The 72,089-nt window shown below is 36.0% G+C and overlaps 3 protein-coding genes across 7 annotated transcripts; 1 reads left to right on the top strand and 2 right to left on the bottom strand.

Annotated features, from left to right (window-relative positions):
- Positions 1-31,861: 31,861 nt before the first annotated feature.
- Positions 31,862-32,956, top strand: LOC127813177 (uncharacterized). The gene is made up of 2 exons (XM_052353989.1): positions 31,862-32,088; positions 32,197-32,956. Exons 1-2 carry the CDS (start codon positions 32,029-32,031, stop codon positions 32,788-32,790), a joined length of 654 nt encoding a protein of 217 aa, XP_052209949.1. The 5' UTR covers positions 31,862-32,028; the 3' UTR covers positions 32,791-32,956.
- A 68-nt stretch (positions 32,957-33,024) lies between these two features.
- LOC127813176 (uncharacterized) lies at positions 33,025-51,268 on the bottom strand. 2 transcript variants are annotated; one of them, XM_052353987.1, is made up of 7 exons: positions 50,831-51,268; positions 38,442-38,501; positions 36,487-36,569; positions 34,007-34,071; positions 33,892-33,925; positions 33,612-33,682; positions 33,025-33,502 (listed from the first exon to the last, which is right to left on the bottom strand). In XM_052353987.1, the coding sequence occupies exons 1-7, from the start codon at positions 51,111-51,113 to the stop codon at positions 33,412-33,414; spliced, it is 687 nt and encodes a 228-aa protein (XP_052209947.1). In that variant the 5' UTR covers positions 51,114-51,268; the 3' UTR covers positions 33,025-33,411. The 2 variants fall into 2 exon arrangements, with proteins under 2 accessions (XP_052209947.1, XP_052209948.1); XM_052353988.1 differs by lacking the exon at positions 50,831-51,268 and adding an exon at positions 43,092-43,170.
- Positions 51,269-52,231: 963 nt separating this feature from the next.
- LOC127812538 (uncharacterized) lies at positions 52,232-57,471 on the bottom strand. 4 transcript variants are annotated; one of them, XM_052352956.1, is made up of 8 exons: positions 57,309-57,431; positions 57,069-57,111; positions 54,559-54,952; positions 54,308-54,477; positions 54,150-54,230; positions 53,808-53,883; positions 53,619-53,705; positions 52,232-52,833 (listed from the first exon to the last, which is right to left on the bottom strand). In XM_052352956.1, exons 3-8 carry the CDS (start codon positions 54,920-54,922, stop codon positions 52,637-52,639), a joined length of 975 nt encoding a protein of 324 aa, XP_052208916.1. In that variant the 5' UTR covers positions 54,923-54,952; positions 57,069-57,111; positions 57,309-57,431; the 3' UTR covers positions 52,232-52,636. The 4 variants fall into 4 exon arrangements, with proteins under 4 accessions (XP_052208916.1, XP_052208915.1, XP_052208912.1 ...); XM_052352955.1 differs by lacking the exon at positions 57,069-57,111 and having other exon boundaries at positions 57,309-57,471; XM_052352952.1 differs by lacking the exons at positions 57,069-57,111; positions 57,309-57,431 and adding an exon at positions 55,078-55,216.
- Between the last annotated feature and the right edge of the window lie 14,618 nt (positions 57,472-72,089).

Below are 72,089 nucleotides of genomic sequence, written 5' to 3'. Positions count from 1 at the left end.
ATTAAGTCAAAATGTGACTTTTAAATAACTTTTGAATTAAAGTGCAAAAGCATGCTAATTTTTCAAATATTCTGCTGACAGAGTCAGATGTTTCAAAACATACTTTAGAACATATTTCAAAACATGTTAAACATAGTTTTTAAATGCTCTACTAACATAAATGATAGAGGTTTCGAAACATACTATATCGATTTCGAAACATATGCTTAGTTTTCAAATAGGTTTCAAAATATAGCATATAAACTTAGAGAACATTGAAACCTTATCAAAATACATTTCGAAACATGTATAGAAACATGGCAGAATGATGTTTCGAAACATGGAAAGTTAGTTTTGAAACATGATGCATGAATTTTGGGTTTTTCAAACATTTGTGCCAAAACACTAATCATGTTTGTTTCAAAATATGAAAAACTTATTTCGAAATATGAGATTCTCATAAAGATTTTTCATTCTAAGATTGGTTTTTGATCAAACACATTTTCTCATAAATCAAAAAATATGATACAACATAACCCTTTCTTCCTGAAGTTCCTATCGGCCAAGACAAACACGAGAAACTAAGAGGAAGGAGAAGAAATAGGAAAGAAGAAGCTAAAGAGGGAGAAGGAAGATACGTAAAAGAGAGAACAAGGGTCGCAGTTGCAGATGAAACACGAAGAGGGAAAAAACAACAATGTGCACCTGCAAATTGGTCAAAATGACTTGACTGCCCCTCTCTTCCAACGATGGTCAAAGGAAGACCAAGGGTAGTATTGATATTTACTGGCCATTTTAATTTATTATGATTTTCTTTAAAATTTTCAAAACTCATTTCTCAATTCGTCTCAGCCCATTCCATGGCCCAACACACTGACCCAATAATCTCATTTGCATCTAAGCCCATTCATAATATAAGCCCATGAACTCATTCTTACACTTAAAATTAATGCTATTGAAATTTTTATCATGCCCAAAATTCAAATAGCAATACAACTTGAAATATCACATATCCTAGACCCATTAATGAATCGTTATAGAAGGTTAGTGAGCTCTTCACATGAGAAAGTAAAAAAGTGGTTCTTAAAAATGAAATGGAGTTCCTTTCCATCAAAGTAGTGAGAAAGGTTAAATTAAAACTCAACAATAGCCTTTGGGTAAATCACTAGGGTTAGAGAGGACAACATCATCCAACCCATGTTGAAAAACCATTGAAATGAAGAAATTTAGAAAGTAGAATGAACACGAGAATACCAAAGAGGAAGGAAGCAGATGCGACGGTCGAGCAAGAAAGAGAAAAAGCGTAGGAAGAAACTAAAAGTAGACTCATAGTTTGGAAGATTTGGCGCTTCACTTTCTTAAAGATATTTTGAAAAATACTCAATTAGCACACTATTATACTCAAGTGGTATTTTATCTCTTTCTCGACTAATTTTTGAATTTACTCGAGTGATATTGGTTATTTGACTATTACTCGAGTATATAGATATTTTAAATCGATTAGGGCCTTTTGATTGGTCGAGTAGCTCAGTTGAGTTACTCGAGTGAGATTTGCTATATCTAAGCAATTTATTTTTTACTTCGCTAATTTTCTATAAAACTGAACGAACACTAACATTTTCAATAAATGTATATGTGTATACTTAGGCAGTGATCCTAAGTTCTATTTTAAAGAGCATAAATTCCTAAAGTTCTCAAAATCTAAGAAGGGTCTCTTAAGAAATTTTCTAGTTAAATGTTCGATTCAAGTATTTATAGGAGTGTTGATTTCAAGCAACATTTGGTGAAGCTGTTGAAAATCCATCTTCTCAAGCTTATAGTCAAGTAATGGTTAATCACTCGAATAAGAATGAAGATGCAATTAAGTGATTCTATCTTAAAGCATCTAGATATAGTCAAAACAGTTCTTGAAAGAACTTAGATGTTGTATATGTTCCAAGCAATACTTTCTAGTGTTGCTTATGCTTAGGCTCAATGCATTTGAGTAATGGAATTCCAAAGTTTCTATCATTCAAGAATTACTCAAAGTATGCATTAGTAATATGTGTATGACACTCATATATCACAAGGATGCTATTTATTTTGTGCTCAACATATTTGCAATGATCTATATGCTTCATTTCAGTTAAGTAACAAGTAAATTACTTGACTTATGTGTGTTTCAAAAGTGTGTAGTTTATAGTATAAGATATTTGAGTATTTGTATTTCTATGAAATATGTTATGTTGTATGAGCCATTATAGAATGATTTTGTTGCTGCCAAAAATTCAACAATCAGAATTTATGATGTGGGAAGAACTGTTGTCGAGTGCTCGAGAGAAATGAATTCGCCAAAAGGATTGAGGTTTCCAAAAGAATAAAGGTTGTAGGGAGAACTAAGACTGCTGAGAGGACTAGGGTTGCCGAGAGAAATGATGTTTGTCGAGAGAAATACTATTGCTGAGAGAAGTAAGGCGGCCAAGATAAATGAGGCTACCGGGAGAATCCTATAGTTCTCTGTTGCTCGCTGAAAGAGATTCCAATCCTTGTGATGTAGTTCCTCACAGACAAAAGGGCTTCCAAGAAGAGATGAAGGCCTTATGGTAAGGAGGTATGGGGCTTTCATAAAAAACTAGAAGTCTCTCGAGAATGTGTGATGTTGTGACTAGTTCCTTAGTTTCACTGTCAACACCAACAAAAGAGTTAGAAGGCTCGCGGGAAGGTTCACTTGCAATGACCCTCCGATGCTTAAATCAGTACACTAATAAGAAAATTATCCAAGAGAAACCATAATAATGCTCTAAGCGTCTAGAGTTTACCGAATGTCCCCCTCCCCTTTGAGTCTTGTAGCTAGGTATTTATATGGCTTGAATCTTGAGAACATCGAGTGTTGATACGTGTCAGTCATCCCAGGGTGGAATGAATTATTGCCAAGAAAATCCTCTTGGTCAGAGGGAAATCTCGATTATTTTTCCAAAATAGAGAATGTCACTTTGTTTGATGCTTTTCACTCAATTAGGGCACTTGTTACTCAATTGCAAAGCTATTTTCACTCTAATATATCAACCACCTTAGATACTCGATCCAAACACATTTCATGCCTGAGTCAAGCCATTTTCTAACTTAAATAAGGATATATCATTGAGAACTTTACACCTTTGACTTTAGAAGATATATCAAATAAAGAGTATTCTTTAACACAATTAGCTTGTTGGAATTTTGTCTAATCCATGCTAATACTTGAGTGAAATGTACTTATTAGTCAATTACAAGGAAAATACAGAGAATCATTCTTTGTTCAGTATAATCCACTTGACTGAAGTATGAATGTATTTGACTAGGAAAAGCAAAATACTTTATTGAGCATACCTCCTAGACAATTACTATAAAGTACAAGGACCTAACTTCATGCCGCCTAAATCCCACTCAATTGAAAGATTCTTTCAATCAATTAAACATACAAGCACAGAGGCTTAATATTTAAGCTCACTTTTTTTTACTCGATTGGCCAGATGACTCACTCAATTGCGAACTGATCAACTTGAATGCAATGTTAATCACTTGATTGGAAATTTAAAGAGACATATTTGAGATTAACAAGAAAGTACTCGATTTGGATTTACAATGCCTGTTGAGATAATCGAATACATCAAGCCCAAACATTTATCAACTCGATTATCAACACATGAATATTTGAGTGATGGTTTGAAAGTTGGTTAAAACTAACTTATGCATTACATTCACTCGATTACTTACAAAGCTCTAAATGAGATACTCTAATAAACATGACTTTATTTGATTGCAAATGATAATAGCTAAGTACATTATTCAACTAAAAACTTTCATTTCTAGATTAAATGAAGATCATTCTATTTAGCTCATATATCAAAACACTGTAAGAATGCAACTATACGAGTAAAAGGATTTACCCAATCAAAATCACACATAAGTCAAATACCTTACCCATTACTTGATTGAGACAAAGCATTTCTCAATTACAAATATTGAATACTCAAGTAGTTTTTGAAAGATACATATAACTATCATTTCTAAACATTACTACTAGATTGGTAACCAAAAGATTTTGACACCTTTGACAAACTTAATTATCTACTTAAGAATTTGTCACTTAAAACTTGATTCAACAACTTCTAAATATATTGGGCACTTGAATGATTTGCTTCCCAAGCAATAAACATTCAGCATTTAAGTTCTTCAAGTGTTCATCAATTAAATTTCAGAACATTGAGGAACTTAAGAATTTGATTCTAAATATCAAATAGGTAATATAAACTTATTAATCAAAACTTAAGTACTATCACTTGAGTATAAGAACATTCACTCAAGAACTTGACGTTTAACACATAAACACCAAATATGAATATAAAACACATCGCCCTTAAACTTGAGTAATGTTTTCACATATTTTGAGCATTTAGGATATTATCCAATCCTAAGCTTACCCTAAGAACCATGAGCTCCACATTGCACTCATGCATTACGGATACTTAGAATATCCCTTGAAACCTTACAAAGCCTTAACACATATGAGAACAATAATAGATAAGATATATTCATAGATCAAACATATTACTAGATTAAAACCATGAGCATTATGGTTTAAAACATATTAATAGATAAACCTATTAAGGTTTCTTGATCTTTTCATCATCAAAGCAATCTCAACACATCCTCAAGAGATATAAGAACATTAAAGTATTTCATAAAACATTCATCATCAAAACACACTCAACATGGTAGTTGGACAAGATCCCAAGTCTTGTTTTTATACAAGGACTTCATCTCTTCATCCATCATGCATCTCCATTTATCTAATTAAATAGACTCACAAGCCTCTTTGAAATAAGTTAGTTCATATTCCTCTAACAAAGAAACATAAGCACTAACATAATTTGCATGAGAATCAAAAGTGATGAAATCATCGTACCTCATTAGAGGTTTGGTAATCCTTTTAGGAAGACTTGAATCAACATGGGTATCAACTAGAGAATTCTTTGCATGAGAAGAATCTAAAGGTTTAAACTTATCTTCACTTTGAACTACCTCCTCCTATAAATTGTATCACTATTCGGTTGATCTTGGTCACATCTTATTCAATTGAGATCTTACCCTTTTCTTGCTTTTGAACCATGCCTCAAAATGAATTTTCTTTGAAAACAACATCTTTGTTAACAGTTATCTTGTAAATGATAGGATCCCACAATTTGTACCTTTTTGTACTTATCCCATAGCCAAGAAAAACACATAATTTCAAAGTCCTTTCAATTTTGATTCTCTTTCCTTTAAGAACCTAGACATAAGCATCACAACCAAACACAAGAGGAAAGAGTAATCAACAAGTTTATTCAACCAAACCTCCTTAATAGCCTTCATGTCAAGAGATATTGTGGGTGATCTATTAACCAAATAACATGTAGTATTCACCACTTTAATCAAAATTCTTCTTTTAATTTTGAAATGCTCAACATGCATTTATCACGTTCCATGAGAGTATGATTCATTCTCTTAGCAACACTATTCTATTGTAGTGTCCAAAAAACAGTCAAGAGACGTTTAATACCCAGCTCACTACAAAAATTATTAAACTCTTTTGAACAAAACTCTCTCATATTATAAGTTCAAAGAAAGTTAATTTTCGATCCTTTTCTATTTTCTACTAATGCTTTAAAAATTTGAATTTAATTTTCAAAAGTATTAGATTTTCTACTAAACATGAAAACCTACGCCTTTCCAAATAAATCATAAATGAAAGTCACAAAATAAGTACAAGCAAGATAAAGTCAGTCTGTGATGTTTATTAAACAAACAATCTTCACATAAATCAAGAAAAGTAAACTTAAAAGCAAGAAAAAGATTTTGATTGGATAATATCTGAAATCTACGCTCACTTATATGTCCCAAATGCTTATGCCAAATGATGAACAATTAATGTAACACTCCACTTTCTCAGGCGTGTTATAAACCATCATAGTTTGGGGATAATATATTTTTGCACTAATCACTAAATCATATCATTCCTCATCCCAAAATCTCCATCCATCTCAAAAGAGAGTCATCAAAACATTAAATGCGGAAGCTAAGAATCAAACGAAATATTACAATAACCATGGTTTAGACAATACATCAACATCTATCAAATGTTCAGAATGCTATGTATCAGAAACTTAAATACATTAATTGCAACATCATAATCATTATTCATCTTGCAGTTGCAAAGTGTCATCACATGCGTCTTCCAAATCCGCTTCTGCCACAACAACATCTGGAACGTTTGAATATTCTAGGGGCAACGCCCAAGTACAAAATCATATATTTTTGTGCATGTATGAAAGATGCAAAATGTCCTTATTTCCTTCCGTGAACCGACCGCACCTTATGCTACCCCTCATTGCTATGGCTTCCTATCCATGCCGAGGTCAATGGGTGCAGCGATGCCGATCCGCATTCTCGTTTGAGTCGGTCGCACCTTAATGCTACCCCCCATTTCTACGGCTTTCTATCCATGCCGAGGTAAATGGGTGCAACGATGATAGCCCACACTCATATGCGATGCATGATCAAAAATATCACCGTGAACATATGCACATTTCATCATAACATGTGTAATGCAATCTACACGATGCATAGCATATCAAGCTATGATAACATGATAAAATTATTTACGAAAAATTGAGTTTTAGGGTAGGACCACTCATGACAAATCAAGCCTTTTAGATAAGAACTTCTCACACTAAACCAGGTTTTTAAATCAAAAAACTCACCTTCAAATAAACTCAGTTTTCCTTAAAATATGTGCTTCACCTTGATTTGCGTGCTAATCCTTGAAACTAGCACCAACACCCAAACTTAGGCCCTAAGGCACCCTAAACACCATATTAAATCAATAAATGCCATCACCAATTTTTCTCATATTTTCTACACATTTTCCTTTAATTTCTCTCTATTTTTCCTTACTAAAATTCTAAAATAAATATCTACATCCAATTTTTTCCAAATATTTTTGCATAATAAATCCTAAAATATTTTTCTTCAAATTCTAAAAAGAAATTCAGAAAAAACCTATTGCGCACGTGCTCAGCGCGTGGCTGCGAGTTGGAGACGGCGCGTGAAGGCCACGCTCCGGTCTTCTTCTCCGGCAACGGCACACCGGAGCTGTTGGTTTCTCAGCCTAGCTTATTCTCCTCCTTCAATTAATCACAAAGCTGTGATTCGATGCTCGAAAGGATAAATGGAAGGGCTTCAACCGGGGCTTCAAACTCTCGGCCGACGCCACCGCCTCTTTTTTCAGCTAGCCCTCAAAACCCCACTAAATGCACACCGAAACTCACCATTTTTTCCAAAAACGATCTACTACTTTAGAGGATCAAAAACCTCTATTGGTTACGCTTGATTCACCCTCTAACGCCCTCAATTTTAAGCTTAAATTTTGCAAAACCCTCATCCTCTGTTTTCCTATTTATAGGCAAAATTTGACCTCGAACCACCTGTGGCTACCTGAAGCAATGCCTTAAACCTTTCACCCAACCCTTGGGCGACCCAAAATCACCTGACAGCTTCCTCAAAAGCCCATTTATAGGGCTTCACAAATCGACCATGCCTTGTCAGAATTTTTTAAAACTTCGGCCACCCAGGTGCTCGTTGCAAGCCTTGGGTTGATCCTTAAGCTTCTCCAACCAGCTTTCTTGGAATCCTTGAGGTTGGAGGTGTCGATCAGTGGTTGATCAGAACTGTTATCGGCCATGACAGTTTTAGATTCCTTGATTTTACTCTTTAACCCTTTCCAATCTTGACTTTTACACTTTGATCCCTCTCACAAGGTCCCTAAGCTTTCCATTGCTTCTAATGAGACCCCCAAAATCTGGAATTAACATTCACACCCCGAGGACTCAGAAATAACGATGGTTATACACCCATCGGGTAATTTTTGGAAACTGCGCTTAGGTCCGACTACATCATTTTATTGAAAATCTTCTCGTTCCCACCCGAAAACACTGAAGGGTTGTCCTACTTGATAATTCGAGGCCTCCTAAGGGTTCCATCGCCTTTTCGAAGGTTCCCTCTGACGATTCGATTTTATCAGCCCTAACTAAAGCTGTACCGAAAACTACCTTGGATCCGATTTCCTTCAGTGCTGAAAATCATATCTCGAATTACTTAATGATGACGTGATCTTTTTTATTGCTCGAGTTTCGGGGTACTCCCTTCGATTGACCCGGCTAATTAACAGTAAAAATCTTCTTTGAAAACCCTAATTCAACCATTCTAATGCCACGTTTCACGAAACATTTCTTGCATTTATTTAATTCAAAAATGGGGTTTTACATTCTCCCTTCCTTACAAAAATTTTGTCCTCAAAATTTGCTTATCCTCCATCCATTCTACCTATTGACTCTTCGAACAGAAATGAAAAATTACTCCTCATATCTTCTTCTCACTTATTGGATTCCTCCTTAACACTTGCACCAGTGGTATGGACTTGTTCCTCAGGGCTTGATCTCTTCGATCCAAAGTTTTAACTGGTCTCTCAAGGTATGAAAGATTCTCTCGAACCTCGGTGGCTTCTGACTGCATTATCTAAGATGGATCGAGCTCATGCTTTCAGAGCTGCGACACGTTGAACACATCGTGCAGATTGGATAAAGCCATGGGCAAAGCGAGTCACTACGCAACTGGCCCGATTCTTTCTATAACGTCGTATGGCCCAATATATCTAGGACTCAACTTACCCTTCTTGTGTCCTCGAGTTGTCATCCTTAGAGGGGATAATTTCAGGTACACTTTAGCGCCGATTTATTGCCGATTTGAAACTCTATATGTCTTTGCCTGACGTCGGCATAAGACTTTTGACGACTTTAAGCCTCTCGGATTCTTCTTTAAACTATCTTTATCTTTTCAGTAGTTATCTGCACAATCTTAGGACCTAATATTTGTCGCTCTCCCACTTTAGTCTAGCATAACGGGGATCTATACTTGCGACCATATAATGCTTCATAAGGAGCCATACCAATACTACTGTGATAGCTATTAATTTATGCAAACTCTACTAACGGTAGATGTTTCTCCCAACTTCTCGTAAAGTCTAAGGCACATGCTCTCAACGTATCTTCCAAGGTCTGAATGGTTCTCTCTAACTGACCATCCATTTGGGGATGATAGGCCCTACTTAGCCTAATTTGAGTGCCTAAGCACTTTTGCAAACTTCCCCAAAATCTTGAGGTGAACCTTGGGTCACGATCTGAGAGGATACTTACTGGTACCCCATGTAGTCTAACAATTTCATTGACGTACAGTTAGGCAAGCTTATTTATAGGCTGACTTACCTTCATAGCCAAAAAATGGGCAAACTTGGTTAATCTGTCAACAATCACCCATATGGCATCATTTCCTCTAGGGCGTCTTGGTAACCTCGTTACAAAATCTAGGGTGATATGCTCCCACTTCTATTCTAGGACTTCTAAGGGATGCAAATTTCCACCCAATTTTTTATGCTCAATTTTTATCCTCTGACATATATCACACTGACTAACATATCTTGCAATGCTCTTGTCCATTCCTGACCACCAATACACAGTCCTTAAATCTCTGAACATCTTGGTACCTCCTGGGCAGATCGAATACCTAGATCGATGGGCTTCTTTCATGATTAATTGTCTTAATTCTTTTACCCGAGGTACATAAATTCTTCCTTGGAACCAAAGAATGCCATCTCTTAACTCAAATTTTGGAGTTTTTACTTGGCCTTGCTCATCTACCCATAATTCTACTATGCGGTCCTCAGGGAGAGCTTGATGTATCTGCTCCAACAAATCTAGTTGGATGGTGAGACTGGCTACGTAGGTTGAATTTCCTTTCAGGGTAGCTTTTACGGTCATCAAGTTGAAGGCTTTAACTAACTTCCATTCAGACACCATCATCCCATCCATACACACAGGATCCTTCCTATTTAGGGCATCGGCAACAACATTAGCTTTACCGGGGTGACACTGGATGACACAATCATAATCCTTTAAGAATTCCATCCACCGACGCTGCCTCATGTTAAGATCATTTTGGGAGAACACATACTGCAAACTCTTATGATCGGTAAAGATCTCAAACTTCTCGTCGTACAAGTATTGTCTCGAAACCTTTAAAGTGAACACCACAACAGCTAATTCTAAATCATGGGTTGGGTAATTCTGTTCATGCCTCTTAAGTTATCAAGACCCATAAGCAATTACCCTTTCATGCTGCATCAGAACACAACCCAATCCACTCTTCAAGGCTTCTACATATACCTTATAACCTCCAGGCCCATTCGACATAGCTAAAATCGGAGTGGTTGTAAGTTTTTCCGTAAGCATCTGGAAACTCTTCTCACATCGATCATCCCAGTTGAATTTACATTCTTTTGAGTCAGCCTTGTGGGGGGTGAGGCAATCTTCGAAAACCCCTCTATGAATTTCCTATAATACCCAGCCAAACCTAGAAAACTTTTAATCTCGGTAATAGTGCTAGGTTGGTTCCATTCTCTTACTGCCGCCACTTTTGCTGGGTCCACTGATATTCCCTCAACTAAAATAACGTGTCCTAAGAAAGCCACTTGACTCAGCCAGAACTCACACTTGGAAAACTTGGCATATAACTGGTGTTCCCTTAATGTTTGCAGTACTATCTTTAGATTTTTCCTGTGTTTTCCGTCCGCGGGTGAGTAAATCAAGATGTCGTCTATGAACACGATTACAAACTTGTCCAAATATGGCTTAAAAACTCGGTTCATTATATCCATGAATGTTGCTGGGGCATTGGTTAACCCAAATGGCATAACCAGGAACTCGTAATGACCGTATCGAGATCAAAAAGCTATTTTGGGTACATCATCCACCTTGATCCTTAATTAATAGTATCCCAATCTCAGGTCAATCATTGAAAAGACCTTTGCTCCTTGCAACTGATCGAACTGTTCCTCAATTCTCAGAAGCGGGTATCTATTCTTGATGGTCACCTTATTCAATTGCCGATAATCTATAAACATTCTCAAACTTCCATCTCTTCTTAACAAAGAGGACTGGTGCTCCCCATGGTGACATACTAGGCCTAATGAACCCTTTATCCAATAATTCTTGAAGTTGAATATTTAATTCCCTTACTTCTGTGGGAGCCATCTTATAGGGTAGTATGGAGATTAGAATTTCCCCTGGCACAATTTCTATTGAAAATTCAACTTCACGTTGTGGGGGCAACCTTGGTAATTCCTCGGGAAACACATCTCCAAATTCCTGGACTATTAGCACGTCTTTTATTTCTACAGGGTCCTTTATTTTTTCTTGAATGTGTGCTAAGTACCCGAAAACTCCATTCCGCAACATTTTATTTGCCTTTAGAGCAAAGACCCATTTCTTCTCATTAATTCTACCTTGCCCCCGAAATTTAATAATCGAGTCTCCATTCCTGAGACTGACTACTTTGGCCCTACAATCCATCGAGGCATCGTACTTGGCTAGGAAGTCCATTCCTAGAATTACGTCAAAATCCTGAAATTTAAGAAGGATTAAGTCCACTAAGAACTTGGTTTCTCCTATCTGAATTTTCTTATTCTCATATCCTTACGAAATTTCTAGAGACATCCCCATAGGGGTTGATACAATCATGCGACAATTCAGATTTCCTGGTTCTTCTTTTAGTACTTTGGCTAATGCATGTGAAATGAATGAATGACTTGCTCCTAAGTCTATCAGGACATGCATAGGAAAACTAGAAGTAAACATGATACCTTGAATGATGGTCGGATCCTCAACCGTGTCCTAACTCATCAAGTTGAATACTCTCCCTTGGATTTTAGGATTCCCCACTGGCCCCTGAAGTTGTCCTATCTGCTTCAGCTTCGAACAGTCTCTTGAATAAAGCCCCACTTGATTGCAGTTGAAGCAGTTGGGTCCCTTCTTAGGATAATTCCAGTTATGATGGCCTTCCTCCCCATAGTTGAAACAAACGTTCATTCCTTGCCTGCAGGGATTCTAGGGGTGATGCTTCCTGCATTTCATACAAGTCTTGCTAGGCTTAAACTGAACCTTCTTGGGGTCCAACTTCTTTCCCGCACCTTACCTAGAATTTGAAACTTGTTGGCTAGCTCCCTAGATAGAATCAATTCTATCCCAATTAGCCTCAAAATCCATTGCTTGTCGCACCACCTTAGCATAGGACTCTGCAATTATATTACCGAGGGTCTTTTGAATCCTTAGCTTTTGTCCCCCCAGAAACTTCTGAGCCTTGATTCTCTCGTCCGACTCATATATCGACATGTACTTGATTAGACAAGTGAAAGGGTCTTCGTATTGAGCCACCGACATGCCTTCAGATTGCTTTAATTCCATGAACTCACTCTCCTTCGCCATCCTCAAGCTAAGAAAAAAGTATTTCTCATTGAATAACTCCTTGCATCTCTCCCAACTAACGTATTGTGGTCCCATTTGAGCTTGGGCGATCATCATTCTCTTCATTCCTTTCAACCACCTATCTGCTTCTCTTTACAACATGAAAGTTACATAGTTGACCTTCTCATCCTCACTACAGTGGAGATGATCAAGCAATTTCTCGGTTTGCTTGATCCAGAGTTCTCCCTCACTAAGATCGGTTCCCAACCTTCCTTGGAAGATGGGTGGGTTTTGTCGGCGATATAGATCTAACGTGAAAGATCGACGACTGCTTTGGGTTTGCATTCCTTGCATAACCCCTACCATGCTTCCCACAATTCTTTCAATTTGATCCAAACGACCGCCATTCATCCTTTCCTCTTCCTGACTTGAGTTGCTTCCGGGAAAGTTATTAGCATGTCCTCCCATATTGCCTTGCTGGGGGTTTGGCATCGTAGGTTCCGTCATGTAGGTTCGACGAGTGTTCACCATCTGAAAGCATGGTTCTAATTAGACACTAAAAATTTAACATCCACCACTAAATTTAAATAACTCATCATAAATCTGAATAGTGATGTAGGATTCTTATAGATTCACAAAACACTATGATTACATCACTACTTGACACAACATCTAACAGAAAATTAATAAAACCTACTACATGACTTTTCTTCTAAGGCATTGCGGACCTCCAAACCCATGCATTTGTCTCATCTTCGGACTCAAAAGTAGGTCCCTCGAGGTCATTCTGAGTCTTTTCCAAGCCCTACTCATCGTCAAAACTTATGTATTCGAATTCAGGAGGATTGTTCTCAATTTCAATTTCTACCAAATTTTCTTCTTCTGCTTCATCTTCGCTCAGGTCCTCTTCTTCTTCCTCCTCCTCCTTCATTGGATCCTCTTCATCTGTTTATTCATACAATTTGTTCATCAAATAACGAAGTCTTTCACAAAAATAGAAGAACAAAACGAAGTCTTCATCTTGCTAAATCCACTTCGGGAAGGGTCTTCACTTCTCCTTCTAGGACACCGATCAGAAAATTTATCTTAAAAGGGACTAAGGATGGATTTTGATGATAACTGGGCAGAATATCTTCAATAATATCTTCCATCTTAGCTACAAACCCATAGACATCTTCCCCGAGATCTGGCTCCCTAGCGTTAATCCGATTGGCCCAATGGTCAACCAGCACCTACTCATGAAAGTTCCCGACCATCCTGACATTTATCCTACAATTCATTAGCAATCCTATATGTAAAAACCTCAAATCTCTAGGTTCAAATTTCCTCAAGCCATTGCTAGGTTTTCTACTTAGTTCACTCTGATACCAACTGTAACACCCCACTTTCTCGGGCGTGTTATAAACTATGACAATTTGGGGATAATATTTTTTTTGCACTAATCGCTAAATCATATCATTCCTCATCCCAAAATCTCCATCCATCTCAAAAGAGAGTCATCAAAACATTAAATGCAGAAGCTAAGAATCAAACCTAATATTACAATAACCATGGTTTAAACAATACATCAACGTCTTTCAAATGTTCAGAATGCTATGTATCAGAAACTTAAATACATTAATTGCAACATCATAATCATTATTCATCTTGCACTTGCAAACTGCTGTCATATGCTTCTTCCAAATCCGCTTCTGCCACAACAACATCTGGAACGTTTGAATATTCCAGGGGCAACGCCCAAATTAGATGATGAATCATCTAAGTGAGAGTACAAAATCATATATTTTTGTGCATGTATGTAAGATGCAAAATGTCCTCATTTCCTTCCGTGAACCGACCACACCTTATGCTACCCCTCATTGCTACGGCTTCCTATCCATGATGAGGTCAATGGGTGCAGCGGTGCCGATTCGCATTCTCGTTTGAGCCAGCTGCACCTTAATGTTACCCCCCATTTCTAAGACTTCCTATCCATGCCGAGGTAAATTGGTGCAACGGTGACAGCCCGCACTCATATGCGATGCATGATCAATAATATCACCATGAACATATGCACATTTCATTATAACATGTGTAATGCAATCTACGTGATGCATAGCATATCAAGCTATGTCAACATGATAAAATTATTTACGAAAAATCGAATTTTAGGGTAGGACCACTCATGACAAATCAAGCCTTTTAGATAAGAACTTCTTGTAACACCCGGTGTAACCGGTGTTAAGAGAATGAGAAAGGAAGTAAGAAAACTTCCAAAAATGCCCTTGAGGAGGTGTTAGATCCTTGAGAATATTGGTGCCCTATGAGAGGGGCATTTTAGTAATTTGGATAGTGAAGTCCAATAAAGGGTATTTTGGTGAATTGAAAATAATTCCTATGTGGAATTAGGTAAGTAAGTGAATTAAATCCCAATTTTGTATTTATGTGGAGATATGGGATTAATAATTCATGAGAGAGTATTTTGATAATTTGGAGTGATCCATAAAGGAATTTAATTATGGAAAATAGGGAAAATGGTGAATATTGAATTATTTGAGAAAATAATTAATTTTTCCCTAAAATGGTGAATTAATGTGGTAATGCCACATGGATGACCAAGATAAAGAATTGGAAGCCAAGTTCGTGTCTTAGAGTGACACTTGGCATAATCTTGGAAATTTGAGAGAAAAAAATATATATTAGAAATGTGGGGGCATATATATATGTGGAATTATGAGTTGGAAAATGATTTAAATAAATGAAAAAGAAATGATTTTAGTCTTTCAAGCATTTAATGAGAAGCATGATGGTGTTGGATTAAAAGAAAAATCCAAAAGAAAAGTAAATGGTCACCATTAATGCTTGAAATTATGGTGAATTAAATAAATCTAATGAAAAATGGGAAAATGGTCACCCATTAATGCTTTGAAAAATTGTGGGATTTATTTAAATGTGAAATAAAGTGATTATGTCATTCAAAGTTGTCTCTCATGTGATGGGGGAAAATGACCAAATTAAATAAATAAATAAAATTCTATTTTTGGGATTTCAAGACAAGATCAAGGGTGGAGATCTAAGAAGACCAAATGGCATGGATTGTGTTTCTTGTGTTTTCCCCAAGAGAGAAGTCTTGTTTATTAAAATGGATGGTTGAGATTTAGTTTTCCCTTAAGCACATGAATTGTGCCTTTAGTGAGTGGCTAGGATGCATTCTTGAAATATGGGGGAACTAGTATAAAATGGCAAGAAGGGAAGTCTTCTCTTCCTTTGGCCATTTGGAGAAAAAAATGAAGAAGGGAGGAAATAATGAAGAAGAAAGAAAGAAAGAAAAAAGATGATGAAGAAATCAAGGCAAGTATACTTTCTTCTCTTTATTTTTTGGTATGCTTGTATGCAAAAATTAAGTGGCTTGTTGAAATGCCATTTTAGGTGGGAGAAAATGATGTTGGAAGCTCTCTTGAAATAAAGATTGGAAGGTTCAAGAATGAGGTAAGGGATGGCCCCATGTGGAGGAGGCCTTGCATTGCATTGTAAGTAGGTTGCATAAATTTTTATGTATCTCTTTGCATGCTTTACTTGTACATGAGACCTATGGCCATGGGGGTGGGAAAGAAGTGGTAGGTTGATGCCTCAAACCATGTTGGGTTGTGAGGATGGAATAACCTAACCATGCTTGCATGCATTTGTCATTACATAGACTTGTTATGCTTGTATTTACTTTGCATATGCACCCTTACTGAGCTTTTGAGCTCATGAGGTTTGTTGGACCTCTTTGTAGGTGTTAAAAGCCTCATGGAAAAGGTGAAAATGGGAGAGAAATGGCTATGAGTGTTGAAAGCTAAAGTTGTGTAGCCTATGTATTTTGGTTGGTAATGTAAAATAAATTGTATTTTATTTTAGTTTCATGTGTATGAAGCTTCCATGTTGTGTATGGTAGCTAAGAGGGGGGGAAATTTTGATGTATTTGAGGTATGTTGTAATAAATAAAAAATAGATGGTTTGTTTGTGAAATGAGGCTTTGGAATGAGAAAAGTGGAGGTTTTGATGCAAATTAGGGGTGTTTAAATTTCTGGAAAATTTGGGGTGTAAAGACCCAAGAAAAAGAAAAAAAAAAGGAAAAGAAATGAGGAGGCCAGCAGGGGTAGCAAGCAGCAGCAGGGGCGCAGGCAGCAGCGCGCGAGGGCGCGCGAGCGTGTGGGCGCGCAGGGGCGCTCGCGGGCGCGACGGCGGCCGCGCGGCCAACGGCCTGGCGGGCGCGGCTTGCGGCCAGGGCGCGCTCCCTGCGTGCAGTTGGGCCCCGCCGACGAAATGTTTTTAAGAATTCTGAAATTTGGGGCATTTCTTAATTGATTTTGGGCCTCGGAGGAATTTTCAAAATAAAGGGATTTTTCGGGCATTTTTGGAGTTAAATGCCGGAATTCGAAAAATGAAAATTTTTGAGTTTTTCCTCCAAAATTAGTAATCAATCAATGTATGGATTGAAATGGTGGACTTTGGAGCTCGGTGAAATTCTTGGATGGAAAAAAAAAAAAAAGATCTAAACATAAATAAGAAAATGGTGGTTGGGCATTTTCATGAGTTTTCTTTTAAATGCAATGCGGTGGTTGAAGCCCAATTCTACTAATGAATCCTGGGGTTGAGGGAAGGGAAGGACAAGCCTAGTTCCCACCTAGGGCGTTTCGTCCTGAAACATGGTCCACCCTTCACCAAAGGCCAGGTAGGTGGACAATTTGGGTAATTGTTTACGAATAACACCCGTAAGTGGGAGCGGGGCGTTACACTTCTCACACTAAACTAGGTTTTTAAATCGAAACACTCACCTTCAGATAAACTCGATTTCCCTCAAAATATGCACTTTACCTCAATTTGCGTGTCAATCCTCAAAACTCGCACCAACACCCAAACTTAGGCCTTAAGGCACCCTAAACACCATATTAAATCAATAAATACCATCACCAATTTTTCTCATATTTTCTTCACATTTTCCTTTAATTTCTCTCTATTTTTCCTTACTAAAATTCTAAAATAAATATGTACGCCCAATTTTTTCCAAATATTTTTGCATAATAAATCCTAAAATATTTTTCTTGAAATTCTAAAAAAAATTCAGAAAAAACCTATTGCGCACACGCTCTCACGCGCTAAGCACGTGCTTACGAGTGGGAGACGGCGCGTGAAGGCTACACTTCGGTCTTTTTCTCTGGCGACGGCACACCGGAACTGCTGGTTTCTCAGCCTAGCTTATTCTCCTCCTTCAGTAAATAACAGAGGTGTGATTCGATGCTCGAACGTACAACTGAAAGGGCTTCAACTAAGGCTTCAAACTCTCGGTCAACGCTACCACCTTCTTTTTCGGCAAGCCCTCAAAACCCTACTAAACGCACACCAAAACTCACCATTTTTGCCAGAAATGATCTACTACTTCAGAGGATCAAAAACCCTTTATTGGTTACACCCGATTCACCCTCTAACGCCCTCAATTTTAAGCTTAAATTTTGCAAAACCCTCGGCCTCCGTTTTCCTATTTATAGGCAAAATCTAACCTTGAACCACCTGTGGCTGCCTGAAGCAATGCCTTAAACCTTTCACCCAACCCTTGGGCGACCCAAAAGCACCCGACAGCTTCCTCAAAAGCCCATTTACAGGGCATCGCGAACTAGCCACGTCTTGTCAAAATTTTTTGAAACTTCAGCCACCCAGGTGCTCGTTGCAAGCCTTGGGTTGATCCTCAAGCTTCTCCAACTAGCTTTCTTGGAATCCTTAAGGTCGAAGGAGTCGATCGGTGGTTGATCAGAACTATTGTCAGCCATGACAGTTTCAGATTCCTTGATTTTACACTTTAACCCTTTCCAATCTTGACTTTTACACTTTAATCCCTCTCACAAGGTCTATAAGCTTTCCATTGCTTTCAATGAGACCCCCAAAATCTGGAATTAACATTCACACCCCGAGGACTCAGAAATAACGATGGTTAGACCCCCCTCGGGTAATTTTGGGAAACTGCGCTTAGGTCCGATTACATCATTTTATTGAAAATCTTCTCGTTCCCACCCGAAAACACTAAAGGGTTGCTCTACTTGATAATTCGAGGCCTCCTAAGGGTTCTGTCTCCTTTTCGGAGGTTCCCTCTGACGATTCGATTTTATCAACCCTAACCGAAGCTGTACTAAAAATTGCCTCGGATCCGATTTCTTTCAGTGCTAAAAATCATATCTCGAATTACTTAATGATGATGTGATCTTCTTTTTGATTGCTCGAGTTTCAGGGTACTCCCTTCGATTAACTCAGCTAAATAACAGTAAAAATCTACTTTGAAAACCCTAATTCAACTATTCTAATGCCACGTTTCACGAAACATTTCTTGCATTTATTTATTTCAAAAATGAGGTTTTACAATTAATTTTACTTGGCATTAGCAATCACAGCTTCCCCTACCAAAGTCTCACCAATCAATTTATAATGTTTACCAACTAAATCTCCCTTCACTACCTACTACCACAATAACTTTTACCATCAATTAATGATCCCTACTAGTGAATTTCAAACCATGCTTGTGGAACTTTTCCAAAGATAAAAGACTCTTTTGTAATGTTAGAACATGATGAACATCAGAGATGGTATGAATGCATGCATCAAATATCTTGATCCTTACATTGCCAACTCCTACTACTTGACATGTCCTATTGTCTTCCATGTAAATGTCATTATATTCACAAGGCCTGTAGGTATAGAACCATTCTTTATAAAGAGTCATATGAAAAAAATGTAACAAAATCAAGAATCCATTTATTAGTAATTTTTGTTTTCTCTAGTAATGATAAAGTATCCCCATATTCAACATCCAAAGTAATCTATATAATATTATGTACCTTGGGAACTAGTAGATTTACTTTTGAAATTCTCACCATTACCTTTCCTTAGCCTGTAATATTTCTTCACATGGCATGATTTTTTGCAACTCCAACATCTAACCTTTTTCTTTGTCTTTGACTTGGACTTTGACTTTCTTTTCTCACCATATTCCTTTTCATTAGATCTACCACATGCAACCATAGCATCACATGAACTAGGTTGACTAGACTTTTGTCTCAACTTCTTATTTAAAGCGATGTCACAACAAAATTCATCTCAAAAGATTTGGCATGGCTAAGCTTATAATCAAATTATCCCAAGAATCAAGTATTGAACAAAGTGAGATATTAGCTTTTTCATTTTTATCAATTTTAATATCAAGAGTCATAAGGTTACTAATAAGGAAATTAAATTGGTTAAGGTGTTCTTGCACAAATATCCCATTTTTTTCCTTCAAATTGTATAACTACCACCTCAAGAAGATTTTGTTTACCAACGATTTCCCCTAATAGATACTATTGAATTTATTCCACAATCCCTTAGCATTTGTCTTGGATTCAACATTGTATTGGGTTGTTTTTTATGATGAGTATTGTCACACAAAATTTTAATAAATATTGTTTGAATCTTAGGCTTAAACTACTTAAACTATTTTGAATAATATCTAATTTTGAGGACTCTCAAAGTGTTAGGTTAAAGTTTTTAAATGAAGAAAAATGCATGAGTATTTTTTCATCGAAAACAAGTTTCTAAAACAACTTAGAATAAATTGTCAATTGATTCACTTAAATTGTCAACTAATTATCTTAAGTTGTCAATTAGCTTTCTTAAATTGTTAACTGATCAAACTACATACTCTTTGTATCTATTTGTCGATAGTGATTGCATGTAGTTGAAGTCTAGTAGTGTAACGCCTCAAAATTTCCCTCAATTTCTCTTTTAGATAAACTCTGATATTTATAACGTCCCCATTACTGGAGACCCCGCAACCGAGGAATCCAAGAAAGAACTGTCAGAAAGGATGGCACATACACATGACTCAAATAGAAGCATCAAGCATATTCCTTGTTATTAACAATGGAAGCCATATTTATACATCAACACTCATAGCCATACATAAATTACAGTCAACTTACCTACCATAACCCGACAGGGGTACAACCTAGGCCCTACAAAATATAACCTAGTATATTACATCACAAAACACCCCCAAAAATCTTCCGGTTGAGACAGCTTTGTACACACTTCTAACCCACAGCTCAAACTTCACTTGACTCATGCATCTCTTTGGCCTTACCCTTACCTAGAATGATGCAAACAAATATGAGCCACAAGGCCCAACAAGTATAACTAAAATAAAGTGGGCATGAGAATCATGGGTGTTAAGAAGCATTACGAATCATGAATAACATTTAAGGCACTCACGCCACACCTCTTCACATTACTTTAAATGATAATAAGATAAAACATGCATTCATGCTCACATGCAATCTTTTAAAACCATAACCATGGGACTGAAATCCAAAATCATGGGACCGAGGTCAGTATCATAACCATGGGACCGAAGTCCATCTCTAAGCCGAAGCTTTCTCTGCAAATATATCCTACAAATCTCGTCTGTCGCCTACATCATGAAACCTTTAAACATTTTAAAAACCCTTTTCATGCACATGCTCTATGCATCATCACAACTACGCATATTATAATAACTTATCATATATAACTAACATATGATTATCCGAGACAACATACATAAGATAGTAGAACCCATGTAAGACAACATCAACCCCTTGCATGTCCTCAATCCTACCAAATAAAACATCATTCCCCAAAGGAAGATAGGGTGATACAAAACCCTATTTGAGATTCAATAAAACCATGAAAAAGTTACCAAAATAGTCACATAGGCCATTTGCAAGTAAATCCTTCCACAACCAAGGGTTTACTCAACCCAAACTCAAGAAATTAAGACATCATTGAAGCAAGGGTAATAGAGTGTTAAAAAGCTTGCAAGATAGAAGGAACATAAAAGAATTTGTAAGAAAATGAGAAAAACTTGCCCAAAAAAAAAGAACTTCCCTTAGATAGTGTGTTTAAAGCTCCCTATTATTCCTTCTAGCCTTCCCCAATTGCCTCATAACATTTCATAGGCTAACTTAGGCCTTAGGGGATTTATATAGGGGAGAAAAAGGGTTAGGTGGCATTCTGGCCACGTGACAATGGCTAGAGGTGACAAGTGAAAGTAGGTGGCAGCCGCAGGATATGGAAAGGCCGCGCAAGGCCCTGGGTGGCGAGGCCCCAAAACAACGTCGTTTTGGTGTCCTCTTTGCTAAAAAAATGCTAAAATTCTCCTCCCAACTGCATGTCTACCCCTGGACTCAATCCCAGATCCCCAAGCCCACCCTTACACGCGCAAGCCATCTCGCCTAGCCACTCCCTCAATTAATAATATGCATAATTTATTTTTAAGATGATATAGCCACCAGTTTCTAAAATTACACTTAAACCCCAAAAATTTTTAATATTATTGATACTCCCTCGATCAAAAATACGTAATTTTTAATCTCTTCTACCTAATACCTTACACCCAATTTTACCTTAAATCATAGTTAAATGTGTCATTACAAGTAGACTATCAATTGATTCCATTAAAGTGTAAACTATTTTTGACAAATTTTTGAAAAACTAAAGACTGTCTTTTTGTATTTCTAAAAATTGTTGACTATAGTTTTAAAATTTCAAATAAATTGTAATCTACTTTATAAAACTATCGACTAGTTATATTAAAAAAAATTATAAATAGTTACTTTTTGCATACTGAATTTTTGCCCTTTCTCTCACCAGTGGCTAGTTTTCTATAGAGAAGGTTAAAGGTTATAAATACAAGCCATTTTGAAGTTCAAAGTATAATCAAGAAGGAGATTGAGCTTAAAACATTTTTTGATTTCATTGTTGTACTAAATTTTCATTGCTTTATCTCTCAAAGTTCTATCAAGTCTTATTCATTTATTGTAAACTTCCTTTCAACATTATTCTAGCAAGAGATCAAAGAGATACTTTTGTTCCTATAATCTCTATTTATTGTTTTTCCTAATGGGTTGTGCTAGAAAGCTAGCTTGGGAGTTAATTGGTTGTATTGGTTGTGGTTTTGTACTTGAACATTATTTTAGTGGACTTTAAAATCTCTAACTGAGTGCTAGAATAGTGGACATAGACTGGAAATGGTCAAACCACTATAAAACATTTATGTCTCTTGCATTTTTAATCTCTCTCAAACGATGCATAACACTTTTATTGAAAAATTGTTCTGCACAAAATCATATCTTGCTTATTATTCTAAAAATATTTTTAGGATCATCCAAGTTTTTATTCACCCTCCTTCTTCGGAGTGTAGTGTCATGTGTGTGTGTATCAAAGTTTATCTAACATGTTGAACAAAATTGTATCTTCCAAAGCAAGAAGAAGGTTTGTCAAAACCATCTAAGTTTTTCTCTTTGAATTGTTCATCCTTTTGATTTACCATCTTTTTCCTAGGCATAAGCACAATCATCATTTATGAATATTGCATTCATCTTTAATTTTCATAATACAAGTTTATTTGATTAAAAATAAGGGATTTCAAATTTTTTTGTTGTCTTTTTTGTCATCACAATTAGAATAATACAAGCAGAAACTTCCTTATACTTGGCTTTGATATCAATTATTAGAACAATGAAAGTGATAGAAATAATGTGCTAAGGCACACTTCCAAGAGAGGGGGTGAATTGGTACACTTAAAAATTTGATAGAAAAACAAATTCCTTTTTATGAAAAATATGAATTAACACAAATGATAATTATCAAGGAAATACTTAAAACAATAAATGAAGCAAAAAGTGTAAGCAAGAGAAGAACACAATGATTTATAGTGGTTCAACTTAATCCAAGCCTAGTCCACTACCTTAGTTCCTCACTAAGGATTTTTTTAACCAATCCACTAGTTGAAAGAAATAACCCCATCTACAAGATAGGCTTTCTAGCAAGAATGCTAAATGATACAACCTCTTACAATACTTGTAGGCTGTCTAGCACTTGCTAGGTAATGCTAAAAATTGTTTCAATAAAAAGAGAGAATCTGAGAATTAACCTTCTCAGTTACAATGTCTCTCAATTGATACAAGACTTTGAAAATAAATAGCAACAATGAATGCAACAATAGCCTTTAGAAAAATTGTGACATTTTAGAGCATGAGAGACAAAATATGAGCACTTGTAAGTTGGAGTACTTGGACATTTCTAATGAATGTTTTCTAACAGCATAAATGTTGCACCAACCAAGTATTTATAGTTGAGGGTGAGTGCTGCCAAAATTTTGACCGTTCGAGGTAGTTGAAGTGCACTTAATGCGCTCCAAAACTAGCAATTGGAAGCTCTTGAATTAAAAAGGGTTTCACTAAACCAGTCGACAGGTTATGTAATATCCTAGTATTTTGAGAATAATAATAATTAATTTTTTTGTATTTAAAATATTTTTTGACATCCATTAGAGATTATAATTAAGAAAACTAATGAGCTTAGAGTTAGTGGGCTAAATTGAAAAAAGAAAGGCTAAGAAAATGGGTTTAGAGTTAGTGGGCTAAGTTGAAAAAAGAAAGGTTAAGTAAATGGGTTTAGAGTTAGTGGGATAAGTTGAAAAAAATGAAAGACTAAGTAAATGGGTTTAGAATTAGTAAGCTAAGAAAATAGACTTAAAATTAATGAACTAAATGAAATAATAATCTATTCAAAAGAAGATTTAGTGGAAAATAATTAAGGTGACAAAATAATTAAAAATAGTGGGTGAAATAATTGAGAAATTTGGGAGACAAAGTAAGGTGTGGACAAATAATTAAAGATTATGGGTAAGATTTAGTGGAAAATAATTAAGAAATGTGACAAAATAATTAAAGATAATAGGTGAAATAATTGAGAAATGTGGAAAACAAAATAGGATGTAGACAAATAATCGAAGATAATGGGTGAAATAATTGAGAAATATGGGAGACAAAGTAGGGTGTGGACAAATAATTAAATATTATGGGAGAGATTTAGTAGAAAATAATTAAGAAATGTGACAAAATAATTAAAGATAAGAGTTGAAATAATTGAGAAATGTGAGAGACAAAGTAGGGTGTGGACAAATAATCAAAGATAATGAGTGAAATAATAGAGAAATGTGGGAGACAAAATAGGGTGTAGACAAATAATTAAAGATTATGGGAGAGATTTAGTGAAAAATAATTAAGAAATGTGACAAAATAATTAAAGATAGTGGGTCACTACAATTATGCTAAGCTTAATTCAACCTTCTATAAATAGAGAAAATTTGAAAGGTTGGAGGGCTTGAATTAGAAAGAGAGAGGTTGTAAGAAAGAAAGATTTGAGAGTGAGAAAGAGATTTGAAAAAGAGAAAGAAATAAATAGAAAAAAACAAAATATAGAAAAAAAATACCAAAAAATTCCTAAAAATATTCTATAGGCTAAGTTTAGTAGTTCGTCTGAAAATTTGTGGCAGAAGGTGTTGTTGGATACGCAAATCGAGTCTTCGTCATAGTGTAGAAGAATACCAAATCGCTCCGCGGGAAGGTGAGTTATCTTCGAAAATTTCTTCAAAAATTCTAGAAATATGAGAATAATATTTCAGAAATTTTGATGATGAAATTGGAAGAGAAATGCATGATTGGTATTTATTATGGATTTTTTAGGCAATAAATGCTTGAAAATTAAAGAGAAAATGAGAAATAAATAGAACATGAATTCTGAAAATTATGAAAAAATTTATAGGGCTTAGGAATATTGTTTTAGGAATTATTGTGAATAGAAATTGATAAAATTTTATGAGAAAGTATTTATTTCATAATCTTGAGGAAATAATAGGAGGAAATGTGAGAAATTAAGAAAATTAGAGAAAATTAGAAATCTAATTTTCTTCAAGTAATTATGATGTCCAATGTACATCAAGGTTCATAATTGAGTACGATTGGAAGTCCGACGCGAATTTGAGGCAAAATTATGCTAAGGGCAAAATTGTCTTTCTGCAAGGTAAGCGATACTTCCCAACTGGATTTAGTTTTATGATCTTATCATGTTGTCATGCCTTGTTGTGAGTATGTCATGTAGATTGCATTTACATGTTTTGATTTATGAAATATATATATATATATGAGCATGATGAGATTCACAGTCATACGTTGCATGAGTTTGGGATTAGGTACTGGCGTTGTTGTTTTGCCAAGGGTGCACCCATACACCCCGATCTGGTAGGGAGACTAGAAAAATGGCAGGTAATCTTAAGGTGCAGTCGACCCAAACATGAGAGTTATGATGTTATGTGCATTGCATACATACATAAGTATTAAATGTTTTGTTCCCTTACTTAAATGATTCATCATCTAATTTGGGCTTTATCCCTGGAATATTCAAACGTTCCCGATGGAGATTTTAGCAGAAACGAGAATGAATAAGGCATGAAATGGCACTTAACAAAATGCATGATAAGTTGTATGATGAGTTGAATGTATGTTATGTAACTCATGTATTTAAGTTCTGCTATTTCGAATTCCAAACGTTTTGAGGAATGATGATGTGGAAGCCTATTTAGGGTTAATGTTAGTTGAGAAGTTATATTATGTATTAAGACATGTTGAGAAATTTATGTTCCCGTGATGTAAGAACTGATTTATGATTAATGTTATGATGTTAGGTTTGATTCTAGCTTTCGCATTTGATATTTGTGATGATTCTCCTTGGAGATAAATGAATGAAAATTTTGAGATGGATAAGAGCAATGATATGGTTTAGTTTTAGTTTTAAGAAAAAAAAAATTATCTAAAAATTGTCCTAAGTTATAATGCACTCGAAAAACGGGGCGTTACAGGTTAGAGCAAAAATTTAAACATCGGTCAACAGGTGAATCAAGGCGATCGACGATTATCCAAGAACGGTCAACAGGACCTAATGTAGAACTGGTTCGACAGCAAACTACAGAGAGTATACTTTGCAACCGATCGACAGTCTATTATGGCCGGTTGACGGCAAGAGGCAAACCAATTGATAGGTTCATATAACCGGTCGATAGCTTGTCTCATGTTTTTCAAAAATTTACTTTGATTTCTCCAACAATTTTAGGCTTGAATTTTGAAATAATATTTTTGGCAATGTGTTTGAGACAAAACATGTTTTTCCAATCTCCATTTAAAAAATGTGCCAAAGAAAAAAAATCGATTGAATGAAGTTTTATTTTGACTCGAAATTGATTTGATTTCATAGGATAAAGTATAGCATAATTTGTTTTTGAAAAGCATTCAATAATTTGTTTTTGAATCATCAAAACCAAAACATCAAAAAGGATCAAGAATAGACAACCAACTATATATGCAAAGAATAGAAAAATAAAGTAACTAAAGAAAATAAGAGAAGAACACACCCATCTAACATATATAGTTCAACAATTTGGCTACATCCACAGGCAAGACCTCAACATAACCTTTTATGTTGATGTGAATAAGTACAAATAAAAATGAATTATAATATCTCAAATTCATTTATAAGAAAAAGGAAATAACAATAAATACTTAGAGATAAAAGATAGAGAAATTCTACGTTGATTAGATAATTACCAAATTCTACTATATCTTAGTTACAAACCATGACTGTCTCACCCACATCTTAGCTATCGTTATCTCAATATAAGTTATTTGTGATTATTATAGTGATTTTTTAAATCACAATTTGACTACATTATTTCACAGAGAATAATCATCATTATTATTTAAAAAATTAAATTTATTTTTACAATTACAAAACATGACATAAATAAGAGTCAAAGATATAAATTAATCTCTTAACAATTAAGAGGACTGAACAAGTTTCACACTGGAATATTTTTTTAATAAGAAAGTTAGTACAAATCTCTAGAATAATGGCTCAAATCCTAAAGTCAATGATGCACCCCCAAAGTCTTTGTGTTGTGATAGACGTGGGGTTTAACTCAGTGTATTATGGTTGAAGTTAAAATAATAAGTTAGTTTTTTTCGTAATAGTTATAGCTCAAATCGAATACTCTTTAATAAGGAAGAGTTATCGTGATTATGCCTAGAAGAGAATTGCTATACTGGTTGTCCCACTTTCCTCTTTTACCAAGAAAAAAATTATAAAATATTAATTTGATAAATATTCAAATTTAAAAATTATGTATATGTTTACTTGATAGCATGCATTTAAAAAAAAAAAATCATTTTATAGAGTTTTTAGAAGGAAATTCATATAGAAAAATAAAGCACACCCCATGAATCATATGTAATAACAAAGTCCAAGTCAAAATGAAACAAACAAACTAACAAGACATAATACCATCTAGATGGGTTGGTAACACAATTTGGCCCCGTAGTCATGCATTGGTAATTGGGCAGTACTCAAGTTTTCGTCAACCTCTTGACAACTATTTTGTCCATAAATTCATCCTACACCCCTCCTCTTAATAAGACCATCAATTAAACCAAAATTAAATTACCCTAAGTGAAATTAACTAAAATTAATTGAAATAAAAAAAAAAAGTATCTACCAGCCTCGAAACCATCGGCTAGCGATGAAACCTATTTATCGACTCTGACATCATCAATCGATGGTTTCACAATTGAATCCATCAATAGAGGAGAAATGTTAGAAAGCCCGACGGGCTTATCGAAAGGGGGCAAAAAGTCGATTTTGCCCCCACGCCTGCTTTCTTCCTCCCCCCTCCCATGGATCCCCCCCTTCTCTGTGCGTTTCTGCCGCCTCGCCTCGTCGTCGCGCCTCATCTACTGTCAGCGAGGGCAAGGTGAGGCAAGGCGAGGTGACGGCCGTGAGGCACAACGGCGAGGCGAGATGACGGTCGTGAGGCGCTGTGGCCATGGCAGGCGGACGCACAGAGAGGGGGGTGCAGTGGCCCGCTTTGTAAATTTGCAAAGCGGGCGGGGCAAAATCGTCTTTTTGCCCCCTTCATAGTTTGAATTCAAAATATGAAGTAATTTTTTAATTTTAAAATATTTATAAAATTTAATACTAAATTAGAAGTGGAATTATAAACTATTAAAAGTTTTATTTTCCAAACTTTTAACTTCTACATTCTATATTTTTATTTTGCAAGTAGATTTTGCTTTTTTTAAATATTTTTATATCTTAGATATTAATTAAACAAACATATTTTTTAAAATTATTTTCAAACTATTTTAAAAAAGAATCAAATTAGTAGGTTTTTATTAGGCTCAACCTGTTAAAGCTCGCAAGCACAGTCTCAACTCGAGAGCCCGAGAGAATGAGAAGGAGAAGACGGGCTCAAGTCTAGAAGAAGAAAAAGAAAAAGAAAAAGGTACCAAATTTGATGTTACTAGCCATTACATTGCCCACCACTAGCCTTTGTACCACCACTCGACGATTGCACCAAACTTGTCGTCGTTGAGAACTAGAGAGCCACCACTGATATCTCATCATCACGACTACCACCATTGTTCCCCTTTTTGTCTTGTCTTTGTCACTGGTTTCCATTATCATTGTCACATCTATCTCTCTCTCTCTATCATTATGTCTTAAAACTCATTTGTCTTTGGGCATTGAAACTTGATGCGGCCAGAGGTGGAGTCAAAATTTTGATTCAGTAGGGGAGAACTTAAATATAAGAAATATAATTTAAAAAAATAATAATAATAATATTAAAATGTAAAAAAAAATTACAATTGTTCCTTACATCTTTTCATATTATAAATTGCAATTGTTCAAGAAAGTTACCTTAATTATTTGAATTTTCAAACTCGTTATGATCACAAAAGGTTAGTCCTTACCGTCGAAAAAGTCAAACATAATCAATTGATACATTCAGACGAATTCGATAATCACACTGTATTTGTTCTAACTACCTAAAGAAAATTGTCTCAATATTTTGCTCTTGATTCAAGGTTTCACAGTTGTTTCGACCTTGATTGTGTGCATTATTGGCATCTCCAACATGAACTTGAAGTCTATCTTTTTTTAAAAAAATTATTGTACTTTCTTTCACAAAAGAATCAACACTTCTTTGTTCCCCATTATTTGTTTTAAAAGATAACAGTATAAACAAAATGCGACATCTTTGCTTATATTATATTTCAACTAATCATCAAATTCATTAAATCAAACTGAAATAAATCGTCTTGATTTCGAGGCTAACACAGACCTCTTTGGAAGTAGGTTCTTCTAATTTGATCTTGAAGATTAACATTGTAATCTATAATGGAGTTCTTAGCCCGGGATCTATAGAAAGTTGTGTAACATCAATTTGCTCAATATTTAGTTTGGTAACTTGTTCATTTTCTTCAATATAAATTTCCTCCATACTTGTTTTCCTCGCTTCACAATTTTCTTCAATACTTTATTTTTCTTGCATCATCATTGTAAACAAATAAAATTATGAGCAAATTGTAAAAAATGTTATGATAGTTACTAGTAAGCCATTATATATTTGCTTTCTTTAATACTTACTCGAAATAGTAAACTATAATGTAACTTTGTTTATGTCTAAGTAGTAAATCATTGTAAAAAATAAAATTAAAAACCCACTGGATCTGGACTCCGGCCCTAGGTCCAACCACCAAACCCAAATAGGTTACTGTTGTTTATTTTATATTTTTAATTATTAATTTTTAATAAAGAAATATCAGATTTAATTTTGTCTTAAAAATGTGATTTAATTGATGGTGTTTTTTAAAGAAAGTTTAAAAAATAATTTGACCAAAAACAAACTTTTAAAGGTTGCATAGACAGACAAAGAAGTAAAATTACAGGTAATTTACCCACAATTTCGGGTCAGTAACTTAGTTAACTATTTTTAAATATTTATTTTACTCTTACATTAACGGTTACGTACCAAACCATCCAAGAATGCTTCCTTCCGCACAAACAATAATGCCCAAATTTGGAGAGAGAAAGGAATTAAAGCATAACACACAGAGACACACACACACACACACACATATTTATATAATAAATAAATAAAGCTTATATTCCTTTGTCGTTTACATCATCATGGCAATGTGGACAAACCACCTACATAATAATAATAATAATAATAATAATAAAATTGTGAGGGAGGCTCAAATATCATCACTTGGATCGATCAACAAATAGCAAATTCTCCATCTCTTTCCGATCACACGTTGAAATATACACGCGCGCCCACACATATATAAATATATATATAGGGGAAAAAGCAAGCGAAGAAAGAAATTACGATGAAAAGGCGATAAGAGTTTGGTTTGGCATCTAGGCGATGCTTGCAGGACAAGAAAAAGCCCCACGGCCAATTACTAACCTCTCTGCCTCTCATGATCATTCACACTCATATATGTATAGTTTTATAGATGGTGACGGAGCAAGAGAATTTATGCTTGATTTATTAAGTGTCCATTAGAATCAAATTAATATATAACCCACAAAATATTAAGTTTTTATTTCAGAAATATAACATCTATAACTCATAATATTATTATATATGCACGAATCTAGTTTACACTAATTTAACTTTGCTCTTAATTATTCTTATCTATCTTTTTTTTAAATTAATACTTGTTATATTTCATTCACTTTTTTTTAGAATAACTTTTATTAATTTTCTTCTCACATAATTAAGGCATCTTAATACGTATTTTATCTTTTAATAAGAGTTACTTTTAACTTTATTTCAAAGAAAATTCTCTCTCTTTTAACATTTTTCTCTATTTTCTATGCCCACAGATCCATGACGTTTTTATCTTCATTATATTTATATATATATTTTACTTATGTTGTTATTCAAATGCTTTGTGTCCCATAAGAAAGCTGGCCATATAGAATAGTTTATGATAATTAAAAAAGAGGATAAATTGTCCAAATATATATGTCTTATGGTTTGAAAGTTTGATGTAGACAACATGTATATTAATTTATTTTTAACCGAATTAGTCTATATATTGTATTTTGATCAAATGGCCAAAATGCCACAGCATTTGTTACTACTATATAATTAATAGCGTCCATTGATATGAAATTAAACTTAATATCTATCTATCTAATTAAAAATAGAAAAAATGGAAAAAGAAAAACCTCCCCAGCTGAAAGGTACGTAAATGGGTTCCCGCCATTATTGCCAATCGTCAGAACCAACCTGAGTTTGGACGCTAGCTATAGAACCTTAGCTATGGCTTCCACCATTGAATCTATCGTTGGATTCCAGAGAGAGAGAGAGCATTGGGTTGGTGATGACAAATGTAAAAAATAATTATAACTAGAATTATGGATGGTTAATATTGAGGATGTTAGTTGGGTGGGAAAGGATTAAGAAGAAGAGGTGTGTGTGGTATTTACTTTACTTTAAATATTGAAGAGAAGAGAAGAGAAGAGAAGAGAAGAGGAGATGAGGTCATTAATAACGCGGCCTAGAACGAATAAAACATTTGTAAACAAACACCAGCTGCCTGCTCAGCTCTGACTCTCTCTCTCTCTCTCTCTCATGCTTGGGTTGGTTGGTACGTATTCTAATTTAGTGTCGTACGGACTGGATATTGCCGTATTCCTATTGCACCTCCAATATATACTATACTATTGCGCATATATATATATATATATATTAATTATTCCAATGGAAGAAGGGAAGAAGAAGAAAGCCTTAATCCCAATCCACACGTTGGATTTGCGCTGTTGCAACGTCAACTGTGCTGACAACGACCACCACTCTCGATCTCTCGAAGACCCACCCAGACCCAGTAATATATATATATATGTATATATCATCAATCCTCTTCATTTTGGGTTGCAACGAGAAACAGATCATCATAATCAGAGGACGAGGAAGATAATAATGAAGCTGGTTTGGTCCCCGGAGACGGCTTCCAAAGCTTATATCGACACTGTTAAATCTGTCTGCACCTGCACCACCCTTCCCCTTCTTTTTCCTTCTCTTTCTGTTTTCTTTTTCTCCCATCGCTTCTAACGATTCTCTTTTTATTTTTATAATATATATATGCAGTGTGAAGCCTTTCAAGACTCAAGTGTGGCGGAGCTCGTTTCGGCCATGGCCGCCGGCTGGAACGCCAAGCTAATCGTGGAGACCTGGTCGCAAGGCGGAGCAATCGCCACGAGCATCGGGCTGGCAGTGGCCAGCCTTCACACCGGCGGAAGGCACGTCTGCGTAGTGCCCGACGAGGAGTCGGCGTCAGAGTACGCGGAGGCCATGGGAAAGGCCGGTATGTCGCCGGAGGTCGTCGCCGGCGAGCCGGAGGAAGTGATGGAGGGGTTGGTTGGAGTTGATTTCCTGGTAGTGGATTGCCGGCGCGGCGACTTCGCTAGGGTTCTGAGGGCGGCGAAACTGGGGCAAAGGGGGGCCGTTTTGGCGTGCAAAAATGCGAGCGCTAGAGGGACGGCGGATTTCCGGTGGCGGAGCGTGGTGGAAGGTGGCGGTTCACGGCGGCGGCTAGTGCGGTCGGTGTTTCTGCCGGTGGAGAAGGGGCTGGATATAGCGCATGTGGCGGCGGCGGGCGGTAGCAGTACAGGGAAAGAGAAAGGAAGATGGGTGAAGCACGTTGATCGGCAATCCGGCGAGGAGTATGTTATCAGGAAATAAATTTAGGGTTTCAACCAAGCAAAACAAAACTAAAAAAAAAAAAAAAGAAGAAGAAAGAAATTAGGGTTTGGGGAATTATTTCTTTAATTTGCTTTTCACTCTGTAAATAAAATTGAAAATTTTGACATAACTGTTCATCCTTTATTGAAGAATATCTTATATTCCATTCTTTCTTTCAATTTCATGTGTGTGCGCGCGCGCGTGTCAAATGAAGCCATCAACAACTTTTCATAATGAATGACAAATAATTCCATACAAGTAACTTCCAACTTCAACTTCCAGGGAATCCCAAATGAAGCAGAGCTAATAGAAAAACCTTGGGTGCGTCAATCTCTATACAAGGCAATTCAATTTCAATGATATACTACTACTACTACTACTGTGCATACACTTAACTCTGAGATGTAATTAGCAATGAATGTTTCACCCAACTTGAGTGTAAATATATATATATATAGAGAGAGAGAGAGACAGAGAGAGAGTGGAGCAGAGCATGCTTTCAATCAATCAGTCACCACTGCTTTTGGAGAAGCTGTTCTGTTTGTGGCTTTCAATGGATCTTAATAATCTTATTGACTCCTCCTGATGTTCTAGTAGTAGTAGTAGCGGTGGTGGTGGTGGTCAGTCCCAACTCTCTCGGCTTCTTCTGAAGGCCTTCTTTTGTGAATGAGCCTTCTTGTTCTGCAGTCTTTTTTGCTCCCCAATCGCAGCCCTTTACAACAAACACAACACAGTAATTAAATAAACAATAGCAAAAATTTAGAATAGAAATATAGAGCATCCAGCCATGCACAGGAATTAATTGGAATTGAAGCTCTTACAACTTGGCGATTCTTTTTACTTGCTCTTCCGAAGGGGGAGGTGGTACATAGGATGCGGCATCAATAATCGCCTATAGTGTAAAAAAGCATAAATTATAAGACAATTGACAATAGCTGCTGCCAATGATGGGCAATTGCCCCAAACTACAAGATTCATAAAAAAGAATCAGGCCCAACACTCGCCGGTACCTGTTACAGTTGAATCTCATGCAAGTGGTGGCAGTATATTCCTTAGTGTAGTTTTTTTTATTATTATTATTATTATTATTATTATTAGTACCTGTAGTTTCTCTAAAGCATCATCAATGTTCCCCCTGCAGGAAAAATATGAATGAAACTAATTGGTTCACTGAAACATGAGCATAACTAACTGAAAGTAGTGCACAGAAATTAACTTTTGTGTTCTGGTCTTTGTTGAAGATATCACAAGCTCCCCATCTTTGTTAATCCGATTCTTTTCCTGCCAGGAACAATAGAAAAAGTTCACCGATTACAGTAAAACCAACAAAAGCACGAGGACTTCCGTTCCGGTATTTGACACAAGTCAGGATGAGTCTCTTTACACAACACAAACAGCATAAGACGTAACTAAGAATTACAAACATCCTCTAGGAAGTCATCAAGGATCATTGCAAGGGAGAGAGAGGATGGTCGTCCAAATATTTTGCAGTACAGACTCGGTCTGCAGCAGGTGAATTAGATTAACACTATGAAACCAGCCGCATAACTAGCTCGGTTGTCCTCATATGATAATTAAGCATCCAACTTGACAAAATCTAGTTCAATTCATCTTTGTATAAATTTGACGTATATTACATACCTTCAACTAAAAATAATATTTTATCATGAGAGGAAGATGCTTAAAAAGATCAAGAAATAAATAGGATGGTGGATGCTGTATTTCTAGAGCAACTGATTGTGCCATGTGGAGCATATCTGTATCAGTTAATTACTTGTAAAATGCAGCAAATCTTTTGAAAGATTGCCCAATCAGTAACTTAATAAAAGGGCTAAAGGCCCTTGTCTATATGAAGTAGAGCACGCTAATTTCAGATGGCTTGATGACTCCTCAAAGTCAAAAGATAATAGAGCTCTCAGCCAATAGGAGGTAAAGCAGTCTAATCCTGATGAGGTGCACGGTTCTCAAAGTTAAGAACGATTATTATGTCCGGCTGCCGTATTCGATGTGTGTAGCAAAAGGCATTCAAAGCATAACTACAGGACCAAACAGAAATTAATTAGACCAAGGCCTTCCCCATCAAAGAACCACGGAAGTATAAAAAGCTGTAAGAAACTCAATCCATAACAGGGACAAAATCAAGAATTAAATTCGGTAAGATTAGTAATAGAGCCAATTCATATAAGAAAATCAATAGGTAACGGAGCCAAAATCAAAGAACTACATTTGGGAAGATTAGTAACAGAACTAAATTTGGGAAGCTTAGCAACAGGCCAAAATCAAATAATTAAATTTGGGAATTAAGACTAGTCGGTAGATACACTTTTGTTTAATTCCCAATTGGCATGACCAACATGGCGAAATCAAGAAATTTTTCGGAAACACTACAAGAGCTGAAACTTTGAAAGCATGGCAAGTTCATTCCAAGAGAGAGAAAAGAGGGACCTCAGGGCCGCCAAGATCATGAACCCTAATAGACCATGGTTGATGCTGATGCAGAGACTGCCAGTAGGGACTAAAACTTTGGGCGGTTGTTACTAGTGGTTTTGTGTGAGAACCCTGACATGCTCATGGGCAGGCACCTTGCACCCATGCAGCATAGTGGCATGAGGCAGCATGGCATGGTGGGGTGTGCAGTGCCATGCCACTTTCAAGGTGAAATGCGGGAAATGATGCAGGACAAGTGATTTGAGAAGGCAGTGGGGGCAATGTGCAGCAGTGTTGGCGCTGTGGGCCAAGCCTCGCGGTCGAACAGCATTTGATGCTAACTGCACGTGTGCGTGGGAAACAGTTATGGCCACTAGAAGGCTTGCACACATGGGATGGCAGACATGGGCTGAGGTGTGCTTGGTGGTTGCAGCACATGCATGCAACATCCCAACAGTTAGCGGCAGTTACCGACAGTTAGACTTGAAATCTAATTTGTCCAGACTTATACCAAGGCAGTTGGGAGAGTCCACTAATATTAACGGCTAGGATTGTTGCCCATTACTTGCCTTTGTAGCATTTTTTATGATTAAATGTTAGCCCTTCAAGCCACTTCCTCGTATTTTTGGATTGAATAAAGGTTTGGTTGTGTCCCATACATCTTCTGTTATTTTTCCCCATTGGTTGCTGCATGCTTCTTTAGTGAGTTGCTAGCTTACTAAGTGCTGGATGTTAGTGCCATCACAGGCCAAGTTTAGCCTTGAAATTGACTCTGTAACATCAGTGGGGAAGATGACAATCTGGGTGGTTCAGCCGTTGAGGTTATTTGAGCTCTGTTAAGTCTCGGAGAAGGTAATAAATGCCAATATGGAGCGTCAGTAAAGTAAACAACTCAGAACACATCCAGTTAACTTGATGCATATATATAGTGAAAATTAATTTTCTTTCTTTTCTAGTGTAAAAATCATTTTTCAATGTAAAATATATGCTTCACAATGAAATAAAACAAGGAAAATGAAAAAATCAATTTAAACAAAACGAGGGAAATGACAATCAATTAGGAAGGATAGACCAAATCATTTCTGTAATAGAAAATCTCCTATTCAAAGCCTAATTAGTCAGTGCAGATTATCTATTGTGTGCACTGAAAACAGATGGTTAGGGCAGGAACGACAGCTGCCAACTCCAGTAACTCCAGTTCTAACAAATTGTTATCATAAACCAAATCATCAAACATATAGCATATGATAGGGATCTGGAGAAACTAACCATTTGCATAATCCTCTCCCTAACCCTATCACTTAACCAACGGGCATTATTAACATTGAACCGCATGTCCACCTTGGTGTTAACTGCAAAATACAAAAAAATATATACAAAAGACATCTTGGATAAATAGCAAGAAAGATACTACATCATTGCAATTAAAAGAGAATAAAGAAGGATTTTGTTTGATTGAGAAAGATGATGAGCTTAAATTGTGCATTAATTTTATTAATATTTATTATTTAATTTAATGCATTTATTCTCCATTGAATGCCAAAAATATGGATTTTACATATTGACTTCATATTTTGTAGATTTATGGGCTTTGGAGTAAAGAATTCAATATTTGGAGCTAATTTGGGCAAAATTGGAGAAACTGCACTGCATGTGGGATAGGCCTTTAATAGAGAGCTCAAGGAGGCAATCATGGGCTCAATAAAGCATAATTAAGGGGCCCATTAGTCCATCAAGCATACTCATGGCCTAATCATCTCAGGGGAAAATTGGAGAAGATTTGTGTGTTTGGAGATGAGGCATCACAAAATCCCGAATTATCCAGGGAATCCCAAATTGGGCAGGCTTCAGTATTTTGGGCACAACTTTCTGCTTCGATATCAAATTGATGTGATTCTTGATGCGTTGGAAAGCTAAGACACAGGGCTACAAATCTTATGAAGACACCTCAGCCCAATTCTCAGTGCAGTTTCAAAAGTCAATCACAAGTCGCATGTACAGCAGTTGGCAGAAAGCAGTCCCTTACTCCAACAAGGATTTCAACTCCAATAGGTTTTGGAATACTTAGGTTGGTTTGGGACCCTTATAAACACATTATAAGGGTAGCTAGGGTTTTGAATGGGGAGAGAACAGACACACCTTTTTTTTTTTTTTCTTCTCTTTGCAAGCCAAATCTTGTTCCATCCTCTTTCATATTTTTTTCCTTTGTCTTTTCCTTCATATTAGCTACTGTTCTAAAGGGCTTTTGCGAGGAAAAATTCCAGCAAAGGAGCAAGAAGCAAGAATTATATTCAACAATTCAAGAATCTCTTCAAGATTGGCCACGGCAACTTCAAGAAATTCAAGATTGTGTTTGTTGATCTTTTCTTCAAGTTTCTTTGATGTTTTCTAGCAGCCTTGTTTGCTCTTATGCCTTGTTTGAATTTAAACATGTCTAGCTAAATTCTTTTAGTTAGGGTTTAGATAGATTTTAATCTTGGGATTATGTTGTTATTTGTTTAATTCAATTCAAAACCCTATTAGTATTTGCATGAGAAATTTTTATTGTTGTGCTTAATGTTTTAAAAGAATGTCATCTTTTAATAATTTGATGATTTATGCATGACTGCCTAAAGGATTGTTATAAATTAAATCACTAGGAAATTTAAATCACATATTAGACTATGATATCAAAAGATAATTAACTCATGTGAGAATCAAGGAAGCTTAGTTAGTCAAATCCCCTTCCAAGATTAGAAGCTTCCAAAGAACTTAATGCTTATTTTTTCTTTTGATAACCACTTAGAAATTTGATGGTAGAATTGGATTAATAAAGAATCAATATGGCTTGAGAAAGCTTATTAATTAATTTAGAGAAATCCATCATCACATGCAAATAACTTTAATATACCTTAAGGTATTTTTGGTCTTGAATTGGATTGAATAGGTACTTATATAACCTTGAATAAATGAAATCTAAACCCTAGTTGCATTCATTCATTGATTTTTCCCAAGGAAGAATTCAGTTTTTTATTAATTTTTCTTGCTAGTTTTTATTTTTCTTTTTATTCACTCAATTAATTAATTAGTTCAACTTAGGTTAGTTTAAAATTGGTTTGGTGCTATGATCTAGTTTCTGTGGGATTGGCATTCCTCTCATCATTATATACATATTTGACTAAACTACACTTGCTTGAATTAACTGTGCATAAATTACATATCAAAAGACAAGGAATTTGCCAGACCTTTATTGACATTTTGACCCCCAGGCCCACCACTTCTTGCAAAGCTCACTGTAACATGGTCTGAGATGCCAAAAATACAATCAATAAGAAATACGATGAGATCTAAAGATGTCGAAACACAAAAAAAGCTGCTCAACAATCAAAACAAGTCGTATCAAAGGTCTCACATTTTGAATTTCAGAAAATAAATGGTCTCTCCAGAGATTTCTAGAAATATAATGACATTCAATGATCATAAAAGAAAAACATTCACTCTTTCGTTCTTTACAGTTATTTTCCATTTTCTTGTGGTAAAACGCAAAGTAAAGAATAATAATACTATGTAAAATTAAGTTCTAAATCAACTAAAAAACAAAAGCCATCAAGATGACATTCTCATATAAGGTTCATACTATAAATAAGTGAAAAATGCACTCTGTACCCTTGAGGTTTAAGATAAATGCAGGTGATACCCCTAACGTTCTAAAAATAGCAATGACATCAACCTTATAAGCATTGTTGCACTAAATCCCTTACCGTTATTTAACCCCCCCCCGTTAAATTTTTCAAAATGACTAAAATACGCTCACATCTTCCTCACACCCCTCTATCATCTCTACTCTACTTCCCCCTCGCTCTGTTTAATTCGGTCATGGCTCTTCCACAACTGCAATGGTGGGAGGCAGTGAATCCCCCCCCCCCCCCCACCCCCCACCCAACTTGACCTCAACGTCTCTCTTCCCTTCTCTGCCCTTCTCCCCCACTCCATCTATAATAGGAAAAACCTATCTGAGTTCAGCCATTGTTGAACCCAGATGGGTTATGCATCTGTTTAACCCAATAGGGTTCAATAATTGCTAAATCCAAGTGGGTTCAGAGTGATGATGAGCCCTACTGTGCGGTTCAACCATGCCTGACCACCATCTCCTTCTCCCCCCCCCCCCCCCCCAAAATAAAAAAAAAGAGTGACAAATACCGTCAACAGCACAGATAAGCAAGTCAAAGCCAGAGCCAAGTTTAGCAACTGTTGTAGGTATAAAGATCTTAACATAGGCAAATATCATTGAAGGTAAAAAGATAAGGAATCTATAGACAGTGGTCACCTCTGACCAGATCTAAAACTTTCAGGCGACGAATCTACTTTCTCAGACAAACCAGCATCTATATACAGAGAAATGGCAGCTGTAAATTGTGTCAAGACCCTCTCGGCCGTCACCTCTCTCTCGGCCAACAAATCTATGTTCTCCAATGGCTTACTCTAACCAGATCTAAAATGTTCATGCATTTTATTTTTCTTCTTTTTATTCTTTCTGGAAATGGAGGAGAAACAGATGAGTGAGAAAAGAAGGGTAAATTGGTTAAATTAGTACATTTTCTAATGGTAGGGGAGGTCATTGCTATTTTTAAAATATCAAGGGTGTGTCTGCAATTAAAATAAACCTCAGGGGTGGTTATTGAAAATAACTCTATAAACAATCCATGTAATGCAAGAAGCTAAAGCAGCTTAAAACAACTACCATTTTCGTTAAATAAATACACTATTACTCATCCACTAGAAATGCCATGCAAGAAGATTTCACCCTCTTCAAATACACACTTGGTTTATGCTTCCCTCTTCAACAAAAAGGCCTTATGTGTACAACAGATACTTACCAAATATGCATAAATGTGTCTGCTGTGTGTATTCAACAAGAGAGTAGGTTATTCTAGTGAAAAGTGGTAGACCACTATTCTAGTAGATTCTCACAAGAGAGCCAATAATATTAAATTACCAGTCAAGGTGGGTCTTGAGACTCATCAACTACAACTCCCAAAAAAGTAACAGAGTTCGTAGAAAAAGTGTATCATTTACCACAAAAGGTAAAAGAAAGCATCCTAGGAAGGCATCACATGGAAACAAAGAATTATAATAACTGATGGAATAAAGGACAAAAAGAACTAGTAGTAGTAAGTATATAGTGGCAGTTTGACAGAGCTCTTATTTTCTATTTTTGATTTTTAATGCAAATTTGTTTACTTTATCTAAAGACTAAATCGTAGTTGAAATCAGCAACTACGCCTTATCCTAAAGCAAGTTAGGGTTTATGGAATGGCATTCATAATGTCAATTGACTTCTATAAGTTACATTGACATGAAAAAGATAATATGGCAAAATTTTACACCAGATGCCCTTCCTGACATAATTCTCTAGTGAGAGAATGATAAGATAAAATTCCAATACCATCCTCATATGAAAAGGTTTCATAGCATGGCAGCCAATGAAAATAATTAATATAGTCTAGTTCCATCACGTAGTTCATTTTGACTAAATAAATGCAATAATTCATTTTGGTATGAAAAACACCGTTGACCTAACAATTTTTTTCCTTCTTATTTTTTTTTCAATAGGCAAAACTAGACTTATCGACCATTCTTCTTTTTCAATTGAGTTTTTTCTTCTTCCTCCTCTTCATTATTGTTGAACTCGAATCAAGATTTGGGTTCAATGAATCCCACCAGGTTTGGATTTGTTAAGCCTGGATCCATTCTGGTAATTCAAGTTCATTTCAAACCCAGGCAAAATCTGGATCACAATGAACCCAGATCAGGACCTATATTTAGTGTGGCTGGGGAAGAAGATGAAGAAATGAGAAAAGGAAAGAGATAAACCCACCCAAATCTAGGTTAGCCAGCCCCAGATGCACATATAGAAACTAGGCATGGGTTCACAACGAACATAAATCACCAGACCGGGCCCATAAACTAAATTAATTGTGGGAAGAAGAAGAAATGTCAAGGGACTTCATCAGAGAAGAAAGCCAGATGGCTTCACTGAAGAATAAGCCAAACGGCCAAGTTTTTTTACTTCTTTTGATAATTAAAATAGGAAACCAAAGTATTTCTTATTTTATTTCTAAAATTTTGAAACTGAAAACTAAAAGCTTTACCAAATAGCCCTTAGCAACTAGCTATTTTAATTATGTTGGCTTTCACTGGGAAGACTACTGTTTCTAGTAGGGGATATAGTTCCCACAAAGGAAATTCAATTAAACTGCATTGACACAGGCAACCATCAATGATGAACCATATGGGCAAGCAAGGTAATAGGCAACTAGATATTTGTTACTGTAGGTAACATAGTTGTCAAAGTCACAAAGGTGCTTTGATTCTGAAACGCAAGCGAGGTAGACAGGGGTGAAAGGCACCCTGAAGGCCATATATAGCCTGAGACACTAGATGCTAAAAAAGCACTCACTTGAACCGAAGCGAAGCACTAAATTTACAAAAAAGTTAATAAAAGATATATTTAATAGGATAAAGATAATTAGACAATATAATATATAACATTAACACAAAATATGAGTTATCTAATTTATATAAATATGAGTTATTTTATATAATATAAAATATTAACACAAACAATATTATATGTAAACTTATAAATTACACTCTTCCAGGCTTACATTTATAGTAAACATATGTAAGTCTGCAACAATAAAAGGGGAAGTGAAGTACCGAACAGTGCATGCAGAGATTCTCTACAAAACTAAAAAGTTACATTAGAGCAGGGATTGCCACGAGAGGGTCTCCTGTCACATGCAAGCCTGCCTGTGGTGAGCGGTCGCTAGAAGGATCAGGGAAGCACCATCATGGGCCAAGGATTCTCAGGGTGTGATGGCTTGGTCTGACCTCTACTTACCGCTCTGGAAGTCACCCCCCTCAGATCTATGGAATTTGGTTTATTAAAGCTACCAAAAATCAACAAAAATGGAGGAACTCACAGTGTGGGTTTGATCAGTTAGGTGAACAACAGAGGAGCCAGGTGTGTTTGCTTTTCCTCTCTTGTTTTTTCATTTTACTCTTCCTATTACACCAAGAGACCTTATGCATGCCTTCTGCAGATGAGCCTTCACCTCAACTTTTCTTTTGATTTTGATTAGTTACAGCCTAGGTGAGGATGCTCGACACCTTAGCAGACACACTCACTTAGACAGCACCTGAGTGAAGGAGCCTCACCCAGCAGTAGGCAGGCACTTTCCCCCGCAGCTTGCATTGCCCAAGCACCTAGGCAAGCCAGGCACTTGCCTTTGACTACACTAGGCGCAAGGCAAGGCATATGCCCCATGAATGCAAGGCACACACTTATCCAAAAGATAATACATATTTATACGCCATTATTTTCAATATATACCTATAAAGAGGCTGAAAAGAAATTAGTTGACAAAAAAAAGAAGTTGAAAATAGCATAAAGTATTTATAATATATAATATAATTAAATTATATATCACATTATGTATTATATAAAAAGGTTCAGCAAAAAAAAACATCAGTTTCAAGAAAAAAAGTTTAGTAACAAAAAAAAAATGTCCACCGGAGGATGTTTGCCTGCCTCTGGCGACCCCAACCACGAGGAGAAGTAGCCGGGATTGAGTTCCACACACTGGCAAGTGCAAGTGGTCCATAGATGTGAATCTCACGAGCATAGGGCTGCAGGCACTAGATGGGAAGTGGTACCTCTGGTGGACATAGTGCCCTCACCAGCAGGCTCACCTGACTCAGATCTATACTAATATACATTCATATGCCCAAGAAAGTACTTATAGAATGACAAACAAAGATAAATAGCTTCAGCCAAAACAAAAAAATACATATATCTCAGGACGGCAGATGATGAGGCTCACACCCAGCACCTGTGTTGGAGGCACATGCCTCATGCTCCTTCACAGCGCCTTTTGTATGGCGCTGCGCCTCCATAAGGAAGAGGTGCACAGTGCTGTGCCTCTGTCCTATAAAAAGTTCACCAGAAGATCAAAACTAATATGCATGGTATTGGTAAGATGGGGAAAACATTGACAAAAATCCAATTAAATGGCATTGACACAAGGAACAATGAAAACCCAACTAAAAAAGCAAGACAGGTAATAGGCAACAAGACATTTGTTAATGTAGGTAAGACTCAACGAAAGTTCATCAGCAGAATCAATAACTAATATGCTTGGTATTGATAGGAAAGATGGGAAAAGCATTGGTAGAAATTCAACTATTGGCATTGACACAGGCAGCCGTAAAAACCCAACTAAAAAAGCAAGCCGGTTAATAGGCAACAAGATATTTGTAAATGTAGGTAACACCTTAACATCAGGTAACACCCAACAAAAGTTCATCAGCAGAATCAACAACTAATATGCTTGGTAATGGGAAGAAAGATGGGAAAAGCATGGATAGAAACTCAATTAAATTGAATTGGCACAGCAACCATAAAAACTCAACTAAAAAATCAAGCCAGATAATAGGCAACAAGGGCACAAGATATTTGTTCATGTAGTTAACACGCAAAAAAAGTTCCAGCAGAATCAATAACTAATATCCATGACACTGGGAGGAAAGATGGGTGTCAAAACTCAATTCTGACAAGGGAAATTCTCTCGCAATTCAATGAGGAATTGCACGGGAATTGATGAACCGAGGGTCCGAGAAGGAGAAGGGAGAATAGAAAGACAGAGAGAATTGAGAGAAAGAGGGAGAATAAGAGAATGAGAGGGAAATGTGAATTCAATTGTATTCAAGCATATCCGCTATGGCCACGGCTGCTAGCTTATATACCCATCCTCTTTGGGTTGGCGCCAATATTTGAATTACAAGTTGCTATTTCCTTCTTCTAACTGCCATTTCTTCTACAACCTTCTACCCGTAACCACCCATCCTCTTTTATTACAAGAATATGTCATCACCCTAAGGATTTCCCAAGGATAGATTAGTAAATATAATAGTAAGAATTTACATTTCAATAGTAGGAATTTACATTTCCTTTTGTATTTTCCGTTATAGGGCTTTGTCTTTAGCTAATAGGCAGTTGGGCTGTTTGTTACATTGCACATGGGTGCATGTGGGAGGTTGTTAGGCTATATATAAGCCTCAGCTAAGGATGGAAGGATTATGCTTGAATTGATATTGAATCTCTCATTTTTCTCTCTAGAATTCTCTCTCATTCTCCCTCTCATTCCCTTCTGCAATTCTCCCTCATTTCCCTCCAATTTCTTCCCCCATTTCTGTCACATTTCCCTCTCCAATCATTCTGTTCTCAGTTCTATTCAATCAGATTCTCCCAATTGCCAATCCAACCCTAGGTACATGACAGAATACCCCTTGTCACATGACAATGGGAAAACGCACATTGACACAGGCAACCATAAAAATCGAACTAAAAAAACATGCCAAGTCATAGGCAACAAGATATTTGCTCGTGTAGTTAACTCACTAACATCAGTTGACACCCAACAAAAGTTCCAGCAGAATCAATAACTAATGTGCATGGCATTGGTATGAAAATGAGAAAAGCATTAGTAGAAATTCAATTAAATGGCATTGACAGAGGCAACCACAAAAACTTAACCAAAAAAGCAAGCAGAATAGGCAACAAGATAACATCAGGTAACACCCAACAAAAGTTCATCAGAAGACTCAATGACTAATGTCCATGGTATTGGTAGGAAAGATGGGAAAAGCATTGTTTAGTGGGTGGAAGAAGGGAGGGAAAAATAATGGAGAATTCAGGCTAATATCAGCAAGATCCATAAAGAATATGAACATAAATGGCCTAGTTAGTGTGCATGAAGATTTTCATAAGCAGACTCCCACTTCAAGGTTTTAGTAGCCAAAAAGAGAGGAGAAAATAGAGGAACTTGGTTGGCTTACATTGAATCAGACATGCCAATTATCCCAACTACTGCAAGAATGAGACAACAAGCCTCTTTTATGCTAGTTTTTGCTTCTTAATTTCTTTTTTTTTTAAATTTCGAACAGATAGAAGCTAAACTGCCAAAAGGGGGCAAGGACAATAAAAAGAAAGAAAACAGGAAAATCCTAACTACTGGAATAAATCATCCATGAAGCGTAAGAACATCTGGATCAAAGACAGGAATCCTGAAACCAAGAAGACTAAAAGGGTAAAATTTATTTTTCTTCGATTAACTACTAACATATTGGCTAGCAGAGATGTTTACTACTAAGCTAACAAAGAAAATAAGGGTTGATATTAGAAATATGGTACCAAGGCCCCACCCACTTAATTGGAGGTTAAGAAATACGGACTGGAGTTTCTGTGTTATGTGCATGTGCGTGTTTTCAGCATTGCCAAAATGGAAGTCAAAAAGGAAAAAGTAGCAGCCATGCCTTTTGACAACGCGTGCAACCATGGAAATCAAAAAGCAGCAGCCTTTTGAAATTCATGAGGTGCCAACACGTTTTTTAACGTGTAGGGGAGGCCAATAAAATTGGCCTCCTCAACTCAATTGTTTTCGATCTCTGTGTCCCATTTGTCAGAAATGAAAAATTCTCTAGGTGTATTTAGATTGTGGTTTTATGAGCAGTGTGTTTGTAAAACACAATGTACATTTTCGATCTCTGTGTCCTTTTATTATTTCATCCTTATTATTATTTGTGTGTCTCCTTGTTTCTCTCCCCATTCTCAACAATTAGTATCAGAGTCTGATTTGGGTGTTGATATCTACTTATCGTACACTCTATGGTTGCCACTATAAAAGTTGATCCTCCACATCAGAAAATAAGTTAGATTATTAATCACTATTTTGAAGGTATTGGGTATTATTCACGTATACGTGGGTACTATTCACACGTACGGTTATTGTTCAAGTGAAATAGTGGGAGCTATTTTTGTGCTCAAAGTAGTTAGTTCGTGATAGGAGCAATGGCATTTGAGAAGTTCAATGGTACGAATTTCAGATTCTAGAAGATGCAAATGGAAGATTATTTGTACCAAAAAGACTTGTACTTGCCACAAGACACGAAGCCACAGAACATGAAGGACGAGGAATAGAAGGTGTTAGATCGCAAAGCCTTATAGGCAATTCATCTTAGTTTGAAGAGATTTGTTGCCTTCAATGTCAAAGATCTAGATACAACTGCAAGACTCATAAAAGCTCTCTCCAACATGTGCGAGCAGCCCTCTACAGCCCACAAGGTATTTCTGATTAAGAAGTTGTTTAATTTGAAGATGCTAGAAAACGGTAATTTCAGAGAACATCTGAACTCCTTCAATGAAACCAAGGATCAACTAAAGTCAGTGGAAATTATTTTTACCGATGAAGTTGAAGCCGATGTTATTCTTAGTACGATGCCAGAGAGTTGGCAGTCTACCATATAGTTGATCAGTGCTTCTTTTTGAAAAATAAAATGGTATTCTCCAAAGTAGTAGACATGATCGTGATGGAGGAAATTAAAAGGAAGGAAGAAGGTCCCTCAACTTCAGCATCAACATTGAATGTGGAGAGCAAAGGCAGAAAAAGTTATAGAGGCAATCAGCATGGCAAATCTAAGTCAAGGAATGGAAGATCAAAATCCAGAAGCCGCCAATACAACAAAGGTAAAAATAATGTTGAATGGAACTATGGAAAAATGGGACACTTTAAATCTGAATGCAGAGGTTCAAAGAAAGAAAATGACAAATAGGCCAATGCAAACGTTGTGTCAAATGATTTAGATGATGCTCTCATATGTTCTATGGAGAGCGAGACAAAATCTTGGGTGTTAAATTCAGGGCTTCATTCCATGCTACCTCAAACAAGTAAGTGTTTGAGAACTATGTCTCAAGAAATCTAGGAAAGGTGTATCTCGGCGATGATCAGGTGTGTGACATCGTTGGTTAAGGAGCAATACAAATCAAACTAAATGGATTTGTATGGAAGCTGAAGAATGTGAGAAATGTACCCAATTTCAGGAAGAATCTAATTTCTATTGAACAGTTGGAAAAAAACAGTTATGTAACAACTTTTGCCTGAGATAAGAATACCAAAACTCTTTACACAACTATTAATGGAAGTTATTCTATTGCAGTTGCAAAATGTAAAGAAAATCCAAATCTATGGCACTAAAGGCTTGACCACATGAATGCAAAGGGGTTGAAAGTCATGCATTCAAAAGGGAAACTACCAGGGTTGAAATTAGTAGATATTGATTTATGTGAGAGCTGTGTTTTCAAAAAGCAAAAACAGGTGAGTTCCAAGAAAGTAGGCAAAACTCCAAAAGCATCAAAGCTCAAGTTAGTTCACACAGATGTTTGGGGTCCAGCAACAATTTCATCAATTGGTGGTAAGTAGTATTTTGTTACTTTTATCGATGATCATTCTAGGAATGCATGGATATACTTTATCAAACAAAAATCTAAGCTATTCGAAACATTTAAAAGATGGAAAGCGATGGTGGAGAATGAAACTGGTTTGAGGATTAAAAACTGCGTTCTGACAACGGTGGAGAATATGAAGACATTGGGTTTAAAAAGTTCTATTATGAGAGCGGGATCAAGCTCGAAAGGACTGTGCCAGGGACACCACAACAAAATGGCATAGCAGAATGTATGAATAAAACATTAACTAAAAGAGCTAGAAGCATGCGTCTACATACAAGGTTGCCCAAGCAATTCTGGGCAGAGGCAGTCAACACGACAGCTTACTTACTCAATCACGAACCATCAACAGCCTTAGATTTCAAAATACCAGAAGAGGTTTGGACTGGAAGAGATGCCAGACTTTCACATTTGAAAGTATTTGGTTGTGTCTCTTACTTGCATATTAGTGATAATTCTAGGAATAAACTTGATGCTAAATCACTTAAATGCACATTTATTAGTTATGGTGGTGACGAATTTGGTTATAGATGTTGGGATAACCAAAATAAGAAAATCATTAGAAGCAAGGATGTAGTTTTTAATGAAAAAGTCCTGTATAAAGATAGAGACACATTACAGTCCACTAATTCAATGGATCCAAAACCTGTTTACTTTGATCCCGATGATGTCCCAAATAGTGTCAGTGTTAAAACATGTCAGAATCCTCAAGAGGAGGAAATTACAAGACAAGTTTTTGAAGAGCCACAAGATCAGGTTCCTATGTTGAGGAGATCCAGTCGACCGCATGTACCAAATAGGAAGTACTTGAGCTATTTGCTACTAACAGATGGAGAAGAACCTGAATGCTATAATGAAGCATGTCAGGTAAAAGATGCAAGCAAGTAGGAGCTTGCAATGGAAGATTAGATGAAGTCTCTTAAATCCAACCAGACTTGGGAGTTAGCAAAGCTATCAGCCGACAAGAAAGCTTTGCAAAACAAATGGGTGTACCAAGTCAAAGAGGAGCATGATGGCTCCAAGAGATACAAAGCAAGATTCAGTTAAAGGCTTCCAGCAAAAAGAAGGAATTGACTATGCAAACATCTTCTCTCCGGTCATCAAACTGACTACCATTCGATCAGTTTTGAGTATTGTAGCAGCAAAGGATCTGCATCTAGAGCAGTTAGATGTGAAGACAACTTTTTTCCATGGTGATCTGGAAGAAGAGATATACATGCAGCAACCAAAGGATTTCACAATAAAAGGCAGTGAAGATCTGGTGTGCAGGTTGACTAAAAGCTTGTATGGTTTGAAACAAGCACCTCAACAATGGTACAAGAAGTTTGATGGCTTCATGCAAAACAATGACTTCCTCAGATGCAATGCTGACCACTATTGTTACTTCAAAAAGGTCAATTCCAACTTTATTATTTTGCTACTTTAGGTTGAACATATGTTAGTAGCAGGAACTGACAAAGATGAGATCAATAAGTTGAAGAAACAACAATCCGATGAATTTGAGATGAAGGACTTGGGTCCAGCAAAGTAGATACTTGGGATGAGGATTAGTAGAGAGAAGCAAAAAAGTACCTTATAATTATCTCAGATAGAGTATGTCCATAAGGTCTTGCAGAGATTTGGTTTGAGTAATGTCAAGCTAAGTTAGAATGTCTCTAGCTAATCACTTCAAGCTATCAAAGGAGTAGTGTCCAAAGACAAATGAAGAAAAGGAGTACATGGCTAAAGCTCCATATGCCTCAGCCATTGGAAACCTGATGTATGCCATGGTCTGTACGACTCATGCAGTGGGAGTAGTGAGAAAATTCATGTCCAATCCAGACAAGCAGCATTGGGAAGCAATAAAATGTATACTGAGATACCTGTGAGGTACTACCGAAAGATGTCTATACTTTAGGAAAGGTGAGCTGAAATTGCAAGGTTATGTTGATGTTGACTTTGCTGGAGAAATAGACCACAGAACGAGCATTATAGGATATGTTTTCACATTGAGAACTACAACAGTTAATTGGATTTCTCAATTGCAAAGGATTGTGTCTCTCTCTACAACTGAGGCAGAATATATATAGCAGTGACAGAAGCAAGCAATGAGCTTATCTAGTTACAAGGTTTGTTAGCAAAAATGAGTTTCGAACTAAAAATGAATGTGTTGCACAGTGACAGTCAAAGTGCAATACACTTGGCCAAAAATTTAACATTTCATTCAAGGACCGAATATATAGGATTCCGTTATCATTTTATTCGATCATTGTTGGAAGATGGAGTATTAACGCTTGTGAAGATACAAGGCAGCAGGAACCCAGCTGACATGTTAACCAAAGCAGTCACTGTTGAGAAATTAGAGTTGTGTACAACTCTAATTGGTCTTCAAGGATAAAAGGATCACAATGAGCTACTGCATTGATTGGGTGTGAAGACAGATTGAAATCAGTCATCAAGTGGGAGATTGTTGCCAAATGGAAGTCAAAAAGGCAAAAGCAACAGCCACGCCTTTTGAAATTAAAGCAGCAGAATTTTTTGAAGCATCCATGCCTTTTGACAATGCGTGCAACCATGGAAATCAAAAAGCAGCAACCTTTTGATATTCATGAGGTGCTAACGTGTTTTTTAACGCATAGGGGAGGCCTATAAATTGGCCTCCCCAACTCAATTGTTTTCGATCTCTGTATCCCATTTGTTAGAAAGAAAAAATTCTCTAGGTGTATTTAGATTGTGGTTTTGTGAGTAAAGAGTGTTTGTAAAAACACAGTGTATATTTTCCCACATAGTCAAAATACTGCAGCAGTTCCGTGGACACAAGGGAGTTTCCCCACCCACGTAAAATTCTCATGTCCTTCTTTTATTATTTCGTCCTTATTATTACTTATGTGTCTCATTCTCTCTCCCCATTCTCAACATTCAGCACTAAAATTTGCAGATTATTCTTTGCTTTTGGAACTTTTTTTCCTTTTACTACTTTCCTTTTTTTTTTTTTTTTTTTTTTTTGGTGTGAGCTGGTAAGGTTAGAGGCATTTTAGCACAAATGGACGGCAAATGAAACTAAACATTCAGAATCTTTACCTCCCGCCACAAGTAGTTAATTTTATTCTAACACTTCCAATGACCACTTCCACATGACATCCAACAACATCAAGACGACATAAAACACCCATCACTGTGCAAGGATTGCAACAACTGCGAAAACAATCATCTCTTACTCAAGCAGCGAAAAGAAAGAATAACTTTTAATCCAACCTCTTTTAAACCGAAAATACTACTGGTGGAGTTCAGTTTGAGACAAATACCAACCTAATGTGATTTTGGGAATAGGCTCGTTGCCGGCAGAAGCAGCTCTCTCCTCGGCTTCCAACATGAGTTGCTGAACCTGAGACAGCCGAGCGGGGGCCCTCTTGCCCCCGTCAGCGGAGTCGGAGGCCGAGCAACGGACAGCGTAGTAGCTGATCCTCCGGCAAAAGAGGCGGGCAGTAGGGCTCGATGGCCATGTTGGGAAGACGCGAATAGGTCCCGGGGACAGAGAAGGGCGGAAGATTTCCCTGAAAAGCATGTTGGTGGTCGCTCTGATTGTCGCCATTTTCACGTTTTGGGCACAAGCCCTAAGAGCTGGAGGGTAAACCAGTTCACCGGGAGTCCCAGAACTTTGGTGGCATTTTCCCCTTCTGTTTCTGTTTTTGCTTCAATTGCTCCCCGGCTCCAGTTTTGTGTTTCCTTTGTTCAATCAAGTTCCAAATCTCTTCCATTTTTATCAACCGCAATATTGTTTTATTTTATTTATATATATATATATATATATATTTTCTGTGGGCGTGCAGAAGCCGCTAAACTAGTGGACAGCGGACACATGACATGACAAAGAGACAAACCAACACGCTATACATACATCTCTTCATTTTCAACACTAAGGATGCTCTCCCCGCCGCTCCCACGATTTCCGGCAGGGGAGAGGTAAATCTACTTCATTTTCATCACTCAATCTAAGGAGCTTCAGCTTCAGGCATTGCCCCCGTACGGTAGTCAATTTGTGGGGTAGAGTTGAGTAAACTATCCTCTTCTGTTTGTTTTTTCATCAATTGGTTTTAATAAATTGAACCAAATAATAATAATAATCAAAAATACTTCTCCCATTTGTTTTAGTAAATGTTACCAAATAATAATCAATTTATTTTAGCTGAAAAACACTTCTCCCATTTTTTATCTTGCGTTGTGATAAATAAGTACAAAACTATTATTCTTTTCATAAGAAATCTTTACCAAATACTATCTAATATAACAATAAATGTAAGATATTAAGTGGAAAGGTAACATTTATTATAAGCGTTATCCTTATAAAATTACAAAAATAAATTACAAATGTCATGTGAGAGTCTATAATATATACAAGAAAAATCTTAGAATTTATCAATCTGAAATGCAATATAAATTTTCCTAAATATAATACCCAAAAAAGCACAACTGTGGGTGTGGGCACTTAATAAATGAGAAAAAATAAAAATAAAAAATGACAAGTACAACTGTGGGTACTTATCATTAGCCTTACAATAGAAATTCGTAGTGATTTTTCTTTGAATTATCAGATAAACGAGATATGCTTAACAAGACCTCTTGAGGTTTGAGGAGCGCTTCCTACTGCGTTGCAGTATTTGTCTCCTTTATTTTATGTTCAATTGCAACAGAAGTCATAAGGATAAGTAATTGAAAGTAATAAGTAGATGAAGTTAAGAGAGAGGTAAAAGTCATTATATATGTATGTATATATATATATATATATTGTATGCTTAACTAATAAGAAGACAGGCAGACTACAGAGACATTATTTCTAGTTTCAGCCTTAAGACTGCCGTCTGCCCCGCCCCACAAAAGGGCATACATGGGTGGAATGGCATGGCTGACCTGACCTCTTCACGAGCTCAATGGCCCCATGGCAGTGCATACAAATACATTCATCAAGAATCAGTCAGTCCAGCCCATGGCAGAATGAAACCATAGCTACATCCAACTACCATCAAAGTAAGCAGAGAAGCCTAAACAAGAACGGCCGCCCCCTTGAAACCGGGACCAGCTCCTCAGTGCCTGCTTGCTCGGTCCATGCGAGAAGTATTAAGCTGATTTAGGCTTTGACCCACAAAAACCTGTTCTCTCTCCATTATCTGCTTTCATTCTCTCCCAGCGGTTTGGGCGCCCAGGACCTGCCATCTCACCACTATGACCACTCATACTCCCCAATTGTCGAGTATGCTCAGTCGAGGGAAGGGCATAGCCGCCCTGGTTTCTTCCTGTTGTCTCAAAAACAGCAACTGTAGAATATCAGAAACAGCTAAGCACTGAACAAAATGATTTTGAAAAGAAAAAAGAACAAATGGACTGAAATTGACCGCTGCAGCACAAATCAAATTTCTTTTTAAGTTCTGTAGGTGCCCATATTTTTCTCGAGCAACTTGTAATGACTCAAAAAAGTGTAAAACCCCACAAGTCTTTACTTGTTTGCAATCACAATTATTCGTTCATCCAAGAACAAATCATTCAAGAGACTTATGAGAGCTTGAACTGTCTCAGATTTTGCTTGTTAAACCCCAAAATCAACAGGAACCGGTCAAATAAAAGTGGGCCAGCAAATATGGACATGCACTAAAATCCTTCTAGTATCAGCAACAATGATTCTTTCCATAACAAATGGCCCAGCCCAGGCTGTATAAACAAGTAAAGATATCACATGATATGTTTCACAACCATATAGGTTGTTATTTCTGAGATAACAACCATTATACATTTGCACACATTCTTCTCAGGACACTCTATCAAGGCAAATTAAATTTACCCCAGAGGACAACTACTTACGGTGGTCCTATGATAATAGATACAAGAAGTCACGTAGTCCTCCAATAGATTTCCAACATACCCGAAGAGATTACTTTCCAACAGTACGCACAATGTTCAATAGCAGCAAATCACTTAAAAGTTTTGCAAGAATTATGTGTCAAAGACAGATATTAATTAAAAAAACAAACTAAGGTACTAAATTAATGGAAATACTTTACATGCAAAACAGCTTGATCCCAACCAAAAAGGAATTTTCACATACCATCGTGTACATTAAACCCCTCACTCCAGCCAGGAAGATGTTTTCTGGCACTTCCCCTCCAAGTATCTTCAAACACAGATAGCTCATCTGATAAATAAAAATATAAAACACAAAACACAACCATTAGACATCCAAAACACCACTCTCTGCAACTTCCATGGACAATCCATACAATATGCACACAAATACCTATATTAAGGTTGTGCAATGTCTGCATTGTATCCACTCGACCATTAGAGTTCAGTTTCTTTGCAACCATATGGCCCTAACAATATAACAGAACAATTTAATTTTCACATCATACAAACACATAGGATAGGCAATGGACAGAACTGACTAGAGACCTAGAATTCATGTGGCCAAGACTTGTCATTGTTGTTGTTATTATCCTATAAACGCATAAGCATACACACACACACATACATATGGATGCATGCATCATAGATTACATACTTCATTCTGTAGGAGGGACATCATAATCTACATCCGAAGATGTTTCTAAAAAAGTCACAGATAAAACTAATCAGATACCTTATCATGGATTCCCCTAGAGATCTGATGAGTTGCTTGGCCAGTAGCTGAATTCGCTTCTCTACTTTCTCCAAGTGTTAGCTGGAAATCACACAATAATGACATAAGAAATCCAACAAACTCACATATATTCATCTCAGAGGTATTTCAATACTTACTCCATCACTTCCCGTTCTCCTAGCTTTAGTTGATGTGTAATAGGTTCCATTAGCACCACCATAAGAAATAGTTGAGCTCTGGAAAGTGAAGCTGTGAGTCTGGGGATCCAAATGTGCATTGTTCACACTGCTAACATCATTCATATGCTGCATTGGCATACTTTCTCTTCCTGCAACAACTCACCATTATTCTCCCTGCAAGCTAACCAAGAATAAATGCAGAAATTGCCACCAGCACAAAGACAGTTCACCTTCAACTTCATCATCTGGGTCTTCAACATATGGCTCAATGCTTGACCGACCATGCTTTCTAGGATTCTCTCTTCTCTCGTCCCTCCCATCTTTTTCATCATCAGAATTTATTTCTTCAATGATTGGCCCCCTGGATTTATTGGGCCGCTGCTGAACGTGATTTTCAAGAAATCCAGATGGATGTGCAACTCCAGAAAAATTTCCAGTAGGACCAAATATGCCTGACTCAAACATTCCTCCAAATGGAGGTGTAAAGTATGGGGCATCAAAAGGATCCCTTCCTCCAAAAAACCCAGACAACAAACTCCTGTGGCTTCCAGAGCTACCAAACCCAAAACCAGAAAAAGGATCCCTACCTCCCATACTTCTCCGAGTTCTAAATGCAGTAAGATCCTGCACAAGTAATGACAGAAAATAAGGGAAAACTCGACAAATCAATATCAAAAAGCAAGTGATCTTAGAATGAAAGATGATAGAATTGAACTAAACAAAGAGTTAAAAAGGGAAAAAGCAATCACGAGGTTGGAGTACATCCCGCGCAGGGTTAAATCACCAACTTATGAGCAAAACAGCTCTATGGTCACAAGTAGGTATTTTTCTAATAACACTAATGGATAATGTCTCAATAATATCTCCAGGAAGACCTAATCAATCTTATCCAACAGAATAAAGTCGAAGTCCAAGGGCCACCCTTCACCAAAAATTAAAATGGAAAACAATTTGTGATCTGTTCTCAAATTATTTTCAGTTGGACATCCAATCCACAGTACAGCTGGCATGAAATACACAATCATTTTCTACAAGAGAGTATTACATAACCAATTGTAATTCCCCTCATGTATCTATGAGTCCATGTCACCCAATTGTGAGAAGGACAAGGGCACCAAAATTGTGTCCAACCCCATCCCCAGGTCTCACACTATAATGTGCAACAATAGTAACATAAAATTCCAAACCTTCCACATATACAATAGATGAATATCCTTTCAAAAGGAACAATCCATCCTAAGAAACAATCCTTTGCAACAATACTTTAAATTCTATTTAATTTGAACTACATTCATAAGAAACAATCCTTTCAAAAGAAAAAAAAAAAAAACATAAAAGAAATCCATCCTAAGGAGAAATACTAAGTTTTAAAATATTACCCAAGAACTAATTCTCAAATTTTAGATACACATCTCGATATCCTAAGATACAAGATTTTGGAGGATCAGGAAGGTCACCTAAACAAGAACCGGGTCCTAAAACTTGGCAGTCTTTTTCTTTTTTCTTATTTTGAGATAAGAGACAATCTATCTCTCTGTCGGCGCACATCCAAGTAAAGCATTTTGTTAACTAGCTAGTATAAATAGACAGAAAAAAATGAGCAACACCAAAAAAAAGTCTATAAAAAAAATTCTCAATTTCCTCTTAATTTCAAGTTTTATCGCTAAATAGTTAAGGAACTGTAACAGTTTGAAAATAGATAATATTGCAAGTAACTTCCAAGTGCGAAGCCCAAAAACTTCTTGTCAATTTCCTGCATTGCCCCTTTTTTCCTATTTTACAGGGTATGAACGGCCATAAGGAATTAAATGGTAACAAATCCTTCACGCTTAAATAATCGGGAAAGGAAACAAAAGAGGGAAATTCCGTGAGTTACCCCTTCTAAGAAGGAAAAACAATTTCAACACTTTCTGGGGGAAGAAAATAAAAGAAAAAGGATTAAGAATTAGTATTCTTCAATTGTCACAAAGAAAAAACAAGGAAATGTTGTAAACACTTGGAGGGATTCTTTATGCCATGTCATTAGATGTTGAAAACCAGAATTCACATTTTGAAAGAAAATAGTTGGAAAACGTATTAGTACCAGTGTCCTATTTCTTCAATTTCTCCCCCGTTACTGGTAAAGAAAAAGCAAAAATCAAAAGGCTCCCTGCCTTCACAACATTTTTCCCCTCTGCCCATTGCACATTTAACAAGTACGGCTTTAGTTCTTACCCAAAAGCAATCTAACATTCGGTCATGAATTCCTAGAGGCCAAATATACCAAACACCGATAGCTAAAAAACTCTATACACTCTCATGATCAAAGAGATCACAAAAAGAATCTCATACAGGACCCGTGTTAAGAAATCAACTATAAAACAAGTGCATTCCCTCCATAATTCTAACTTGCTTCGAGATACTTTGCATGTATAATCAACGATAATGCATGCATGCATGCTCGAGATGAAAAACGGTGCCGGTTTCAATTCATATTTTCTACATCAGATTGCAAAGATTACTACACAATTAAGCTCATCGGCAGCCAATGACCTCATTCTAATTTTCATTTATTTTATACCTTGCAACCACCAGAACTACCATCAAGTTATGGGCAGCAAAGTATGCTTTTCCGAATTAACAATCATCCACATAACCACAAACATGAAATTCAAGTATATGAATATAAATAACTACGAAACCAACAAACACACAAAGCTAAATTCCGCAACAGCGAAACAGTCATAAATATCGTCTGCACCTTATCAAGCAATCACCAAGCTCACCGCAACTTCTCGATCAAACTACACGTTGAAACAACACAAAACCTTGATTCACAAAAGTAACTACCAGGACTTAATTTCGTTATTCAATTTCAAAAAATGGTTTTAAATCAAATGAACGAAAGCCTCGGTGAAGCGCAATAACAAAAGGAGATAAAACACAAAGCATTAGACGGTATGATCGAACTTATAGCAGACCAAGCGATTTTCACACTTACCACCGCACAACAATTTGAGCACAATCTTGCAGACAATGGATATCGATTCGCTTGGATCAAGAACTGGGAGAAGTTCGAAGAGTTCCGATGCTATGAAGATGCGATTATAGGTGCAGGGTGCTAAATTCGCCGACTCGTTAGATAAACAATTTCATTTTTAATTCTATTTTTTTATTTTTATTTTGGTAGAACCAGGTTACGGAACATTCGGCAACGTGTCATTCTGGGACGCACTAGAACAGTCTGGATGCAGTGGCCAATTACACGTGTCATTTCATCCCAAATAAAAAAAAAAACAAACAAGAAAAATTACAATCTTCTTATAAAACTAAAGAGAATAAAGGTAAGAAAAATAGAAAAAATTTATAAGATGAGAGAATAGAAATTTTATTTATCCTTGTTATCAAAAAAAGGCATTCTCACAACATAAAATGCCTTTATTTATAGGCTTACAAAAAAAGAAATTTAAAGGTCACATGTTACAATTATAATTAAAGAATAAAGGAGTAGTCATATGTTACAATTATAATGAAAGAAGTAAAGGGTAGAAGATGAATGGACATCCACTTAATCATGGTATTTATAACACTCCCCCTTGGATGTCCATTACACTAATATATGCCTCATTAAAACCTTACTAGGGAAAAATCCAGTGGAAAAAAATCTTAGTGAAGGAAAAAAAGTACATTATATTAGTGTATAATATGCATTAAAACCTGCCTCGTTAAAAACCTTGCCAAGAAAAACCCAGTGGGAAAAAACCCTGGTCAAGGAAAAAAGTACAGTGCATATTTCTGCCCCTCAAATTAATGTCACTTGAGATCTCTATACCGTCGCATTCCAATGCCATGCACCAACTTCTCAAATGTCGTGGTTGGTAATGCCTTTGTCATTAAATCTGCCAAGTTATCCTTTGATTGAATTTGTTGAACATTTACGTCACCATTTTTCTGGAGGTCATGAGTAAAAAAGAATTTTGGTGATATATGTTTTGTTCTGTCTCCTTTAATATATCCCTCTTTCAACTGTGCAATACAAGCAGCATTATCTTCGTATAATGTGGTTGGCATTTCTCTGATAAAAGATAATCCACATGTACTCCGGATATGATGAGTTATTGACCTCAACCAGACACATTCTCGACTAGCTTCATGAATTGCAAGAATTTCAGCATGATTTGAAGAAGTGGCAGATATAGTCTGTTTTATAGAACGCCATGATATTGCAGTGTCACCACATGTAAATACATAACCTGTTTGAGATCGAGCTTTATGTGGATCAGACAAATAACCTGCATCTACATAACCAACTAGTGATGATTTAGATTCCTTTGAGTAAAACAAACCCAAATCATTTGTTCCTCGAAGATAACGAAATATTTGTTTAACTCTATTCCAATGCCTTTTGGTTGGAGCAGAACTATATCTTGCCAATAAATTTACAGAAAATGCTATGTCAGGACGAGTATTATTAGCGAGATACATTAGTGCACCAATAGCACTAAGATATGGTACTTCAGGACCAAGCAGTTTCTTGTTATCTTCTTAAGCTCGAAATGGATCATTTTTCACATCAAGTGATCTAACAACCATTGGAGTGCTCAATGGATGTGCTTTGTCCATGTAAAATCGTTTAAGGATCTTTTCTATATAAGTTGATTGATGAATAAAAATTTTATTTGTCAAATGCTCAATTTGCAGACCAAGACAAAATTTTGTTTTTCCGAGGTCTTTCATTTCAAATTCCTTCTTTAAGTATTCCATTGCCTCAGATAGTTTATTCAGAGTTCCAATAATATTTAAGTCATCAATATACACTGCGATAATAATGAACTCTAATCCTGAATTCTTTATAAAGACACATGGACAAATATGATTATTTCTATATCCTTCTTTTAATAGATATTCACTCAAACGATTGTACCACATGCGTCCAAATTGCTTTAATCCATAAAAGGATCTTTGCAATTTAATTGAATACATTTCTCGAGAACTTGAGTTATATGCTTCAGGCATTTTAAATTCTTCAGGGATTTTCATATAAATATCACTATTAAGTGATCCATATAAATAAGCTATAACCACATCCATTAGACGCATATTAAGCTTTTCATTAACTGCAAAACTGATTAGATATCGAAATGTAATTGCATCCACCACAAGGGAATATGTTTCTTCATAATCAATACTAGGTCTTTGAGAAAACCCTTGTGCAACTAGTCGAGCTTTATGTCTCACGACTTCATTTTTCTCATTTCGTTTTCGCACAAAAACCCATTTGTATCCAACCGGTATTACACCTTCTGGTGTTCGGACTACAGGTCCAAAAACTTCACGTTTTGTGAGCGAATTTAATTCTGCTTGAATTGCTTCCTTCCATTTTGGCCAATCATTTCTTTGTCGACATTGTTCGATAGAATTTGGTTCAATATCCTCGCTTTCCTTAATAACATCAAGTGCTATAGCATATGCAAAAATGTTATCGATAACTTGTTCTTTTCGGTTCCATCTTTTTCTTGTAGAGACATAATTTATTGAGATCTCATCACTTTCATTATTTTTAGGTACCTGAACCTCTTCTGGGGTTTTTTCATCAATTATGTCTCGAGTCTCATCAAGAGTACTAAACTCCTTTATTGTGCCATCTTGATCACGTACTCCTTTTCTTTTTCTAGGATTTTTATCCTTGGAACCGATTGGTCTACCACGTTTTAAATGTGTCTTAAATTCATTAGCTACAAGTAGTCCTTCAGGGACATCAACTTTTGCAGGAGTATTTGCAGCTGGTATATGCGATTTAGTTATTTTTCTTAGGTCAGTAAATGCATCTGATAATTGATTTGCAATATTTTGAAGATGAACTAATTTTTGAACTTCTAGCTCACATTGATTTGTGTGAGGATCAAAATAAGATAGTGATGATGCATTCATATAATTTCCTTTTCCAACTGTTTTTTATCTCCCCCTAATGCTGGGAAATTTGTCTCATCAAAATGACAGTCAGCAAATCGTGCTGTAAAAACATCACCTGTCATTGGTTCAAGATATTTAATAATTGAGGGATAATCATATCCCACATATATTCCCAGCCTTCTTTGAGGACCCATCTTAGTGCGTTGTGGTGGAGCAATTGGAATAAATATTGCACACCCAAATATTCTTAGATGGGAAATATCTGGTTCTTGACCAAACACCAATTGTGATGGGGATAACTTATGATATGATGTTGGCCTTATGCGTATAAGTGTTGCTACATGCAGAATTGCATGACCCCAAGTAGAAATTGGGAGTTTTGTTCTCATGAGGAATGGTCTAGCAATTAATTGGAGGCGTTTAATAAAAGATTCTGCTAAACCATTTTGTGTATGCACATGAGCAACTGGATGTTCAACAATTATTCCAACTGACATACAATAATCATTAAAAGTTCGAGATGTAAATTCACCTGTATTATCAAGACGAATTGTCTTGATTGTATAATCTAGAAATTGTGCTCGCAATCTAATCATTTGAGCAAGTAATCTTGCAAATGCCACATTATGAGTGGATAATAAACAAACATGTGACCATCTAGCGGATGCATCTATCAATATCATAAAATACCTAAATGGTCCACATGGTGGATGAATAGATCCACATATATCCCCTTGAATACGTTCTAGAAATGTAGGTGATTCATTTCGAACTTTAGATAGTGAAGGTCTAATAATCAATTTTCCTTGAGAATAAGCAACACATGAGAATTCATTAGGCAAAAGAATTTTCTGGTTCTTTAATGGATGTCCATGTGAATTCTCAATAATTTTTTGCATCATTATTGACCCGGGATGGCCTAACCGGTCATGCCAAACAACAAAACTTTCTTTATTAATGAACTTCTGGTTCATTGTAGCATGTACTTCAATTGTACTAATGTTTGTATAATACAAACCAAAAGAAAAGGCAGGTAGCTTTTCTAATACACATTTTTTACCAGAGACATTTGATGTAATATAGAGATATTCTATATTATTTTCATTCATAGTCTCAACATGGTATCCATTTTGTCGAATATCTTTGAAACTCAATAAATTTCTTTTTGATTTAGTAGATAATAAAACATCATTAATAGTGAGTTTCGTTCCTCTAGGCAATAAAATACTTGCTCTTCCGGAGCCTTACTTGCTCTTCCGGAGCCTTCAATGATTTTTACATTGCCTGATATTGTAGTGACAGTGGCTTCCATTATTTTTAAATCTGTAAAATACTTCTTATTTTTCAATATAGTATGTGTTGTGGCGCTATCTGCTAAGCATATATCTTCACCATTGATATTGAGACCAACAAAAGGAAGTGAAAGATCCATGCTTCTTCATTAAAATAAAAAAAAAAACATAATAAAATTCAAGTAAAAGAAAACAAATTACAAAAGAAACACACCAACAAAAAAATAAACACACCAATGCTAATGCAACATGAAGATAACAAATTTAGAAATAGACATTCTCATCACCAATTGAAGGGTTAATTTTGCCATCAGAAAAATCATCAATATTTTCGTAAAAAAAATCTGCAACATCAAAGTGTGTTGTCCCCAAAGAGTGAAGATGATCACCATCAAAATCACCTTGAGATGCAAAGTTTGCTTCAACATTTTTCCCTTTCTCCTTCAGGGAGGCTTGATAGAGCTCAACCAAATGTTTAGCAGTACGACATGTACGTGACCAATGACATTTCATTCCACACCTATAAAATACACTGTCAATATGTTTTGGGGATCTTATTTTGTGAAATTTTCCCGTCTCATGCTTTTCTTCATTAGGTGTAATTTTCTTCAAATTAGAAGTATTATAATGACCACCATGATATTGAAAATTATTTCGACCTCGACCACGTCCTCTTCTATACCCACGACCTCATCCTCGATTGTTATACATTGTCGCATTCACTTTAGGGAATGGGGTAGAACCAGTAGGACGTGATTCATGATTTTTCATCAAAAGCTCATTATTTTGTTCAGCCACAAGAAGGCATGTAATCAATTCTGAATATTTTTTAAAGCCTCTTTCTCGATATTGCTGCTGCAAGAGCACATTCAAGGCATGAAACGTGGAGAATGTTTTTTCTAACATATCATTTTCAGTAATCTTTTCTCCACATAATTTCAATTGAGAACTGATTTTAAAAATTGCAAAATTGTACTCACTTACAGATTTAAAGTCTTGCAATTGTAAGTGCATCCAATCAAAACGAGCTTTTGGGAGAACTACCATTTTCTGATGGTCATATCTTTCTTTTAAACTTTGCCAAAGAATAAGGGGATCCTTTACCATGAAATATTCAGATTTTAGTCCCTCATGAAGATGACGCCGAAGGAATATCATGGCCTTAGCACGATTTTGGCTAGATGCATCATTTTTATCTTTAATGGTGTCTCCAAGACCCATAGCATCAAGATGGATTTCAGCATCTAGTATCCACGATAAATAATTTTTTCCAGTAATGTCAAGTGCCACAAACTCCAGTTTTGTAAGATTTGCCATGGAGAATACTATCACAAAAAGTAATAATTAGATAAATGGTAAACTTAATTCATATTAACAATGAAAAGAAAATAACTATAGAATAATGAAATAAAATAATAAGAAAACTAATCAACTATACATTATCATCGTTTATAATATACACAATATGATAAGAGAAAATAGCCATAGGTGACCTATGAACAAAACATGCATAAAGTATAAAGAAAAGTTAGAATACTTACCTTGAATTTGTATGCTAGAATAAACAAATTGGCAGAGAATCGTGCTGATAACGTCTTATAAAACTAAAGAGAATAAATGCAAAAAAAATAGGAAAAACTCATGAGATGAGAGAATAGAAATTTCCTTTATCCTTGTTATCAAAAAAAGGCATTCTCACAACATAAAATGCCTCTATTTATAAGCTTACAAGAAAAGAAATTCAAAGGTCACATGTTACAATTATAATGAAGGAATAAAGGAGTAGTCATATGTTACAATTACAATGAAGGGAGTAAAGGGTAGAAGATGAATGGACATCCACTTAATCATGGTATTTATAACAAATCTGTCGTAAACCTATTTGTTTGCATTCACAAATTACAAGATAATTATAAATGAATAAATTATTTCTTATATAAAAATTATATTAATTTGTTTATAATTTTAAAACATAATTTAAGAATAAATTATACCGACATCACTTATGATTTGACTTATTTTTAAAAACACTCTCTAGACCGTACAAACCAAGTCCGGCCCAGTTCGAAAGGTCCAAAGATCACTCGACCCACATCCTGATCTCGGCTCAACTTCAGCCTGCAATGACCATCATCACCTCTGTACCTATAACACTCATACGCCTACTATGGATCTCATCCGCATTTATTACAAGTTTCATCTGCATTTATTGTCGGTCCCCATCAACACCACACCTCCGTCAAGGAGCCTTGCTAGCACCGGCGTCGGATATCTTAATCCCATCACCTTGTGACTCCCGAGACAAGCATACATACAAGAGAACACCCCATTTCTCTCCTCTATATAAACCAACCTGATCATACGTTAAGATATATTCTTTTCAGTCTATTGACACTTTGCCAACTTAATCCCTTACTTACCATCAGAGTGTTTTGTAGGTGTCACTACCCCTCGTTCTAATCACTAGAACCAGTTCCAACGTCCCAAAATCTCCCTTTTGGCAACCCTTTTCGCAAGAAGGAACATTCCTCATACTTTAAAATTGGTTTTAAAAACTCTTGTGATTCCAATATTGTATGCACATAGCTCTTCTATTGATTTTAATAGTTGGCATTGTTTATTATGAGTCGAGACGAAGTAATTTGTCATGAATAATCCTAATAAAATTAAATTAAATAATTAATACATTAAACCATAATTAAGTTATATTTAATTAAAATAAAAAAACACACACACAAAATGCATACAATTGGTGAGATTCTAGTCATTGGAACAATCATGGGGTAATTTCGTTCTTTTAGTGGAATAGAACAAAATTAATAAATTAATTTTGACTAGTCAAGAGTTGACTGAGTCAAAATTAAATTATTGGAGCTTAAGTCAATTGAGTCCGATCAGGTCCCTCTGGTGGCTTCAAAATAAGAATTGGATTTAAATTATCCAGTTATAATTTAAAAGGGATTACACTGAAATTATCAGATATTTTTGGACAAATCGCTTGATCATTGGCAGTACCATAAATGACTGCAATGTATCTAGACAGATATCATAATTAAATACGTTCCAATCTGCTAAAATTGGAAGATACGTATTAGGTGGTTGATATGAGTGATTTTAGGGTAGGAAAAAGGAAGTTTCCCTTTTTCTTTCTAAATTCATATATTTGATTGTCCAACTTATTTTGGAAAATATGATTTTTCAAAATTGGTAATTATTACATTCTTATATCTTGTGCCCACACACAAGATGAATCTGATTCTTTTTGAAAACAAGAAAAGTGTAGAGATTTCCTTGGAATTCTTGAAGAACACCGGAGAAGGCTTGGAGGTTTGAAGGAGTTCTCAAAAGAAGGATTCTTGATTGTGGAATCGCTAGTAAGAATTAAAGCACGCTTCAAGGGTAACCGTCTTATCTCCTTTGTGTTTTATTTCTTATATATAATTGTTTTAGTTTCAAGTTAACACATAAAAGTGAACGAATCCTAATCGTTTTTTTTATTGTACGAAAAATCGATTTTCGTTACGGGGAATTACGATTCCAACAGCATGATCATATGCAACTCACACCACCATGTTTATGCCAGGGTCTTTACACGGCGGTTATGGAAATATTTATTCTGATAGGTTCAGGCAAAAGCTCATATTTTCCACATTATGCAAATTACGTTTTTGAAACCATATTGGTACGTTCCCAACCCATTTATGGCATAAGATATTAGCTCCAATATTTGCAGGCGGACATATTGATATCTCATACGATTCCGGGGTCAAGGTATGAACCCCTATACAACGTAAGTATTTATACCACTTTACTTTCGGGATTATGGGTAACGCACTTTGTTACTCACATTATTAGCTGATCTCACTTATTTGATAATATTAAATATTATACGGAAGCTAATCAATTAACTGCCACAATTACATTGAATCTCCCAAACTCTCTAAGAACTTAGCCCCCAAAGGGTTCGGCATCATTCCCAAGGAAAGTATGGGCGATACAAAATCCCGTGACGGTTAGAAATAAATATCTCCATGAGTCACGTATATAGTTTCAACATCAACTCGCATATTATAAAATGGTCACCACGTGTATTTGCATAATTAATGCGTGGAATCGAATTGAGGTGAGAGAGGGTTTAAAATATGAGAAACCACGAAGACTCTTACAGGAAATGAATAACATGAGAGGGGGGTTAGGAGCTTGCATTTATTTGGCCGATTCTTATCTCTTTTGTGCTCCAATACAAAGTAAAATGTTCTATAGCAGATAACAAGATTACGGCTCAAATTAATTAAATCTACGGCATAAAACACATAATCTAACCGTGAAACATACATAATTTAAACATATAATATTTATACTAATATTACCCACTTACCTAATCACTTTAAACATCGTTAAATCTTCAAAATCTCTTAATTTTTCTTTAACTTTCTTCTTTCCCAACTGCTGCTCGCGTGCCCTTCTTCTCCCATTTCTTCCCCTCAATTCTCCTCTCTCTATTTTAGCAGCGGAAGTGGCCGAATTGGCCACTGAAATGGCCAAAATTGGCCTTCAAGTACTTGCTGCCCAAGCCTCCCTAATATATATCAACTTAAGTGGCTTTTAAGCCACAAATTGAAATGGCCAGGGATGGGCCACGCACACACACATATAAATATATATATATATATATATTAATTTATTTAATTTGATTTGATTTGATTTGATTAACTATTTTATTAACATTATTATTATTATTATTATTTTTATAAATACTTTCAATTAATTTAATTAATCACCTTAATTTTCTATTTCTTCAAAATAACATAATTAAACATTTTCTCTTAATTCCTCAAATATACCACAAATAAATATTTTCTCCAAAATTTTCAAATACTCCAAAATATCCTTAAACACCCAAATTAATTATTCTTACTTGTCTCCAAATTTTGGGTTATTACAGTGGGGGTACCCGCGCAAACCCTCTGATGCTTGAGTCAGATCTCGAGAGAAAATGAGAAAATTGTACTTGAATTACTCAAAATTGTGTACCTTGAGATGAAGGCGGGGTCTAATATTTATAGTGGAGGAAAGAGAGAGGTCTCGCGGTATTTTCGGTGAGATTCTCGTGGCCCATTCTGGGAATTTCGGGGCCCATTTGGCTGGCGAGACGGGAGGGGACTCGACTGGATCGCTAATCCGAATGGACACTCGGCATGGCCGAGTTTAAGGAGGGGGGGCCACTCGACATCACCGAGTGGACCCCCACTCGGTTGTGCCGAGTGGGGGGAAGCCACCCAGCTATGCCGGGTGGATCCCCACTCGGTACAACCGAGTGGGGGTCCATTCGGTGATGCCGAGTGGCCCTTCCTCCTTAAACTCGGCTCAACCGAGTGGGTCTTCTTCGATCTCCCATCTTCGCTTTAACTCATCGAAATTGGGGCCCACACTTGATCATATATCTACTTCGCCTTCCCGGGTACATCAATTGACCGAGTGGGGGGCCACCCAATCATGTCTCGGTCAGGGGCTACCCGATCATATCTTCTTTTGCCCTTTTCCTCGGCTCGATTTTGAGTGGTTCCTGTATCTCAACTTCATTCTAGATGTTCATATTGATTGAGCTCGAATATCTCAAAACTCAAAACATGAAAGTTGTAGATAATTCTCTTATCTTTTTATAGAAATTTGAATCACCTCAATAGGAGCTCATATGAGAAAGTTATGTCCAAAAAACCAAAGCAGTGTCGTACCCACTCGACATAACCGAGTGGGTCCTCCCCACTTGGTCTCGGCTCGACCTCTTCCTCCATCGGCTTGTTTCCTTGATCTCCTACAAACCGCTGGGTTTTTAGGCTTCATGTCCATCTCTTGCAACTCTTTTAGGTCTTGTGATTCTCCAAGTTTGCAGGGCATATCAGAAGCTTTAACACCAAATTTCGTCTTCTCAATTCATAAAAAACCCTAACCTCCCAATTTGATCTAAATGTGTATATATATACACACATAGATATTTGGATGGGACCTTGTTGAATCTGTCTCCAAAAATGGCTTTTCCTTTTTGGTTCCTTCTTTTCTTTCCTTTTTTATCGATCTACCTTTAAACCCATTGTCATTAGCCAACTAGGCTCTAGTTGTTGAACCATGTGTGACTAATGGTTTCATGTCCACTTATTTGCATCATCATCTTCTCTTCATTTTTTTTCCTCTCTTCTTTCTTTAGATCCACCTCAACCCATCACTATCGGAATCTACTAGCAAGGTTCCAATTGTTGGAATCATCGCAAGTTGCAATTGGAACCTTATCGATTGCCTATTTTTTTATTTTGTTATTTTTAATTTTAATTAAATATAATTTAATGTTGAGTTTGATTTTGAATGCTTTGATAAAGAATATTTTATACAAAACTTTAGGTCGCATTCTCTTTACTGTTTTTAAGTTATTTTTAATTTTTAATTTTCTAAAATAATAAAAACACATTCTCTTTGTTGTTTTTAAAAATATATTTTTGAAAACAAAAAAAAAATTTGTAAAGAAGACTCAAAATGACAAAAAGTTATTTTGAGTGTTTTCATCCAAAACAAACTCTAAACTCAAAACATATTTATTTATTTATTCATATTTTATTATTGTAATGGGAAAAAATATTACAAAATTTATTAACTTTAAAATGTATATATTTTTAATAATATATTAACATTAAATATTTATAATTTACTGAATAATCAAATTTATTGAATAAAATATCATTAAAAAATTATTTTCAAAATTTCAAAGAACACGTTTTCTAATTTTCTGTTTTGAAAAATAGTTTTTCATAATGACAAAAAGAATGTGTTTTTAATTTTTTAAAAATAAACTACCAAAACAGAAAACTGAAAATGAATTCAAAACTCAAAACTGAAAATTAAAAAGTAAAGAGAACGCAATCTTAATGTTCTCATATCTCTTCAAAATGTGTTGAGGTTGTCTAGATGATGAAAAGCTGAATGCAAATCTTTAAAGAGCTTTAATAAGCTTGGTTTCAAGGAATATCCCAATTGTACTTACAATAAGCTTAGGATTAGATGATATTCTAAGTGCTCAAAATATGTGTAATGTGAGGACCTTTATCACCCTAAAATATATCGTAAGTGTATGGGTCGAACAAGTAATATAATAGTAAGTAATAATATCGTTCCCACGATGAAAGATTTCAAATACCAAATTTATAAACTTTATTTATTATTTAGATAATAAAAATTTCAGATTTAATAAAGAACAGAAAAAAATAAATTAATTAGATTAATAAAATAAAATTGATTTAGAAAGAAACTTGAATCAAGAAATCAGTAGATTTTAATAACTAAGGCGCATGTACCTAGCTATGCAATACAAATAATAGATTTTTATGGGAATGAATTGGTCAATTGAGTATGTGACGGCGAAATCTCCTAATGCATTCGTTATCCTATTTCTAGGCTATAACGAGTCTATTTTCATTTAATAACTTCATATATTTCTATGAAAGTTTAATTAAATGAAAACGCATTATAAATTGTGAAATTCTTAGCTTATCGCTAAAAGTCTCACAAAGAAATCGAATTCTATTTTTAGTCGATTTTACTTTATGGTGTATGGTATCTACGATGCAATTCCCAAACTATCTCCTTTCGGTCTCAAGATTAGGCATCAAATCATATAAATAGTGGCCAATTATTTACAAGCATTAAATTCAATACCATACAACTCAACATAACCCAATTTATTCAATCACATAAAATTATAAAAAATGCATCATCATAGTTTCGGCCAATACATGGCCTTAGTTCAACAAATTAGTTCATGACAGAATTAATTAAAATTCAAAGTGACATTGAAAGTATAGGAGAATTAATTAAGCAAGGAAGAAGAATAAAGAAATCCCTATGCCCAGATCTAGTGCTGGAGCTGCTGCCACCTGCGTCCATGACGTCCCTGGCTACTGTTACGTGCACCCCTTGCGTGCACTGCTTCCAGCTTCCATCCGAGTCCTTCCGTGCTCGCAACCACCTCCAAGTCTCTGCCCCAAGTCTCTGCCAAATCCTTCCTACCTTCAGTTCCTTCCGTTTTTCCGCCGCGCAGCTTCTGCAATTTTATTATGTATATATACTTAGGGCATGGAGTTCCAATTGCATTGCAATTGGACTCCATTTATTATATAATACATTACTATACACATACAGATCACACACTCACGCATTCACGACACTTTATATATATAATATAATATATAAACATAATATTAATATTTAATATACTATTAATTATAATTATTTATAATATTTATTTTTTTATTTATATTATAATATTAATTTCTAATATTAACTTTATAATATCTTTTTTATTATTTTTATTTATATTTTTTTTCAACCCAAACACAAAGTAACATTCATGTGAAATAATAAAAAAAATACTAAAAATTAAATATATATAAAAAAAAACTCAAAATACTAGACAATTATAGATAAAACACATATAAAATGCTTAAAACACTATTCAATTATAACAAATAAATGTGTGAATAAATTCCCACATCAGACCCCTACCCAAAGATTCTGGAAGCCCTACTCAGACAAGAGTCTTAGAAGAGAGATAAAATGCCAAAAATCCCTTGCGAAATAACATGCAAAAGGAATAATACATTAACATAGCAAAAGCATGGTATATACATATAGATAAAACGAAAAAGCAATGGGGTGGCAACACAAGGTGCACCCTCTATCAAAACTTGGGCATAAGGATCATGACATACAAAACATGGCTAGCAATCTCCTATACCCCTAAACCACAAAACATCCCCATGACCAACAACTGGGATAACCTTGTACAACCAGCTACCTAATCACTCAGACGCTACTGCCCTCACCTTTGGCATTTGCTTTTCCTTTACCTTGAATGATGTAAAATAAGAATGAATCACGAGACTCAACAAGCAAGCAAAAGAATAACAATAAGATTAGGAATAGAACTCTCACACTGATAACCACCCACAACATGTTGTGTAATATATTAAAATGTTACACCATACCATGCACCAAGGTATTCAGCTCTCAACGTAAATATATCAATGCACATAACGGTCATTGGGGCCCACATAAGAATGCATAACCTGGCACCCAAGTCCTGACCTACAAACCTGCAGCAGCCATGAACTGGCTAACATAATCCACATGAGCCCAAGGCCTTCATAACATAATCCATATGAGCCCAACGCCCTCAACATAATCACATGTTAGAGTTCCCAAGTCATAGCTACCCAGAGCCGTGCTCCACTCCTAGCTATCGAGGTTCAACTTCGTATCACATTATACTGTAACCATGCAATGCAACAAATTATAGATGCAATGGTATAACAAGCATCAACGTGATACATGGGCCCCCTAAACCAGACATCAAGCCATGTTTTGCCCACATAGAGATACACATTCAATGCAATGCTTGTGCACCTAGTCATTCTAAATGTTCGTGTCCAAGTATTCACAACTTATGTACCCCCCAATGATACAAGCTCAATCTCATGCGCTACATTGCCATGCAATATGTCATATAATGGCAAAGGTGGTCGATAGTGATCAGGCACCGGTCGACAATCCGTGATTAAGAACAACCAGTCGACAGCCTTCTTCGGGTCGATCGACGGTCTGCTCCATTGTTGTTGAAAGGTCGACACTTGCCTTACCGCTTGACTGCTCATGTCCCCTCATACAACTGCTCACACCCAAGAGACCCATAAATGTACCCCAACCTCTAGGAGCCTAGTCCCAAATTAGTTTAACATCATTCCCAAAAGAATAAGGCCGATACAATACCCCATAAGCGTTTAATAAATAAAATCCTAGAAAATCTCTTATTTAATTTATTTTGCACTAAAGGAACCCATAACGCATATAAATAATACTTGGAACCAAATCAGATTAAGGGAGGGAATGGAACTCATAAAGCAAAGAAAACCTACAAAGGAAGTAGATAACTTGCCTTTTAATAGTGGATTTCAATGTTTTTCTTCTCATATGTCGCTAAATTAATACACGCTGCAAGATAATATAATTTTTATCAAAATTAGTAAAATCACACTCTAAATTAAATTCCAACGATAAGGAATTTCTAATATATATTTTCTCGCTTACCTAACTACTTTAAACTTCAATTGCACAAATTTTCCTTGGATTTTCTTCCCTTTTTCCACCTGTTGTACGCCTTCTTCTTCTCTCCAATTTTCCCTTTTTGATGCTTGATTTTTACTGCCTAGAACACACTGAAATTAAAACTTAAATACAATAAAAAGTGGGTAGTTGAGTGCTGGCCGTGTGGCTATAACGGCCCTTTCTGGGGCCCAAGAGAAATTTGGATGAAGTTATAAATAAATTGACATACATATCCATTCGCTTAAATATATATATATATATAAGTATTTTCGTCAAAGATAGTTACAACCAAGTCCAACCTTATTAGATATGACTAGATCCGCTATTAAATACCCTAAAATGGTGTTAATTACAACCACGGAATTTGGTAAAATGGTTCGTCAACAAAAGACTTTTCAGGGCTCCTCGACCATACTAGGGTTGATGCT

The sequence above is a fragment of the Diospyros lotus genome, chromosome 11, assembly GCF_014633365.1.
Source record: "Diospyros lotus cultivar Yz01 chromosome 11, ASM1463336v1, whole genome shotgun sequence".
NCBI classification, from domain to species: Eukaryota; Viridiplantae; Streptophyta; class Magnoliopsida; order Ericales; family Ebenaceae; genus Diospyros; species Diospyros lotus.
The sequence above is the reverse complement of the archived record's forward strand: the minus strand, read 5'-3'. Positions and strand labels throughout refer to the sequence as shown.

Bases quoted from the DNA above. Each gene is read 5' to 3' on its own strand.
- LOC127813177 (XM_052353989.1), top strand. From the start codon at position 32,029: ATGAAGCTGGTTTGGTCCCCGGAGACGGCTTCCAAAGCTTATATCGAC. The intron at 32,089-32,196 runs GTCTGCACCTGC...ATATATATGCAG, and splicing joins ATATCGACACTGTTAAATCT to TGTGAAGCCTTTCAAGACTC.
- LOC127813176 (XM_052353987.1), bottom strand. From the start codon at position 51,113: ATGGCGACAATCAGAGCGACCACCAACATGCTTTTCAGGGAAATCTTC. The intron at 34,072-36,486 runs GTTAGTTTCTCC...TGTTCCTGGCAG, and splicing joins GGGAGAGGATTATGCAAATG to GAAAAGAATCGGATTAACAA. The intron at 33,683-33,891 runs GTACTAATAATA...TTTACACTATAG, and splicing joins ATGCTTTAGAGAAACTACAG to GCGATTATTGATGCCGCATC.
- LOC127812538 (XM_052352952.1), bottom strand. The intron at 54,478-54,558 runs GTGAACTGTCTT...GAGTTGTTGCAG, and splicing joins CCCAGATGATGAAGTTGAAG to GAAGAGAAAGTATGCCAATG. The intron at 54,231-54,307 runs GTAAGTATTGAA...TGTGATTTCCAG, and splicing joins GGAGAACGGGAAGTGATGGA to CTAACACTTGGAGAAAGTAG.